The sequence below is a fragment of the Erinaceus europaeus genome, chromosome 7 (genome assembly GCF_950295315.1).
Source record: "Erinaceus europaeus chromosome 7, mEriEur2.1, whole genome shotgun sequence".
Taxonomy (NCBI): Eukaryota; Metazoa; Chordata; class Mammalia; order Eulipotyphla; family Erinaceidae; genus Erinaceus; species Erinaceus europaeus.
The window spans coordinates 73,508,805-73,580,893 of record NC_080168.1 but is presented as its reverse complement, the minus strand read 5'-3'; the positions used below and the strand labels follow the sequence as shown (position 1 = coordinate 73,580,893).

The window sequence follows — 72,089 nt, the reverse complement described above, 5'->3', positions numbered from 1 at the left end:
CAACTACCCTGAGTTCATATTCCCAGAGGGATAGAGAATGGGAAAGCTATCAGAGGGGGGGGATAGGATATGGAGATCGGGTGGTGGGAATTGAGTGGAGTTGTAAGCCTCCTATCCTAAAGTTTTGTTAATGTCTCCTTTCTTAAATAATAAAGAAAGAAATATATTCTGATCGAGGTTGCACAGATAGAAGTGTGCGAAATAGAAGTAAACATGGGCTATGGGTCAGGTGGAAAGGGTAAACAGGTAATTTTATTCATAGATTTTATTCAATATTATTAGAGCTACTCTCAGCCCTAATCAAAATTTATAATCCTTTTCTCAAATCTGACAATATCTTCTCAGATAATATTTCTGTACAACTCCATGTTAGTAAGCAAAAATCAAATTGTCATAGGCCCCTAGGAACATACCTAAAAATAGACTTCCTCACTTTTCTCCAACTAAAGATGCCTATTCTCTTCTCTAGTCCTACCTTTTGATTCCTGTTCATTAATCATTTTGTCCTGCTTTATATCTTATTTCCTTTCAGCCACCAAGTTGCATACACTACCATGATTCCATCCTGACTTCCCTGGGCAAATGACCTCACCAATGTGTCCTGGAACCTCACCTCTCCAGAGCCCTACCCCACTAGGGAAAGATAGAAACAGGCTAGGGGTATGGATCTAGCTGCAAGTGTCCATGTCCAGCAAAGAAGCAAATACAGAAGCCAGAGCTCCCACCTTCTGCACCCCAGGAAGAATTTTGGTCCAAACTCCCAGTGGGGGAGAAGTGATAGCGGGAGATCACCAGAGGACTCTTGATTTCCACCTCAATCAAGAACCAGAGAGAGAAGAGGGGGAAAGAAAAGATATTTGGATGTAGTATAGGTATATGTGTGATTTGGAAAGGAAGAAAAGATGGGACTATGGAAAAAATGGGCAAATATATACAAGCATAGGTAAATAGTTGTAGAGATAATAATGAACCCGTATCTACAACCTTAGGAGAACTGCTGTAGCCTACAGTGGAGAAAATGGGGATTCAGAACCCTGGTGGTGGGAATGGTGCAGAATTGTATCCCTGTTATGCTATAATTTTGTAAATCAATATATTGTCACAAAATTTAAAAAAGCAACGTGGCTTTCTGAAGACTCACAATGAGCAAAGGAGCAATCTTAAGTATAACAGACTATGAACTTGGAGGTATTGAATGACATAAGCCAGAAAGAGAAAGACCAATAATACTGAATAATCTCACTCCCGGGTGAAATCTAAGAAACAAGGGCAGAAAGGGAAAACACATGATGAAACTGGACTGGGTGTGGTGTACTGTACCAAAGCAAAGGACTTTGAGGAAGGACTGGAAGGAATTGGGATGGAGTCCTAGTTGGTGTATGATGACAGTAAAAACCTATGTTGGGGATCGAGTACCTTGCAGACACCGAGACAACTATCCTGGGGGTGAGAGAAGTTGTGTCAACACTGCTGTAAACCATTAACCCCCAAATATACATATGTATATGAAAATGCAGTAAAACCTAACTTTTTCCCCACCTGCAGGGGGGGAGTCACTTCACAGGTGGTGAAACAGGTCTGCAGGTGTCTTTCTCTCCCCCTATATTTCTTCCCCTCCTCTCTCCATTTCTCTCTGTCATACCTAACAATGACAACATCAATAACTACAATAAAAAAACAAGGACAAATAAATAAAATTGAAAAGAAAACATAGGTTTTTTAAAAGTATCACAAACTGTTGTATTAACCCATTGCATGAAAATAAAGTAAGTACCATACTTTTTGGTGTGCTGGAGGTATTCCAAAGTGTTCAGATGGGAGGAGTTGACCACCAAGCAGCTGACCACTGTGTCTAGTGTGTGAAACTGCAGGAACTTCAGCCTAGGGAAGGTACTCCCCTGAAACTGCTGGGGAAGAGGCCATCAGGACCTGGCTTGACCCACTCAGTGGGTTGACAAAGGCTCTTTTTGATGTGCTAATTCTTGAGAGCTCTTTGAGGGACTTCAGCACTTTGACTATCTTCACCATCTTCTCTTTTTGATGTGACGTGTATGGTTCTCCTATGTTCTCCGAACCTTCAATCAAGGATGACTCCAGTTGGGTCTGGCCCACCTTTCTGGGAGGCTCTGTCAGGCTGGCTGCATTGAATGCCTCTTCAGATAGGCCTTCTCTACGGAAGTCTGGATCCATACACACACCTCGTTAGCAGCATAGTGTGTCAGTGAGAGCTCATTTATTCTTAATCCAGAAGTGTTTGCACAAGTGTTCTATACAGCTGACATCTAGCATATTGAACAAGTCTGAATATAAATAAGAGACCCACCAATAAGCTAATGACAGAACATACCATTGAAGGCCTTGTGAGTGGGGGTTTTGGCAGCAGCTCCACCACCATCTCTGCTAGACCCAAAGAGCAGCCCAAAGCCAAGAGCCACTGAGGATGGCAGCCTCTCCATGGCACTGTACCAGAAGGCCCTGTTACCATGGAGCCACCAGCCACAACAAACCCCGTGGAACACCCCAACATTCCACCTGGAACTCAGCCACCAACTGGTCATTACATGGCTGGTGGGCAGGCATTTGTTTGTACATCATATTTGATGGTGTATCTGTATAAACTTAGAGAAATGTGTTGAGAGGTAAATCTTCAAAATTCCTCACCCAGAGACCAGGTGGTGGCTCGCCCAGCTGAGCACACTCTTTACCACATGTGTAGCTGGGATGGATACTGTGTTTATGTAGGATAAGGACTTCCTACCCATCTCATCAGAACTCTTCACCATTTGTCCTACTAAGCCCTTGGGCTTGTCATTCAGCATCCTGACTGCAGTTCTGGGCCAACTGCTCATTCTGCCACTAAATTGGGAGATCTGCTTCTGTAATCCTTGTCCAGATTTGGGCATCTTAAAAGACTTCCAGTATTTGCCACCCTATTTTTTCTTAAGTTGTCACAAGGATTTTTTCACTGGTGCTCATTGCATGCATGACACCACAGCTCCCGGTGACCTTTTTTTTTCGTCTTCTTTTTCTTGATAGGATAAAAGAAATTAAGATGGCAGGGGAGCATGGGGAGGGAGGGAGAGAGACCCCTGCAGCACTGCTTCACTGCTTGTATAGACACCTCCTCCCCGCACACACAGATACTCACCGGTGGTGACCAAAGTTTGAATATGGGTCCTTGGTCCTTGCACATGGTGACATGTGTGCTCACCCAGGTGCACCACCACCTGACCCCTGACACTCTTAAGATTGAGTCAGACTGACTTAAAAATTGAAGAAGCTCCTGTAACATTGCAGGCACTCAGAATTCTAACTCTTCAGCACCAAAATAATTCACATCACATTATAAACCACACAAAGAAAGTATTTATATATTTTCTTCTTCTACTTTGGGAGCTACTCTCTGCCCTAATCCAACTTTCTAGTCCTATTCTCATCTCTGATACCATATTCACTAACAATATTTTTTTGAATATTTCTAAAATTCATTTAAGATAGGAAAGAGAAAGAATAAACATCATTCTGGCACATGTGCTGCTGGGGATCAAACTCAGGGCCTCATGCTTGAGATCCAATGCTTTATTCACTGGCCAGGCCCAGACAATATTTTCAGTCTACGTGGATGTTAGATAGCAAACTCAAGCAAAACTATTAAAGTCATAGGCCCCTAGGAGCATACCTAAAATAGACTTCCTCACTTCTCTCCAGCTTAAGATGCGTATTCTCCTCTTCCCTAGTCCTACCTTTTGGTTCCAGTTCATTAATAATTTTGTCCTTCTTTATATCTTATTGCCTTTCAGCCACCAAGTTGCAGATGCTATCATGTCACCAACCTCACTTTCCTTGGCAGATATCCTTACCAATGTGTCCTGGCACCTCACATCTCCAGAGTCCTGTCCCACAAGGGTAAGACAGAAAAGGCCTGGGGGTATGGATTGACCTGCCAATACTCATGTCCATCAGGGAAGCAATTACAGAAACCAGAGCTCCCACCTTGTACACCGCAAAAAGAATTTTTGCCCATACACCCAGAGGTGGAGAAATGTTAGGTGAAGATGATCAGGTGGCTCTGTACTCCAACTCCCTCAAGACCCAGAGAGAGAAGAGTAAAAAAGAGAGGGCATTCAGAAGTAGTAACAGGTGTAGGTGTGGTTTAAAAAGAGAAGGCAGGACCATAGAATAAATAATATATATATGGAGTCTGGGCAGTAGTGCAGCAAGTTAAGCACACATGGCACAAAGTGCAAGGACTGGCCTAAGGATCCTGGTTGGAGACCCGGTTCCCCACCTGCAGTGGGGTTGCTTCACAAGCAGGTCTGCAGGTGTCTATCTTTATCTTCCCCTCTATGTTTTCCCTTCCTCTCTTGGTTTCTCTCTGTCCTATCCAACAACAATGATAGCAATAACAACAATAATAACAATGATAAACAAGGGTAACAAAAGGGAAAAAATAGCCTCCAGGAGCAGTGGATTCCTGTTGCAGGCACTGAGCCTCAGCAATAATCCTGAAGGGAAAAGAAAATATATATATATATAGTTATAGTAATAATAGTCAATCCATATCTGTGATCTCGGACCTTGGGAGTACTATAGTTTCCAATGGAGGGAATGGGGACACAAAACTCTGGTGGTGGGAACAGTATAGAATTAGACCCTTATTATCTCATAATTCTGTAAATCAGTATTAAATCACTAATAAGTTCTTAAGTTAAAAAAATGAGCTTGATTTAAGATGTGAGTAACTACAATAATGGCGTTAAAATATCTTCAACCTATGATATCAATAAATGTCAATGGCCTGAATTCACCTATTAAAAGGCACAGAGTAGAAAGATGAATCAGAAACACAACCCGACAATATGTGTCTACAGGAAACCCACCTTACTCAACAAGACAAACACAGACTCAAAGTGAAAGGATGGAAAACTATCATACCAGCCAGTGGCCCACAAAAAAAGGTTAGGAACAGCTATTCTTATATCTGACATGATAGAATTGAAAATAAAAAATTTTTAAAGATAGGAATGTACATTACTTAATGGTCAGAGGATCAGTCAATCAAGAGGACTGAGCAATTATTAACATCTATGCATCCAATGAAAAGCCATCTAAATACATCAAACATCTACTGAAAGAGCTACAGCAATATATTAACAGCAACACAGTCATAGTAGGGGACTTGAACACCCCACTCTCTCAACTTGGCAGATCATTAAGGCAGAAAAATCAGTAAAGAAATGAGGGAGATAAATGAGGAGATAGATAAACTAGAACTATTGGACATTTTCAGAATCATTAACCCCAAGAAACTGGAATACACATTCCACTCAAGTACACATGGGTCATTCTCAAGGATAGACCATATGTTAGGCCACAAAGACAGCATCAGCAAATTCAAGAGCATTGAAATCATCCCAAGCATCTTCTCAGACCACAGTGGAATTAAACTAACACTTAACAATCAATAAAAGATTAGTAATAGTCCCAAAATGTGGAAGCTCAACAGTATACTATTTAACAACTACTGGTCAAAGAGGAAATAAAGGAAAAAATCAAAATGTTTTGAGAGTTCAATGAAAATAAAGACACAAGCTATCAAAATATTTGGGACACAGCTAAGGCAGTACTGAGAGGGAAGTTCATAGCCATACAAGAACACATTAGGAAACAAGAAAAAACACAAATAAGCAACCTGATTATACACCTTAAAGACCTAGAAGAACAAATGAACCCTAAAGCAACCAGAAGGACAGAAATAACTAAAGTTAGGGCAGAAATAAATATTGGAGATAAGAAAACCATACAAAAGATCAATGAAAGTTAATGTTGGTTTTTCGAAAGAGTGAACAAACCTTTAGTCAGACTCACAAAACAAAAAGAGAAGATCCAATTAAATCGGATTGTAAATGAAAGAGGCAATATCACAACAGACACTACAGAAATTCAACATATCATGTGAGGCTTCTATGAACAACTCTGCCACCAAGCTAGAGAACCAGGAAGAAATGGACAATTTCCTAGATACCTATGAACTTACAAAATTAAATAAACAGTAACTAGATCATATGAACAGGCCCATCACAGCCAAGGACATCGAAACAATGTGCCCTAGAGCTCAGCTTCCCCAGAGCCCCACCCTTCTTGGCAAAGAGAGAGGCAGGCTGAGAGTATGGATTGACCAGTCGCCCATGTTTAGCGGGGAAGCAATTACAGAAGCCAGACCTTCCACCTTCTGCATCCCACAATGACCTTGGGTCCATACTCCCAGAGGGATAAAGAATAGGAAAGCTATCAGGGGAGGGGATGGGATACAGAGTTCTGATGGTCAGAATTTTGTGGAGCTGTACCCCTCTTACCTATGGTTTTGTTAATGTCTCCTTTTTAATTTAAAAAATAAAAAAATAAAAAAATTGAAACAGTTATCAAAAACCTTCCCAAGAATAAAATTCCTGGACCAAATGGTTTTACAAATGAATTCTATAAAACCTTCAAAGAAGAACTAATAACTCTACTTTTAAAAGTCTACCTGAAGACTGACAACATAGGAATACTCCCTGCCAGACTCTATGAAGCCAACATCATTCTGATACCAAAAACAGAAAGGGACACAACCAAAAAAGAAAACTACAGACCAATATCTCTGATGAACATTGATGCTAAAATATTGAACAAAATTTTAGCCAACTGGATACAGCAGCATATTAAAAAGATTGTTCATCATGACCAAGTGGGGTTTATCCCAGGGATGCAAGATTGGTTTAATATATGTAAATCAATCAACATGATCCACCACATCAATAAAAGCAACACCAAAAACCACATGGTCATATCAATAGATGCAGAGAAAGCCTTTGACAAAATACAACACCCCTTTATGATCAAACACTACAAAAATGGGAATATATGGAAAATTCCTCAAGATAGTAGAGTCTATATTTAGCAACCCTACATCCAACATCATACTCAATGGTGAAAAACTGGAAACATTTCCCCTCAGATCAGGTACCAGACAGGTTGCCCACTATTACCATTACTATTTAACATAGTGTTGGAAGTTCTTGCCATAACAATCAAGCAGGAGCAGGGAATTAAAGGGATACAAATTGGAAGAGAAGAAGTCAAACTCTTCCTATTTGCAGACAACATGATAGTATACATAAAAGAAAAAAAAAAAAAGAAAAACCTAAAGATTCCAGCAAGAAGCTTTTGGAAATCATCAGGCAATACAGTAAGGTGTCAGGATACAAAATTAACATTCAAAAGTCAGTGGCATGCCTCTATGCAAACATTAAGTTAGAAGATGAAATCCAGAAATCAATTCCTTTCATTGTAGCAACAAAAACAATCAAATATCTAGGAATAAACCTAACCAAATAAGTGAAAAACTTCTATACTGAAAATTATGAGTCACTACTCAAAAGAAATTGAAAAAGACACAAAGAAATGGAAATATATTCCATGTTCATGGGTTGGAAGAATTAACATCATCAAAATGAATATACTACCAAGAGCCATATAAAAGTTTCGGATGTCAGCATGATGACGACCAGACTTCCCTGGACTGAGGACCCCATCAATGTGTCCTGGAGCCCTGCTTCCCCAGAGACCAACCCTACTAGGGAAAGAGAGAGGCTGACTGGGAATATGGATCAACCAGTCAACGCCTATGTTGAAGCAATCAAAGAAGCCAGACCTTCCACCTTCTGCAACCCACAACGACCCTGGGTCCATGCTCCCAGAGGGACAGAGAATGGGAAAGCTATCAGGAGAGGGGATGGGATATAGAGATCAGGTGGTGGGAATTGTGTGGAGTTGTACCTCTCCTATTCTATGGTTTTGTTAATGTCTCCTTTCTTAAATAAATAAAAAAATTAATGCTATCCCCATCAAGATCCCAACCACATTTTTAAGAATAGAACAAATGTTTATCTGGAATCAGAAAAGACGTAGAATTGACAAAACAATCTTGAGAAGAAAGAACAGAACTGGAGGCATCACACTCCCAGATCTCAAATTGTATTACAGGGCCGTTGTGATCAAAACTGCTTGGTACTGGCACATAAATAGACACATTGAGCAGTGGAATAGAATTGAGAAGCAATGGACATCTAATCTTTGACAAAGGTGCCCAGACTATTAAATAGGGTAAGCAGAGTCTCTTCAACAAATGATGTTAGAAAAAATGGGTTGAAACATGCAAAAGAATGAAACTGAGCCACTATATTTCACCAAATACAAAAGTAAATTCCAAGTGGATCAAGGACTTGAATGTTAGATCTGAAACTATCAGATATTTAGAGGAAAATATTGGCAGAACTCTTTTCCACATAAATTTTAAAGACATCTTCAATGAAATGAATCCAATTACAAAGAAGACTAAGGGAAGCATAAACCTATGGGACTACTTCAAATTAAAAAGCTTCTGCACAGCAAAAGAAATCACTACCCAAACCAAGAGACCCCTCACAGAATGGGAGAAGATCTTTACATGCCATATATCAGACAAGAGGATAATAAGCAAAACGTATAAAGAGCTTGCCAGAGTCAACTACAAGAAAACAAATGACCCCATCCAAAAATGGGGAGAGGATATGGACAGAATACTCACCACAGAAGAGATCCAAAAGGCCGAGAAACACATGAAAAAATGCTCCAAGTCTTTCATTGTCAGAGAAATGCAAATCAAGACAACAATAAGATACCACTTCACTCCTGTGAGAATGTCATACATCAGAAAAGGTAACAGCAGCAAATGCTGGAGAGTGTGTGGGATCAAAGGAACCCTCCTGCACTGCTGGTGGGAATGTCAATTGGTCCAACCCCTCTGGAGAGAAGTCTGGAGAACTCTGAGACTAGAAATAGACCTACCCTATGATCCTGCAATTCCTTTCCTGGGGATATATCCTAAGGAAACAAACACACCCATCCAAAAAGATTTGTGTCTTCCTATGTCCATAGCAGCACAATTTGTAATAGTCAAAACCTGGAAGCAACCCAGGTGTCCAACAACAGATGAGTGGCTGAGCAAGAAGTTGTGGTATATATACACAATTGAATACTACTCAGCTACTAAAAACGGTGACTTCACCATTTTCAGCCCATCTTGAATGGAGCATGAAGAAATCATGTTATGTGAAATAAGTCAGAAACAGAAGGATGACTATGGGATGATCTCACTCTCAGGCAGAAGTTGAAAAACAAGATCAGAAGAGAAAATACAAGTAGAACCCGAACTGGAGTTGGTATATTTCACCAAAGTAAAAAACTCTGGGTTGGTTGGGGGGATAGTATAGGTCTAAAAAGGATGACAGAGGACCTAGTGGGGGTTGTATTATTATGTGGAAAACTGAGAAATGTTATGCATGTGCAAACTATTGTATTTACTATCAAATGTAAAATATTAATTCCCCAATAAAGAAATTTTTTAAAAAGATGTAATTAACTACTGGAAATGTCTCTTGTTCTGATCCTTCAGGCCACAGTTATACTCAGATTTTAGGGGATCTCTAATATTAGATTCTTGGTTGCAGAGACTTAATTAAAAGGACGAGGGTAAACATAGTTTATTAAGAAAGTCATAAAATATACTGAAGAAAATACTCAATATCATATTGTAAAAGGGCAGTGTGTAAAAATAAAACCATCCCACATTGGAGGAAAATGTCAAATCACAGTTTAGCCACATTGGACACAGGGAGAAAACACTCAAAGTTTACTGGGCATTTGTTTCACATTTGCTTGTATTATCCCATGGTAGTGTTGCAGTGGTGCTCTTTGACACCATCAACAGGTATATTCGAAAGCAGTCCTCACCCATGGCATATAAAACTGGCCCATGCTACATTATAGTGATTGTAGTGCCTTCCTTCCAAGTAGACTGATATATGATCTACTGGTTTATGGAACTATATTCTCAAAGTTCAGAAAGCCATAACTATTCATTCCTTTCTGCATATGTAAATACCTTAAAATAGATACTATGTCTCAGATATTCTAACATGCCAGCAGAATAATTCTATTGAAAAAGAAAGAATAAATGTGGTAAAATCAACTCTTGATAAATCAATGCTGACTCTCTTGCTTTTCATTCTCTCTACATACTTAAGCTGTGTTTTTAAGATTTGTTATTTGTCTGCTCAGGAGTAATAAACTCAGCAATGTGACTTCTAGACTCTCCCCTGGCACCTATGAGCCAAGATTTCTAGAACCTAGAGCAAACCTAGAGGGTAGGAGAGATGCTACACTATTATTTTTAATAGATAATTTTTTATTATTAGAGACAGCCATAAATTGAGGGGGGAAGAGGAGATAGATTAAATAGACCTGCAGCCCACAGATAGACAGACAGCCCTGCAGCCCTGCTTCACCACTCATGAAGCTTTTCACCTGCAGGTGGGGACTGGGGCTTGAACCTGCATCCTTGCGCACTGAAATCTATGTATTTAACTAGGTGTGCCAACACCTGACCCTCTATTGTTTAGATTTTTCTAAGCACATTATCCCATGTACTTTAGACCAGAGTTTGCCTCATAAACAGCCACAGGGTCCCAGTGGACAACAGAAATGGATGAAGTTGAGGAAATCCACAAGGAGTCTAATCAGTGTTCCCACAGCTTTTAATTTCTCAAGAGAGGAGGAAGTCCATGTGAGCTCAGACTGGCAGGGACTCAAAGGTTTTATAGGTTCCTGTGTGAAATATGAATGTACATGAGCTCCAGGTCAGATGGATGTGGTTAAGTTAGTTGTATCTATGTTTTTTTTTTTTTTTTTTCAAATTTGGGAACTACTCTCTGCCCTAATCTGGCGTTCAAATTCTATTCTCAATTCTGACACCACCTCCCAGACAGTATTTCTAGTCCACCTCCATGTTAGCTATCAAGCTCAAGCAAAGATTACTAAAGACACAGATATCTAGGAACATACCTAAAATAGGCCCCCTAGCTTTTCCCACCCCAGGGTCTCTATTCTCACCAACTCTATTTCTGCTCTTTAGCTCCTGTTTAGTAAGTATCTTGTCCTGCTTTATATTTTACTGCCTTTCAGCCACCAAGTTACAGATGATACAAAAATTCCATCCTGAACTCCCTGGCCAGACGACCTCAACATGATCCAGAACACTCTTCAGAGCCCCACCCTAAAAGTAGAAACAGGCTTGGGGTATGGATCAACCTACCAACATTCATATCCAGCAAAGAAGCAATTACAGAAGTCAGAACTCGTTCCTTTGTATCCCAAAAACAAATTTTGGCCCATAGCCCCTGAAGGAGGAAAAATAGGGGAAGATGACCAGGACTCTGAACCCTAATTTCACCATAACCTGAAACGTTTGTCACCAGGAATCTTTATTTTTATACCATCACTGAAAAGGAAGCAAATCTGGAAAACACCAGAAGTCAGGCACTGTTTTACTTATGAGAGAGAGGAAAAAGGAAGCACACATGGAAGTTTAGTAGTATGTACAAGTATGACTTAGAAAGAAGGTGAAAGCAGAACTGTAGAAAATAAAATGGGTAAAGGGCCGGATAGTGGCACACCTGTTTGAGTGCACGTTACAGTGTATAAGGACCCAGGTTCAAGTCCCAGGTCCCCACCTGCAAGGGGAAAGCTTCACAAATGGTGAAGTGTTGAAAATAAAATTAATAGACTTTTGCTGCTGCTATATGATACATAATGGATTTGGCTGAAGGACATCTGGGAATAGGATTAAAGGAATCAAGGTTTTATTAGAGCAGTACAAAGGTATGGGACATTATTTTAGGTACTGAAAAATAAGCAGTTATCATCAGAGGTTAAGGATACGCTAGGTCCATAAAGTCCATGAGTAGTTATCAAAAGTTCAGTCCCATAAGATAAACAATTATTAGCGGAGTTATAGGTTGCTCATGGCTGTAGAGGAGCCTTAAGAGTTTACCGGCTAGCTGAGTCACACATGTTCAATTCCCAGGAGAAGTAGCCATGGCAGGCACCTCAAACAGTCTCAGCAAAGATACGTCTGACCAAGAGAAGCTGCAGCAGCCAAAGAAAGCGGACTTCTGGCTGGCTGTGCTTTTAAATCTGTTCAATCCACCCATAATACTTTGTGCATTTACACAGACCGGATCTATCCACAGTTCATTGTGTGTTTACACAGATTACTGTATGCTCTGTCATCAAGGCTGACGTCAGCCAAGAGCTTTATCCAACTTCCTATGGTCAGCTGGTGTACTGCATCACAACAGTGAAGAAGCAGTGCTGCAGATGTTTGTTTCTCCCTGTCTCCCCACCTCTCCCTTCCCTCTCAATTTCTGATTATCTCTATCCAATAAATAAACATTAACAAACATTTTAAAAATGGGTAAAGAATACAGACAGATATACAATCAAACCGTACCTGTGATCTAGGGAGAACTATCATAGTTTCCACTGGAAAGGGGTGGGGGACACAGAATTCTGGTGGTGGGAACAATATGGAATTACACCATTAAATTTTGGAAGTCACTATTAAAATTTTTTTAAAGAGGAAGTCCATAACATATTTAAACATGAAAGTGATTTTTTTTTTTCAGTTTTCATTGCTGGGGCTTAATTCCACACTATGAATTTACTACTCCTAAGGGCCATTTTTCCACTTTTCCCCCTATTTTATTGGATAGGACAGAGAGAAATGGGGGTAAGAGAGACACCTGCAGATCTGCTTCACCACTGATTGAAGCTTGTTCCCCCCACACACACAGGTGGGGAGTGAGGGCTAAAACCTGGGTCCTTGCGCATGGGAACTTGTGCACATAACTAACTAGGTGCACCACTGTCTGGCCCCCGGTTCTTGAGATTTGTACTCTTATACTTTTTGTAGAATAGCACCAAGATTGTATTCATCCTTGAGTGTGTAATATTCTGTCTTTAACATTTAGGAAATAGAATATTGAGCAATTGTTCAATATTTTGAACAATTGTTCAAGTCCTTCTCCCTCACCCTCCTCTATCCCAGCTAAAATAATAACAAATGATCCCACTGTGCAAAAGTGCTCAAATGTCATTCACTGTAAGTTACCATTTCATTCGAGTCCTTTCACCTTTTATTTCTTACTTTTCTCCCCCAGCATTTTCAAAACTGTTTTCTTGGATGCAGTCATACTCACTCCATTGTCTGCTGTCACTGCTTCCTAGCAATTGTGAAAGATCCCTGAAAAGTTAATCATTCCCTAAACTGGGGGAGTGGTTAGAATACTTAAGATGATGTCAGATTCCACTGGAAATATGCAGCTAAAACCTCTCTTTTAAATACCCAAAGATACAAAGAACAACGGAGGTATCTCTAAATCCCATGGAAGAATTGCTCAACCAGACTGGACAAATCTCACATATTCAAGGCACCTATTATGTTCTGCTTTGTACTAAAGCCCAGAAAAGACTGGGATTCCAAGTCACTCACATCAGCAGAGGCACATATGTTAAGTATTTAGAACCCAGTCCCCAATTAAAATATTCCTAACTTGAGCTGAGGAGATAGCATACGTATACGCAGAAGCCTTTCATGTGTGGCTCTGAGGCTTCAGATGCAGTTCCCAGCACTACCATAAACCAGAGCTGAGCAGTGCTCTGGTCTCCCTGTCTTTCTCTCTGTATCTACCTCTCTTTCTCATTAAAATAAATTAAGTGTTAATATATGTGTGTGTGTATATGTATATATATATATATATATTCCCAACTTAAAAACAATTCCTGGCTTCTCATGTTCTCTAAAACATTGTACAAGCATTACAATCCTCTGATGTGTCTTCCATCATAGAAATTCCACTTACATGTTTTTTGTTAAGTACAGAGTAGTTGACAAGAAATTACAGAATGAAAAACCAAGACCAGGCATCTCTTTAAGTTTATTGGAGAATTCTTAGATGAAAGAGAAAAGACCACAGATCTATGTAAGTGGAAAAAGATTAAAGGACAGTTAAATGCAAATTATTACAAAAATCAGTTCTGAAATGTTTATTTTGAGCCACTGCTAAAACAAAATTTTAGTGCATCCTTAAATTCATATTTTAGTAAAAAAACATATTAAGTTACTAAAAAAGCAAAAAAAAGAAAGTTACCGTTCTACAAGATCTTAATGAAGTAATTCAGCACAGTCAAATAAACAGCTACAGTTATTAAAAGCTGCTCTTGTTATATATGTGGCATATTAAACAAGGATGTGAATTACTTTTAACACTGCACAAGTAACCAAAGGTAGCAAACCCAGCAATATTAAAACCTGATATTAAATAGCATTCAAACATTACAACAAAAACAAAACAATGAACTCCTAGAACCACAATTTTACTCAAGTGAAAGGAATGTACATGGATGATAAAAATAATAATAATAATAAATAAATAAAGTGACAAGCGTGACTAACACTGCATCTGCATCTTCAAAGCAAGAATACAGTTAAGTGAGTAAATGCTTGCAGGGTCTTTTGCTGAAGATAGGAGAAGCAGCATTACTGTATAGTAAGTACAATGTTATAATTCCCACTGAAGCTCTAATTCTTTTCTGCTGATGACAAGTAGACAGGGTTTTAAATAGAAACTATTTCCTCTGAAGCCCAAGTATGGATGCATTAATTAAAAAAAAAACTGAAAGATTTCCTTTGAAAACCATAAAATTGAAAGTGAAAGGGGAAGCTGATAAAGTTAATTGTGGAAGAATAATATTAGCTAAATAAATAATTAAGTAGACATTTAAATCTAGACTCTTGACAAGTCAAGGTTAAATTTTGTATTTAGGGAACATACACTAATGTCAAAGTAACATGGGCAAAACTTTACTTGAGATATGTTGCATTTACTGAGTAATTAAATTCTCTTACCAGCAACATCAGATCCTTGTTTAAGCAAAATGAAAGTACTATAAACTGAATTAATCAACATCAAATATCTGAAGAGGTAAGTGAAGTGTTTCCCAATGTGAAAATGCTACCACATAGTCACTGAGTGAATACTTTCCCTTAAATTGTATAAAAATAATAATCACATTCAATAGATGCTGTCCTCATCTTCTGTGACTTAACAGATGAATCATTTACTTTTTCAGAAATCAGAAAATATTCTTAAAATCAACATTAACAGTGTCCACAAAATAAAATGCCATTTAAACTTCAGTTGGGAAAAGAACAGGAAAGACTTGCCACATTTCAATCTGAAATAATGTTATAAGCACCCCTCATCAGAGGCTTCATTCACTTTCTTTCCACAGATCAATTGTTAGTTTTGAAATTTATGAACAGAATTCAGCTTAACATGAATCACAACTATAATGGTTCTAAATAAGGCATGATATTTCATCTGAGTGAAAATGTACAACAACAAAATTACAATGTTATAATAATGCAAGTAGGTTTCTAATTAAATTAGACGGTGAGAACTGTCCTTAACAGACAGCTGTTCCGAAAGTTGAGCAACAAAACAGATCGAGAACATCTTTGGAAATTCACAAAGTGCCTTTAAGGAAAGTAAGTTTAGACTGTACTTGTTTAAAAGATACTGCTCTAAAAGTAAATACTTTCTATATATTAAGAAGCTTGATTTCTGCTTCTTTTCTAATCTGTCAACACTTAGTATTTTCTCTAGATCATTGCACTGAACCAATACAAGTGTAGAAGTCCACTACGATTATTCTTGTACATGCTAATACCTAGTGGCTGGCCTGCCATTATGTAATCTCAAAAATAACTATGAACTCTGAGCCCAGTACAACTCCAGAAAAATGTAAAGGAAAGAAAAACATAAAGGAAGTCTTACCTCAAAATGATTACTACCATAAAAGAAATAAACATTTTTAAATACAGAAAGGTTTACAAGTCTAAAATATTGTCACATTAGTTTAAAAGAAATCCAGAACTCAGTTTTGTTGTTCTTAAACTGGTAACGTGTCCAAGTTATGAAATACAATGGGTAGTTATTAATTGTAAAAAATCAGTCTAAACTTAATGATCCATTAATCCACATTGAAATTAACAATGTAGCTACTAAAATTCAAATAGTCAAGTGCTGCTGCATCTCAAGTTCTGAAAAGCTCAAAGAGAGAAACAATTCTGATTATCACATCTTCAGTATTTCTCCACCTTAAAAAATACTTAAAGAATCTTTAGAAAACTTTATTTTTAAGGCTTGATCTCTTTATTTACCTTAAAATTGAAGGGGGAAACTCAGAGCTTAAATGGAACCTCAAAAGATTCAAATGGCATCCTATGTTTTTTTCTTAAAAGCGGAGTTCTCTACATAATTATGAATTCAAACTAACTTAAGTGTGCTTATCCCTAATAGTAGAAAGGGTTTTGTCTTCTACACTTTGTACAACTTCCAGAACGTTGAGTGCTCAGGAAAAAGGTGTGATGAAGAGAAAGCACTTTGCTTTGCCACATGAAAAGTGATTAACCTGCCCTAAATTGCAAAACCAACTAGTGGAAAAGCAGAAAAATTCACATATGCATGCCCTCACATACAGTCAGGACTCAATCTTGGCTCTCCCTTCAAGCTCACTTACAATTTCTAAAGACTACATAGTAGGAAATGTAGAGTCCAAAAAGATTGTATCAGAGGACTTTACAAAATAGTGAGAAACATTTCACTGGAGGAAGAGTGAGAGGGAGAAATAAGGTGGTTGCTTTCTTAGAAAAACCTTATTCTTGATAAATTTGAAAGTTTTTAACAATGAAAAGCACTGCTGATCTTCTCTAAATGCATTACCATACTCACTAATTTTTAAAAATTTCAGTATATTTTGCAACCTTTATCTTCATTTACAGGGTAAGTTAGAAGCCCCCCAAAAAAATAAATAAAAAAGGTTCTTACTGCACAATCTCTATAGACAATTTCTTTTAAAGCACCTTTTAGATCTTAACAATGGGTTTCTAATTAAAAAAAAAAAGTAAAAAGGAGCACAAACCACTAGCAAGGTTAAATAATTCTTTACACACACACACACACACACACACACACACACACACACACACACCTATGCCAGAATAACTGGCAGTATTGGCAAATAATGTCACTTGAAGAAAGAAAGGCTGGAAAAGCTAAGACTTATTGTAATTACAGAAGCCTAAAATACTGTTTCAAAAAAAAATTAAATGGTCTGAGGGAGTTGAAAAGCTACTAATAGGTGAGCTAAAATTAAAATTTTAAAAAGATGACTCTCAAAATTAATACCCAAAAAAACTCTGCCAGAAAAAAAAATTGACTCGACACTATTTTTTATTGTCAGATTAGTTATTAATTTGTTCACAAAGGAGCAAAATTATAACCCTTTATCCCTGGAGCCTATCCTTGGTCACCTTGGTACAGTTTCTAGCAGCACTATTTAGATGCAAAAAGAATGTCATCAGTTGAAATGTCCCTGAAAAACTCATGGTTAGACCTTCCATCAAATACACAGTCTCAGAGTCTTAACACGCTACACACATGTATAGAAGAATAAAATGAAGATATTTTGACAGAGATTACAAAAGTATGAACTATATACACTGTGTTGGTAACATAATATGCTTAAAAAGCTTTCTTTTCAAGTCACTTTAAATGTTGATAGTCACTATTCAAAATCTGCCCTATGCACCTTTATATTTCTTCCCCTCCCAAAACAAATCATAGCATATACTGGTCTCGGGCCTATTCTATGCATTCTCCAAGAGCCAATCAAACAGTGACTTGCATCTTTCCCCGCCAGAAGTCTTTTCTGTCACATCATAGTACTTCAGGACAGCCTGGAGGAGGTCTCCCACTTTCCATTCTTTTTCTTGTAATTGTTTTGAGAGCTAGTAAGAAATATATGTCAAATGTTAACTGAGAATAATTTTATAGTTATAGTGTTCATTTTTTAACATCAGATAAAATACAAAATCCTTCTGATACACATTGCTTCCCAGTCAGAACAAGGTTTCCTCCTCTAAACCTTTACACAAAAGTAACTGTTTTCTCTCCAGCTTTTAATAAATGTCTTCTCCACAGAATGTCACTTTGAAGACCGAATGCCACAAGATTCACCTAGTTAGTTGATCATCTAAGTGGAAGCATAAATAATAAATTTCTCCAGGAAATTCTTAATCTGACTAAATAAATCTGTGACAACTGAACATAAACTAATAAAGCTAATGTCAACCTTAATAAAAGATTACAGTTTTAAAGAAATTTTAAAAAAAGGTTGCAGGTTTTCCTTTCACAACATATAGTGTGATTTCTCTTCTGGAATATACATTCTGAACTCAACTGAAACAAGGTGTTCTAAGTTAAGAAATATTAATGTTGTAACAACAAAAATAGCAACAAAAAAGTAAATAAACAAACAAGGCTGAATCAAGTTATAATCTGAACATATCTTTACTCAGTTTATTTTTTTTTTTTCCTTCTAAGCTCTGTAACTACTCTAGGCCAGCAAGGCAGCTCACCTACTTTGCCATGCACACAATACAGGTTTGAGCCCAGTCCCCCACCATACTGGGGAAGCTTGGTGCTATGGTGTCTTTGCCTCTCTCCTGTCTATTTGAATAAGGTGGTTCAGAGTAGTGGAAACCCAGTAAATAGGGGGGAAAAAAGAATAAAATTTTTAGAATACTTAACAAACCTTTAAAACTTAGCTTTACTAATGTTGGCCCATACTCCCAGAGGGGGAGAAGTACTAGGGGAAGATAACCAGAGGGCTCTCAACTGCAATTCATTTAAGACCCAGAGAGAGAAGAGGGAAAAAGGAAGAGCATTCAGAAGTAGCAATAGGCATAGCTGTTAACTTAGAAAGGAAAGACAGGACCACAGAATAAATGGAAAAATATATATAAATATAGATAGTTACAGAAATAATAATCAAACCTTATCTGTAAACTTGTGAGAACCACTACAGTTTCCAATGGAGAGAATGGGGATATAAAACTCTGGTGGTGGGGACAGTGTGGAATTGTACCCCTGTTACTTTGTAGTTTTGTAAATCACTAATTTAAAAAAATAGGAAAAAAAAAACAACTTAGATTTACTGAACTTTATTTGACAGACTATACAATTTACCCTATTAAAGCCTACAAGTCAGTGGCTTTTCATATATTAATTGAATGGAAATATTGCCACAAACCTAGGAAGACAGCATAATGGTTATGCATAAAGACTTTAATGCCTAGGGCACTAAAGGTCCCAAATTCAATAGCTCCCAGCACCAATAGCCAGAGCTAAGCAGTGCTTTGATGAGGGAAAAGAAGAAATATAACACCTCAATCAGTATTAAAGCACTTTTATCACACCAAAAAAAAAGGTCATGCCTGCTAGCAATCACTTCCTACCTCTCAACTCTTCTCTGAATCATCATAAACCAACTGTCAGTCTCTGTTGAGTTGCCTATTTTGGCTATTTCATATAAGTGAAATCATAACATATATGGTCTTTTGTGACTGATTTAATTTACTGAGTACAGTGATTTCAAGCTCCTCCATGGTATAGCATGTATTCACTTCATCCATTTCTACTGACAGATAATATTCCATTACACAAGTAAATATCACATTATCCCTTTTATCAACTGATGGGCATCTGGGGTCATGTTTGGCCTACTATGAATACTGTTGCCATGAACGTATGTTTTCATTTCTCTTGGGCATGTAACTAAGAGTGGAAGTGCTTTTTGAGAAACCACCAGAGTATATTCCTATGTTACATGCAGGCCTTATTTCTGGCACATCCCTAACCCAAGTGCCATCACTCTGAGCTCTGGCTAAGATCTCCTCAGCCCTTAAGTAGCATAAAAATGTGGTGGGTTATGGGGATTGGGTGGTGGGAATTGTGTGGAGTTGTACCCCTCCTACCTTATGTTTTTGTTCATTAATCCTTTCTTAAATAAAAAATTTTAAAAAAAATGTGTGCCTTCCAGGACCAGCAAGATAGCTCACCTGGATAGTGCCCTGTTTTGTCAACTGTATGTTTAAAACCAGCCCCCACATCACTGGGGAAAGCTTTGGCACTGTAGTGTCTTTTCACTCTCTCCTCTCTTTTTTTCCTATCTGAAAAAAGTTGGCCCAGAACAGTGAAGCCCTAGCAGCAGCAGCAACAATAAAAGGGAAAAATAAAAGTGTGCCTCCCTAAATAAGATGAACTCTAGGGAGTTAGAAGGTAGCACAGTGGGTTAAGTGCAGGTGGCACAAAGCTCAAGGACCAGCATAAGGATCCCAGTTCAAGCCCCGGCTCCCCACCTGTAGGGGAGCACTTCATAGGTGGTGAAGCAGGTCTGCAGGTGTCTATCTTTCTCTCCCCCTACTGTCTTCCCTTCCTCTCTCCATTTCTCTCTGTCCTATCCAACCAACAAAGACGACATCAATAATAACTACAACAATAAAAAAAACAAGGGCAATAAAAGGGAAAATAAATAAATATTAAAAAATATTAAAGAGGCCGACTGGTGGCGCACCTGGTTGAGTATACAAGTTAAAATGCACAAGGACCCAGGTTTGAGCCCCTGGTCCTCATCTGAGGGGGGAAAGCTTCACAAGTGGTGAAGCAGGGCTGCAGGTGTCTGTCTCTCTCCCTCTCTATCACCCCTTTCCCTCTTGATTTCTGGCTGTCTCTACTCAATAAATAAATAAAGATAATTTTTAAAAATTATAAAAGATGAACTCTGGTACTTTTTGTTTTTAATTACCATCACAGTTATCTCTGGGGCTTGAATCCACACCCCTCTTATATTTTTCCTTTTTTTTTCTTCTATTTTATTTGAGAAGGACAGAAAAATTGAGAAGGGGGGTGAAGAGAGGGAAAGAGAGACAGAGAGAGAGAGAGAGCGAGAGAGAGAGAGACTTGCAGATCTGCTTCACCACTTGTGAAGCTTCACAGACTGGGAACAGGGGTTTGGACTTAGGTCTTTGCACACAGTGAATGAAGTGTGTGCTCAACCAGGTGCACCACCTGACAACACTTTCTTTATCTCTCTTTCCACTTGACAACTCATTTCCCAAACATTCCTTTCTGTCTGATTTTCCACCCTTCCACAAAACAGAAAACTAAACTGGAAAAATTTTTAGAAAGTCAGCAGAATAAAAATTATTTTTTGCATAGTCTTTTTCACATAAGTCTTTTAACAATATCTCCATAAATTCTGAAGTAGGAATAAATTTTTCTTTTTGTTGGTATGAATCAATTTACACTGGCTATTCACTGGAATATTTCATATCCTTAATAAGAGTAAGACAAAATCCTGCTAATAAAAATTCTGAAGGAAAAAAAAAAACCTCAAGATCGTAAACTAAAAAAATCTTACTTAACAAGATGCTTGACACCTAACAGGTATCAATGAAAGTGCATCCAACCAGTGCACTGAATCTGAATGTTTTATTATTAGAATCCTACTAAATGCTAAAAGTGCCCAGGGCTACTTGTCAGGTGACTAAACTTCTACTGGCTTTTGAGTAGGCTAACTTTTCATGCTAATAAAACCAGATTAACAGGGAAAAAAGATGACACAATTTTTAACCTCTTTTTAATTTAATAAGAACTGGGGGTGTGGTCTCTCTTTTTTTTTTTTTGCTCTTAAAAAAGAGCAAAAGAGACCATTGGTAAAGCTCACCCCCCACCCCACAAGTGAGGACTGGGGATTTGAACTGGGTCCTTGTCATGGTAGCATCTGTTCTGTCTGACCCTAAACCAAATAAATACAAAAAAATATCTTAATATTTTCACATAAACACACAAAATGTTTATTGACGGCATCTAGGCTTGACCATTCAGTATGTATCAAGCATGAGATTAAGCATCAATTTACCATATTAATTTAATCTCCATGAACTTGTGTAAAGTAGAATCTACATTCATTTCCATAGTGTGGATAAGGAAACTGAGGCTGTTGAATTTGCCCATGTCTACAATGCAAAAAAGCAAAAGAGCTGACATTGGAACCCAACTTGTTGGTCTCTTGCTCAGCATTTTAACTCTCTATCAAGAGGCATTCTTATCTTTCAGTCTCTTTTCATCACTGGGGTTTCACCACTCTGAGTTCACTTTTTCAGACAGAAAGAGACAGAGCTAGAGCACTGAAGCATCCTCCAATGCAGTGGGGGATGGGCTCAAACTTGGGTCATGTGCACGGCAAGGCATATTCAGACAAGCTACTTGGTATAAGTCCTATCGGTGAGCACCTTATAGGACTGAGCATGTGACATACAATATGATAAGTGATAAATGCTGATAAGTGTATCCTCACAACCACCGACCCCATAATACAGGTACTTACTGGTACAAACTCCTTCTTTGCAGAGTCATGAAAATAAAGTTCTGTGACTTCAGTTTCAGAGGCAATGAGCCACTGAAGAATGATCCTTAGCTGGGGGTCTACTGTGCAAGGTTCCATGTCAATATTTGTAACTAGCAGAGTCTTTCCATCTGGCTCCAAATCTAGCAAATAAATTTAAACAATATCAAGCAAAATTCAGTTAAACTCTCAATACTCTGGTTTTATAATACATACAGAGTTGTCCACTTACTAAGATTCTAAGGAATGCTGGAAAAATTCATCTTTTTAAAAATATATTGTAACATGAACTAAAAAATTCCTTTGAAAGGACAAAATAATATTGAAACAAAGGAATAATTTCAATCTACTGACAGAAAAAATGAAAAACAATATTCTGAAGCACCAGACTAAAGTAATATAAATGCCAGAATTTATATGAGAATAATATCCACCACAGGTAACAAGAGAGAAAAGACACTAGTTATGATTATAATCAAATATTAGTCATAGCAAACTCCTGTATACCATATTATTGCATCATAAGTATTGTCCTTAACTCTTTACACATATACAAACACCTTTAATTCCACAAACACCCTATAAGGTAGGAATAATTTTAACATCTCAATTATACAGTGACTTCTAAAGAGGTTTTTAGACATCAGTGAAAAAGGAAAGAACTAACATCCTGCAGGCAACAACAAAATGAGGTTTTAGTGCCACAGAATTCCCACCATTCTTCATCTTTACATCACTCTACATTCATTTCTGTCTCCTAATACATTTTCTAATTTATCCAATTTAAATTCTGGCTACAACTTTCTATATAATGAGAAATGACAATAAGCTCAAAAGCTTTCTCTACTCACAAGAGAAATTCTGAATGCCAAAAATACTATAAAAACAAGTTGTATGTTTTTATTAATTTGTCTTTCCTCTTAATAATTTCATAGTAGTAATTAGTTCTTTACAAGAAAAAAAATCCATCCCCTGCATTTATGCCATGTGTTAAAAGTCCATTTGAAAGTGGACTTGGGGGAAAAGTACACCGCTTTTCTAGGCAGAAATATGAGCTAGTCTATCCATAACTAAAACTATTACCTACCACTAACTGATGAGAAAAATTAACTTCTAGAAGTTCAATAAGAAGTATGTAAGAATTATAACTAAATATTAAAGGCAATCTTGGGTCTGAAATTTTTAGTTTGAACATTGGTAATGACATCCCTTACTAAGGAAATTAGAATTGGTGATAAAGCTGACAGAAAACTCAGTTGTTATAAATTTTACTTTAAGAAAATGCTTTAGTAATTTTTCCAGTTTGTTCACTTCTAAAGAAATGATAAAAAAAAATCACTAGTTCAAAAAATATCTCAAACAATATGGGGGTACTTTTATGCATCTCTTTATAGATATAACTAGTCTTTTAATAGTTTAAAATACAGATAACTTAGGGGGAGAATAGCCTCAACAATTATTAAAATACAATGGAAAATCAATTTGAAAATTTCTAGACTTACTCAAGTATTCTAACATACTTGAAATAAGAATTGTAAATTGAGGGATAGCCAAATAGCTCACCTAGATTGTAGGCTGCTTTACTATGCTTGCAACAAAGGTTTGGCCCCCACCACACAGGAGGAAGTTTCAGTACTGTGTTGTCTTTTACACAACTTCAGTCTCTCTCTCTCTCCCTCCCTCTCTCTCTCTCTATCTATCTATCTGAAAAAGTCAGCCTAGAGTGGTGAAAACCCAGGGACGACAGGTAAATATATCATGGTCAAGAGCTGTAGCCAGTAGTATCTAAGGTTTACATATTTGTTTTTGTTTTCTTTCTTTCTTTTCTTTCCTTCCTTCCTTCCTTCTTTCCTCCCTCTCTCCCTTCCTTTCTCCTCCCTCCCTTCCTTTTCTTTGCTTCCAAGCTTATTGCTGGGGTTCAGTGCCTACACTATGATTCTACTGCTCCTAGTGGCCATTTTTCCCCATTTTGTTGCCCTTTTTGTCATTGTTATTGTTGCCATTGATGTTGTTTGATAGGACAGAGAGAAATCGAAAGAATAGAGAAGACAGAGAGGGGAGAGAAAGACACTTGCAGACCTGCTTCACCACTTGTGAGGCGACCCCCTGCAGGTAGGGAGGCGGGGGCTCGAACCGGGATTCTTGGGATTCTTAGGCCAGTCCTTGTGCTTTGCACCACGTGCGCTTAACCCTCTGTGCTACCACCCGACCCCCTGTTGTGTTTTCTTTTTACCAGAGCACTCTTCAGCTCTGGCTTATGCTGGTGCCAGGGAATGAATGTAGGACTTTGGAGACTCAAGTATGAGAGTCTTTTTGCATAATCATTATGCTACCTATCCCTACCCTAAGGTTTACATATTTGCAACTATGTTCATAAAAAGAAGAACTAAGTATTTTCTGCAGAATTATGCATGTGACTATAGGAATAGAATTGAGAGAAGAACTGGCTTTAAAGTTATCTTTCTGGGGTGGGGGGTGATAGCATAATGGTTACGCAAATAGACTCTAGTGCCTGAAACTCCAAGGTCCCAGGTTTAATCCCACACACCACCATAAACCAGAGTTGAGCAGTGCTCTGAAAAGAAAATAATTTTTTAATTATAAAGTATCTTTGTTTTTACTATGGATTTATGTAAAACATATTTAACACTAATTCTAGAAATTATAGGCTTTAAAGGAAAAACTATGACATGTACCATAATTATAATAAATTGTACCTTATAATGTAAGTAGTGATTTTCAATTTTGAAAAGATAATTATATAGCAAGGCTATCATAAATTTCTCTCTCAAGTAGTCAAATGTTTTAAAAGTAGTTTAGTCTTTACACCATCAGCTCAGCAATCAAATAATATAAACTGCCTAACAAAGGAACTGACCCTGATTTGTATTGCAAATACCCCGACTTGTCTATGCCAAGCCTATGTAAAATGCAAATATTAAGAATTCTGCTTAGGAAAGATATACAAAAAAACAAATTGTCAAGTTACCTTCTACATCCTCCTCTTCCTCTTCATCATTATCATCTGATTCATCACTTTCGAATACAAAGGCAGTTAAAAGAAAATTTTAGTCAATAATGGTATACAAGTGAATTCTTAAAACGTAACAAAGAATGAATGTTACAATGTGGTGTGTGAAATTTTAAAAGATAGAATGACAATTAAAAGGAAGCTTTGCTTCTCACACCATTTCATGTTAAAATCTGAATTGTAAATGATGCCTGGAGATTAGTTACCAATAGCTACAAAGCTCTATATCTAACCATGATATATAAGTGCACCAAATAATTTCATAATAACGTTTAATTTAAAACAGTTTAAAAGTCTAAATGTCAGATACTATTTTGGTTTTATTTAAAAGCATTTGCATCACAGAATGTCATAACTATTAATGCTTCTGTTAAAGCCACTTTTGTATGTTTTAGCACAGTAGAAACATTTTTCCTACACTTATATGTAAAATGAAACTATATAGAAAAGCAAAAATAAATGAATAAATAAACAAATAGAAAAAAAACAGAAATCCTGTAGGAAGCAAGCTCTTTTAATGAAATAATAATAGGCAGAATGAGAAAAAAGCAAGCAGAGCAACACATGCAAAAGAGTAACATGTTTTGCAACTAGATGTCAGTTATACTTTAGCATAATTAAATTTCATTAGATATATACTGATCAAGCAAAATCATGTCAAATTACAGGGGAAAAGTGGATGCACACTGGCATTGGAACCCACATTCTCTTATAAATATGACATCATGCATTAGTGGTGAAAAGCTCATCAGGTTTTAAGTTTCTGGACTGGACCAACCTGTCTGATGTTGGAAAGGATAAATTGTCCTCATACAAATCTCCTTCTAAAGCAAGACTGCTCCAGCTACTGCTGTTACCATTACTGCCAGAGGAAGAAAAGAACACAGCTGAACTAGAAAACGAATAGTAAAGATGACCGTGGTTTTCCTAGGAACAGCTTCCTTCAGCTACTACTCACAGACTGCACAGTGAAGGGGAGCGTCCACTGGACCAGTGAGAGCACTGGTGCTACTGCAGAAGGCTCTGGACAGCTCCGGAGATCTGGAATATTATTCACTTGTCCTCAACAGATCATGAAAAGTATTCTTGGCCAGCCAGTGACCCACCTGGTTGAGCACACACATTATCATGCTCAAGGACCTGGGTTCAAGCTCTTGGTCCCCACTTGCACAAAGGAAGGTACGCAAGTGCTGAAGCAGGTCTGCAGTGTGTCTCTGTCTCTTCTCTCTCCTTCTCTACCTCTCCCTCCATCTCAACTTCTCTCTATGCTATCAAATGAAATAAAGTAACAAAATTTTTAATAAAAATATTCTCAATTTATATTCATTTTACAGAGTGAAATAGTGGAATGACTTTGAGGATAGCAAGTGAGTACATGCAGTAAGTTTCACAAAATAATTAATGTCTGTGGCAAATCTTTGGACATAATTTGTAAAAAGCCAATACTCTTCAGCTTAAATAGGATTCTTAAAAACAGAAGGCTAAATTATCTGAGGTCTTTAAAAAATATACACAGTGATAGGCTTTGTGAGTAGTACTAGGTAATGAGTGGAAAGCACGGAAAAATAATTCCAAATCGACGTCCTTCTGTCAATTTGGAGAAACTTATCTCACTTAAAATACTCTAACTGTTGAATATGTCAATGACCTGAATTTCATACATTATGTCTAATCTAGTTGGAGGCAAGTAACATCTTTTCTTCAGAAAGCTGAATAACCAGGATTTAGTCAAGGATTATACTTGTCTGAGTGATCAGTCAGCAACACCACATATATCTTATTCTACTTAGCCAATAGAAGAAAGCAGCTATACTCTAAAACTGTAGCAAAGCAATAACAAAAAGCCACTGTGTGAAGAAACAAAACTAAACCCCATTTTACATATTAAAAGCTAAACATGCAATTTAAAAAAAAATTCTAGTCATTAAATTAGTGTGCACATTAGTTTGCAGTTATAAGCAGCTAGATTTTCTAATATTTGACTAGGTCATTGTAAAAATTAAAATTCACAAAAACCAAATTTCTGACTCTAAAAAGTTAACATAAAATTGTTTTACATATATCAATAATTGCTGACAAGGTTATAGGAAAAGGTGATTATTTAAAAGCCCTAATTGTAAGCAATTCAATTTCCAACCATATTTATTTGAATGCAAAGTTATCACAAATCCTAACACTACAAGGAATAAAAGATGAAATTCAGAAGTGCTTTTTCAACATATATTTTTTAAAAAGAATAAAAAGATAGTACTATTTTAAAACTTTTAAACCAACAGACATTGTACCCATGTAAGTTTATTATCAGACAAAAAGGGAAAATACAAAAATACAGTATGGATAGATGCTATGGGTCAAAGAAATAATCTATGAATTCAACCATTGTACTTATTTGTACTAATATAACAATTAAACAAAGGAAAAAGTATACAATTTAAATTTGTACCCATATCCAATTCCTCTTTTTTAAAAATTTATTTATTTATTTATTATTGGATAGAAACAGAGAGAAAATGAGAAGGGAGGAGAGACAGAAAGGGAAAGAGACAAAGCAGACACCTGCAGCCCTGTTTCACCACTTGTGAAACTTTCCCCTTGCAAGTGGGGACCAGGGTCTTAAACCTGGGTCCTTGTGCACTGTAATGTGTGAGCTTACCAAGGTGCTCCAGCACCTGGCCCCAATTCCTTCATTTAATTAATAAGAAGAATCTGGGTTGGAGACAGAGTTCACCAGGTAGGGCATGTGTCTTGCCATGCACATGACTTGGGTTCAAATCCCATTATTCTGTATCTCAAATAAAATAATGTTAAAGAGGACAGAACTAAGGATAACCTGATAGAAGCCTCCCTTACTTCATCAAACTAGATAACATTCTTTCTTTTTTTCTTTTTTAAACCAGAGCGCTACTCAGCTCTGGCTTATGGTCATGCCAGGATTTGAACCTGGAACTTCTGGAATATCAAGCATGAAATTTGTTTGCATAACCATTATGCAATCTCCCCAGCCCCAGCCAGTCATTCAACTGACTATAGTCCTGCTAATGCCAGGAGACTAATTCCAATTCTCCCTTTCTAACATCAAGATTTACTAATCAAAAATGTCAACCTTCAAAATTCTAGGAGCCTATGTTTCTCAAATATAAGAATACAAGTCTAGTCTATATTTTTAAAAAGCTATGGGAAAGGGTGAAACAGAACTCTCATTACCTGCTACTAGTTTAAAGTCTTTTTTTTTATCTAGATTTTAAGAAATAATGGTGATCAGTGGTCTGCATTGTATTTTAAGAAACTATGACAAAGTCAGGTGTTTTATAAATATATCAACACAGGAGTCGGATGGTAGCCAGTGGGTTAAGCGCACGTGGCACCAAGTGCAAGGATTGGCTTAAGGATCCTGGTTCAAGCCCTGGGTTCCCCACCTGCAGGGGAGATGCTTCATAAGCAGTGAAGCAGGTTTGCAGGTGTCTATCTTTCTCTCTCCCTCTCTGTCTTCCCTTCGTCTCTCCATTTCTCTCTGTCCTACCCAACAAGGACATCAATAACAATAACAATAATAACTACAACAATAAAACAAGGGCAACAAAGGGGAATACATAAATAAATATTAAAAGACAATAAATAAATAAATATATCAACATGGCCTAGCAAACCCAGAATTCAAATACAATAGTCTGAGATGTTATAGCACCTCCTCAAATAACCTCCTTACCTCCACACTTCCTCATAAATCAATAACAAAGACTCTGTTCTACTGAAGGATCTCATGGTATCCAGTCAGGATACCTCGGACGTTAAACTATGTATCTGGACAGGCAGTGCCTCTAATACTGGTAATGCTAGAGGTGATGTTTTTGGTAAACAGGCGCGGTTTGTGTTTGCTGAGTTCCTTTTGATTTAGTTAATCTTTCCTTGAGTGCATTCCTGTGTAGGGTTAACAATTTTATTAATGTTAATTAATGTAGGGGTTTGGTCCATTAGGTTGTTAACTATCAGTGATTATTCGATCTGATATAAGCTCATGCTAGGAAAAAGTTCTTGTTACTCATATTAGCAGTATTTCTTCTATATAAATAGATTAGCCCAATTTTTTGTCCAGGAGTTGTTAGATAATTCTGGTATTAGGTTATGGCTATTTGTCGGGCTTTAACACTATCTTGGGGGCCAGACGGTAGCACAGTGGGCTAAGCGCATATGGCACAAAGCGCAAGGACCAGCATAAGGATCCTGGTTCAAGCCCCCAGCTCCCCACCTGCAGAGGAGTTGCTTCATAAGCGGTGAAGCAGGTCTGTCTGTAGGTGTTTGTCTTTCTCTCCCCTTCTCTATCTTCCCCTCCTCTCTCCATTTCTCTCTGTCCTATCCAACAACAACATCAATAACAACAATAATAACTACAACAATAAAACAAGGGCAACAAAAGGGAAAATAAATAAATTTAAAAAAAAACACTATTTTAATAGATGACTGCTTTTAAGCCTACTATGGTTATTAAAATTATTACTCTCTGATTAAGGTTGAATCCTTTAAGAGCTGTCCCTCTTAAAACTAACTTTTAAATTTACATTTAATTTTATGTTATACAGGTAAATTTAAAGTTGGACTTACATTCTCATTTGGGCAATCAGCTATCACCAGGCTTAGCAGGCTTTTCACCTCTACCTACTAATCTCACTATTTAGCCACATAGATGAGTTGACCCTATAGGGAGGTAATAGGTAGCTTATCTGGTTTCAGGGTTCTAAGCTTTAGTTGTCTTTGCTAAGTGTATTCTAGTTAATTCATCATGCAAAAGGTACAAGATTTCATCTTTGCTATTCTATACTTTAATAGATTATTTCAATCATTTCTTTATGGTACTTTCTCTATAGCACATATTAAATTTTCTATCTCCTATATTGATTTAGGTATGTAAATGTTTTAATTAAAATTTAAAGTCTAGTAAAGTATAGTACATTAATAGGCTAGTTTTGCTAGGTTTAAGCTACACTCCGATTATCTAAATATACACTTTCCGGTATATTTACCTTGTTACAACATATCTCTTCTCATACGTTAATAAAGTTATATTAATTATATTGAGGTTATTTTTGTACTTGAAGAGGGTGATGGGCAGTGTGTGCATGCTTCATGGCCTAGTTCAATTAAGCACTCTACTCTTAATTTACTGCTAAATCCTCCTTCACTCCTCAGTTTCATGAGGACTTTTGTTATGCTTTAGCTGTAAAGAATGTAGCCTATTTCATCCCAACCTGTAAGCTACACCTTGACTTAACTTTTTTATGAATTAAATTATTATGCGTACTTTTTTCCTTTATAGGGTTTGCTGGAGATGGCAATATATAGGCTGAATTAGCAAAGGTTGGTGAGGTTGATCAGGGTGTATCAATTATAGAACAGGCTGCTCTGGGGAGTATAAAGCACTGCCAAGTCCTTTGAGTTTTAAGTTGTAGCTCGTGTACCTCTGGCGAATAATTTTGTTAAGTAATTAAGTTTAGTGCTAATCATAGTAGGGTATCTAATCCTAGTTTAGGCCTAAACTAAAAACATCTAAGCTGATGACTTTTCCCTTTGTCTAGACTCAGCTATGGATGATAATAATTTTTGTTTGTGTTTTTTGACACCTGCAGACCTGCTTCACCGCCTGTGAAGCAACTCCCCTGCAGATGGGGAGCTGGGGGCTCGAACCGGGACCCTTATGCTGGTCCTTGCGCTTTGCGCCACATGCGCTTAAGGATGATGATAATTTTTTCCAGTTATCAGTTAATATGGGTAAAAATTCCATGGAACTTTACAGGTTAGCAGGAATACCTATATAGAGTTAAGAATACAAACAACTATACATTAATAAAATGTTCCAAAGATACTTCTTAAGAACAAAGTTAATATGAATTAGATGCCTACTGATACACAAAAGCAAGTTTTTACAATGACTTTATGCATATTCGGTTATTAGAATATTAATGTTTCAGGTCATTAGTTCCTGAATAATAGAATAAGTAAGGAATTCCTCCTTCCAAAGAGAGAAAAACTAACATCAGAACTTTTAACTAATGTCAAGAAAACTATAGGGCTATTTGATGTCTCTTACAAGTAACTAACTGCCCCTTTTTCAATCCTTTAAAGAAAAACTTAAAGGAGCCCTTTTAAAGTGAGTAAGTGTTGTGGGGGAGATAGCATAAAGATTATGCAAACAGACTTTCATGCCTGTGGCACCAAAAGTCCCAGGTTCAATCCTCATACCACCATAAACTAACGCTTAGTAGTGCTCTGGTAAAGTAACAAAAAAAATTAAATTAATTAATTAATTAAATGAGTAAGTTCTTTACTTCCAAAATTTATGAAAAGTCAAAGCAACATGTACAATGTAAAAAAAAGTATGCAATAAATTTTCAAATCAACTCATTGTACATCTAAAAATAAAATCTACTCATCTAATTACTGTATTAAATCAATGTCTAAAACCATTGGAAACATTATGTATCATAAAATTTTTTTTTAAATAAGGGCAGATTTCAAACACAGAATTTTCAAATATTCATCAATGTAAATTTCTTAGTCACTTCTGATTATGACAGCCTAAAGTATGTCATTATATGCAAAAGTCTAGATACCTTTCACTAAGGTGGTGAAAACTGCTGCTCTCATCCTGATGCTCATCTTCGAAACTTAAATTGGACCAGCTACCGGTACTATCATCACCAAAGCTGAGATTCATCTGCTGGCTACCAAAAGGCTCAGTGAGTTGAAAGTCTTCCATTTCTTTTGGACTAAAAAAAAAAAAGGCAAGAAAGATAGAAAGAAAATTCATTTCAAAATGACATTCTGAATTATGATGACTAGATGACATAGAGGATTAAAAAAACTACAGATGATATTTAGTCTGAGACCAGCAGTTCAAATAAGTAACCAGTTCTTGGTGTCTACTAATAAAGACTCTTTGCAGGGGAGCCTATGCTTTTCAGAGTTAACTGAGGACCCATCACTACCTCTATCTTACCTTATTTATCTGCTATGGATCCATCCTCAATATGAGATTTACTACTTTCTATTTTCAACTGGGGCTACTATACAAGTTTCTAAGTTTACTCTTGTAAACTTTGCTTTGTAAGACAGTACTTGTATATGTACTACAAGGAACCACTTTTTGGGCTTAAGAAGAAAGAAGTAATTGAACCAATAGTCAAATCTCTTCAAGATTTCAAGCATGAATCATGACTCTTCTCATTTTTTTTTCAGTGAGGAGATACCTATATTTTTATTCTACCATTGCAAGGAAATTCATCCACTGTTCAATTATTATAGTAGCCCTGAGTTTTATTTTCAACATAGCAGTTAAAATAGTTATTTTTAACATGACAAAGAAAAATTTTAGTCTCTCAGTGGCCTCTAGCCAATCACATAAGAGTGCAAGTGTTCATAACATACTGCCCTTTGTCCTCCTGGAACCTCTCCCTGGAACACTCCCCAGCTTGCTGATTCAGTCACAGGAGGCTGTGCTGATCCCCCTATAAGCACAGGCTCACTTCCCCTTCTGGCCTGAACCTCTCCCCAGATTCCCTCATGGCCTGATCCCGCCTCACCTTTGCCTCTTCTCCAATGTTGCTTTCTCAGAGTTGCTTCTCCTGCTAGTTATTCAACTCTGCAAACCGTCCATCCCCAGCAAGACTGCCAGTACTGCCCAACTCACTTTCTTTAGTTTTCCTCCAAAGCACAGACTACCTACTTTACTTACTTATTCCACTCTCTCATAAACTACAAGGGAATAAAAGCACTTGTATGTTTCCTTGCTTCTGTATCCTAGAATAGGCTTTGCTCCCTGCTCATCTACTATTTCTAGGCTAGTCTCATTCTGTATTAAGACAACACCAAGAATTAAAAGTGGGCATACTATAATTTTGAACATTATTTATTATGTATTGTTGTTTTTCTGAACCTGTTATGTGCCACAATCTAGTGGTTTTGTTTTTGAGGAAATGGCCACTAGATGGAGTACAGGAAAGAGTTTTTAACAGCTACTAAGCTGTTCTGGCTCAGAAAAAGCCTGTTTTGCTCTTCCAAAAGTATACTATCATATAATTTTTTATCTACTACTTCTAACTTCATTTGTTACTTGCCCCTTGGTATAGTATAGCTCTGTGAAATGTTTATAATTATTTCCATAAATTAAAAAAAAAAAAAAACAGCCAGTAGTAAATAATCCCAAAAGGCTTTTTGTTTGTTTGCCAGAGCACTGCTGGAGACTGAATTGGAACTTTTGTGTAACCACTAAGCTATCTCTCTAGCCCTCCAAGTTAAGACTTTAAAAAATAATTCCTTTTATACTTCCCTCAGTCACTCCAAAGCTAACATTATCAAAGTAAGGACTATAAAAGCTGAATAAGGACAAGAGACTGGCATACTTTAATGAAGACTCTTTAGTCACTATCAGGCCACCCCATCAACTAGGGCACTAGTCGGGGAGTCCTGAGATTCCCACATAGATATGATATGCCTAGACCTCAAATAGATCCCTCTCTCCATTGTTACCTGTCAACTCCATCAGGAACAACAGACCCCTTTGTGGGCCCCCATAGCACCTTGCCCTTAATGTAGATCAACAACAGCAGAGAATGTTAAATCCTCTGAATGGAAGCTGGAGAACATACTCTATCTACTACCTGAGAAAAATGGCTCCTGAAATTGGGGCAGCTTGGAACGTTCCTACTCATGACCACAGAATGTGAGCTCAGATCTACAGGGATGCAGAGGTTACATAGGCTCCTAAGCAGAATATGGGCTCCAGATTAGATCAAATTGATGGAGTCAACAATATTTATATACCTTTCCCATATTTGGAGCTACTCTCTGCCCTGATCCAGCTTTCTTTTTCCAACCATGACATCATCCCCAGACAATAACCTGGGTCTACCTGCATATCAGAGACCAGGCTCAGGAAAAAGCTAGTATCGTCATGGGCCCTTTGGAATTTAACTAAAATAGTTAAATAGTAGCTATCTACAGAACGGAGACCCCAAATCTTCCTCTGCAATATTCTTGGCTTTAGGTTCATGATTAGTCAACAATTTGTTTGGCTTTATATGTGGTGGGGATTATGTGGAGTTGGGGATTATATGGTTCTGTCAGTGTTTCCTTTTTATAAATAAAAAAAAAATTTTTTAATTCCTTTAGATATACCCTTTTTTTTAAATTTTATTTATTTTCCCTTTTGTTGCCCTTGTTGTTTCATTGTTATTGTAGTTATTATTGTTGTTGTCGTTGCTAGATAGGACAAACAGAAATAGAGAGAGGAGGGAAAGACAAAGAGGGAGAGAGAGAAAGATAGACACCTGCAGACTTGCTTCACTACCTGTGAAGCGACTCCCCTGCAGGTGGGGAACTGGCTTGAACCGGGATCCTTGCGCCAGTCCTTATGCTTTGTGTCACATACGCTTAACCCGCTGCGCTACCGCCCAACTCCCTGGGTGAACCCTTCTTAAAACTTGAAAAACAAGTTTAACTTTGGATAAAGGAAATGCAATACAGTGAAAAATATAGATTCGTCTATAGTTACAGAAACTATGCAGGAGAAAAAGGAAACAAAAGCACAAATTAATATTCCACCAGCTTTAATCAGCCAGCACCAGTTTACAAGAAGAATTCTAAAGAGCTATCTACTCATCCAACTCTAAGAAGGAAAAGTGAAAATACTAAGGAAATCCACACTAAAGGCATAGGCAAGGCCATATATGGCAGGCAAGTCTCAGACTCTAGAGAACTAACTATCTAGCCAAGTCTCTTTGCATTCCATTTTGGCTGGGGTTGGGGATAAAGAATTAAAAGAGCCACAAGATCAGAAGAGAAAATACTAAGCAGAACTTCGACTGGTGTTGGTGTATTGCACCAAAGTAAAAGACTCTAGGGTGGGGGGGGGGGTGGAGTTAAGGTCCTGAAATAGGATGGCAGCGGACCGAGTGGGGGTTGTATTATTGTGTGTAAAAATGAGAAATGTTATGCATGTACAAACTATTGTATTTACTGTCTACTGTAAAACATTAATCCCCCAATAAAGAAATAAATAAAAATTAAAGAGCCCACTGCTCCAAATATAGGAAGACCTATCTTGTTGCCACTTACTCATTTGCATATTTATTGATCACTTCATTCATATCTTCATTTTAGCAATGAATATGTAGTCAGAGACCTCCTCAGAATTCCCCAAACTACACCTTCCTACTTTGAAACAGCTAAGAACAGAGGCAGTCCTTGTCAGTTTTGACAAAAGTTACCAGAAAAGCATTGTATGGCTCAATTTTCACCTCAACTGAAAGTAATGTCTCTTCATAGTATGGCTGACAAATGTAAACATAAAAATAAGTAAAAGTAACACAAATTGGTCCTGATGTTTGTTTGTCCAGAGACAAAGATTAAAGATAAAAATTGTAATGGGGGGAGGGGTTTAGGGGGTAGCGCAGTGGGTTAAGTGCACATGGTGCGAAGTGCAGGGACCACAGGACTCCCAGTTGGAGCCCCTGGCTCCCCACCTGCAGGGGGGGTCACAGTGAAGCAGGTCTACAGGTGTCTAGCTTTCTCTCCCCTCTCTGTCTTCCCCTCCTCTCTCTATTTCTCTCTGTCCTATCCAACAACAATGACATCAATAACAACAATAATAATAACCACAACAATGATAAAACAACAAGGGCAACAAAATGGGGAAAAGAAAATGGCCTCCTGGAGCAGTGGATTTGTGGTGCAGACACCGAGCCCCAGCAATTACCCTGGAGGCAAAAAAAATTGTAACTGGGGTGTTAGAATCACTGTATGCAGGGCACACTATTACCGACACCAAAACTATCAGGAAGAAATGTCTCCCTCAGAATGACAGGAGTCAAACTCTTTGGAGAATGTGTTTTCTTCTGCAGAACATCAGTTGAAATTGTGTTATTTTAAAAATTACAGAAGCCCGACCTTCCACCTTCTGCATTCTATAGTGACCTTGGGTCCATACTCCCAGAGCGATAAAGAATAGGAAAGCTATCAGGGGAGGGGAGGGGATACAGAGTTCTGGTGGTGGGAACTGTGTGGAGTTGTACCCCTCTTGTCCTATGGTTTTGTTAATGTCTCCCTTTTAAAATAAATAAATAAATAAATAAATAAAGTTATCTGTGACCAAAAAAAAAAAAAAAAAACCTGCACAAAATTTAATCTCTTGCAGCCCAGGAGTAGATAGAGCCCTGAACTCTCAAACATGAGGTTCTGATTTCAGCATACCATGTACCAGAATGTTCCTTCTTTCTGTCTCCTCTCTCATTAATATAACCTCAGGGAAGTAAATTCATGTGGAAATACTCTATATTTGCTGTATAGACTCTGCAACTGTTTCTTCAACTTTAGCTCAGTTTTGTGAATCTGAACAAGGTCATTATCTTCTTTAAGACTCACCTCAAAGGGTTGTTGTGGGAAAATGAATCAATGTATATAAAACAATACATAAGGTACCAAACAACACACAAATGTTAGTAGGGAAATTTTTTATTAACTAATGATTAGAAATAATTGTACCTGTTTGAGTAGGACCTGGAACATGTATAACTGAGTTTTAAATTTTCATTTTACCACCAGACTAAAAAGAAATATGAAACTTACCTGCTAGCATGTCCAACATCTGTCATTGCTGACATCACTATTTCTGTGCTAAGGCTTTTAGCAAAGCTAACGCCATCTTGGCCAAGTCCACTATCGGCCGCCAAACTAGTGTTGCTCAGCTCTCTCTCGGCTTTTTCAATAGCTTCAGCAACTATCTTCTCAGCAAGCACAGTTCTCTTATCAAGATCAACATGAATTTGAGGAACATCAAGATGAAAAATTCTAGATCTCTGATAAACATAGCTGTATTTAGAATTAGAAAGTTGCTTTTTGCTAGCACACGAATCCTGTCTGGGCAAGTGGTGAGATGACTTGCCTGTGCAATCATGGAGTTCTTTCTGGTCACAGTGTCTGCAAGTTTGACCTATTAGAGGTGACAACTTTTCTGCATAAGTGATCCTATCTGCTGAATTCTTGGGCTCAGACATCTGGAAAACGGTGGATCCTAAACTTACTTCTAAAGTGTCACCCACTACTTTTTTAGCATACTGTTCTATTGCCTGAACAACATTCTCTCCAGAACCATGCCCATTTAAGCTGCATGTACTATGATGCAGTTTCTGATTCTGTGAAGAAGACTGAAGAGGCTGAGGAAACTCTTGCTCACCATGAGCTTCAGTATCTCCATCATATTCAGATTCTTCATAAAGGCAAGAGTCTGTTAAGGACTTTGGCAAACCAGCTGTAGAAAGTGCCAACTCTTTTTTAGCATCTCTTGTGATGCTGTGAACAAGAGAGGAGGAAAAACTATACAGTTCAGGGCACTCATTTCTGCCTATATCCCATGTCCATTCACAACTCTGGTTTTCTACACTATGTTGTTTCTTATCTTCTTGGTGGTGATCTTTACTTAAGAACATCAACAGTTCACTGTTGGCTTTCACCTGTGGGTCTTGCATAGGGAACATTTTTGAGTTACACTTCATTTTGGCTGTCTTGGCTGCTTCTTGCAATCCTGATTTAACAGATCGATAAGCAAGTCTATTGGCATATTGATCCATTATTAACTCACTATCACCGCCTTCCTGTTTCAGTATTTGGATAATGTGACCTGCATATTCATCTGTTACACTTTCACAACTGGGATACTTATACATCAGTCCTGAAATACAAGAGCTTGGTGATAAAGAAAGAACAAAAGAGTCCACTTCTCTTGGGTGTGCTACAACCTCCATTTCCTCTGATCTATAATCTTGGTCACCATCAACATCACAACCACTCTTCTTTTGCCTGGAGAGCATAAAGCTTCTAATTTTTGCTATTTTCTCAGCTTCTGTGATGACTTCTGCCACCATATCTCCTGCAAAGTTGCATAACATTTGTAGATTTTCATCTGGAGGGTTCAGAAAAGTAGGAGACATAATTCTTTGACTTTGCACATTTAGGCAAGGGCTTTTGGCCTGTGGTTCTCGAGTGATTTTATTATCTAACTGGGAAGCTGCTGTTTCAGTTGCAAGTGAAATGATATGTGTAGCTAAGGCTTCTGCAAACTGAACTTTCTTCCCTAACGGCTCTGACTTCACATCTGCTTCGGGATGCTCTTCACCTTCACTGCTTTCAACTTCTTCTGAAAGAGAACGCATAAGTTTCAACATGAATTCTTCTTTTTCTATTGTATTTTGTTCATGTTCAGACAAACTACCAACAGATGAGTTATGAGGTGTTGAAGGTGGTGTCGCAGGTGCAAATTCCTTAGCTAATTCCCCCTTTAGCTTTTTGGTTAACTTCTTGATATCCCATTCTGAACTTGCCTGGAACGGTACTAGAGGAGTTGATGGAGGAGTATCAGGTATTACATTCCCATCTCTGGTCTTCTGTTTTTCTTCTATGTGCAAACTATCAACACCTGTAAGCACGGTGGATGACAAAGTATGCGGCTGGGGGAGAGGGGTTTCCTGCCCAAAGCACAAGGGCTCAAATGTCGTATTACTCAAATTAGACTTTTTTATTGATTTGTCCTTAACAAGTTCCTTTGAATCAGGTTTCTGATCTGCCACGGTTGGACAAAGTGGTAGTGTTTGCAAAGAAAACCCATGAGCCACAGAGCTTTTACATTCTGGAACACTATCCTTTCTTACTGAAAAAGAACACTGAGATAAGTGACCCTGAGCATCACACAATTGGGGGAGTTTTTCCAAAGTCAACTGTGACTCTCCTCTAGGAACAGGTATGCCTTCCCTATGTGCTGAATTGTTACCTTTATTCTGAATCAATGATTTGCTTTTGTCTATGGAATGTTTAATAATAGATTTAGATAACTGATCAGCAAACATGTTCTTATTGCCAGTTTCACTCCACTGTGGTGTTGCTGGATCACAGTGAAGAGGAGTTTTCCCTTGGGCTATTTTAATTGGATAATCTGTACAGTCATCAACTGATGGTGTAATTTTGAATGATGTCATTGACTCTAAAGTCTCATTTACTATTGTATGCACCAATGTTGCAGAAAAGTTGCTAATAATTACTGGATCGCTTGATTTTGAAGAGCTTTGCATTTCAGTACTGCCATTAGTTGGTTTAATATCACTCTGGTTACCTGGACTCTGTTCTGAAGGTAAGAAGTTATTTCTGAGACAAGCTACTTCCTCTTCTTTGTTTTGGGGGCTAACATGGTCTTGGTTGGAGTCACCATTCACATTTCTACCATCAGATGGCGGAGAAGATTTTGCCTGATAAACATTAGATAAAACGTGATAAGGGAGGAGGGCACTTCCTGCCAAGGGCACAGGTATTGAAGTAATAATTCCAGAAGTGCAAAACAAGGCTTGTTGTACTGTGTATTCCTTTGAATGGCCCTGCATTGGCTTTGTCAAGATCGCTGTCTGATTGTTATAAGTAGGGGGGAATGGGAGAGTCTGTGTCGATGGCACTACATTTTCTGCACTCATAGAGTTTATGTAATCTGTAGAGACACTAACTGCTGCCTTGGTTGGGAAGGCCACATCAGCTTGTGATAGCTCAATGAACGCTTCCTGTATGACAGATTCAGACAGATCTTTTGCATACGACCTCACCACTTTGTCTTCATAGTCATATGACTGATGCTGTGGAGATGCAGGTGTTGGAGGGCATGAAAACTGGCACACTTCCATAATGCCTTCAAAAACAAGCTCTTCAGCCAGATCAGCAGCAAACCTGGCAACTGTATTTATAAATATCTGCTTCTTTACATACTGTAAATCTTGTAAAGCATTCGATAAAGCTTCATTCACCAAAAAATTAGCCAGACTACTAATGGCACGTTCTCTCAATGAAAATGCACACTGCCTCTTCAATTCATTAAATGCCATCTGAAAAACAGATGATGTCAATTTGATGGCTAAGTGGCACAGCGCACTGCTGCATGAAGAAACTCCTTTCTGCAAGTCTTTGAATGCACTGCCAAAACTTTTCTCCACAAGATCTGCTGCAAATTTCTGAATGTTATCTTTAAACATTAAGGATTTAGCATTAGATTTACTTTTGGGATCAAGGCTTTCATCCTTAAAAGCTACAGTTTCATTTTCTCCCTTTTTAATACTACTGATGTTTGGTAATACATTAGTATGTTGGGTGTGAAGAACTGAATCCAGTACTTCAGATGAAAGGATATTTGCATAATCTTCATATGTATAATAAAAGGAATCATGATTATCATGAACCTCATCTTCACCACTGTCAGTCTGGCAAAAACATTCAGCAGGGGCACAGCCTCCCAGAGGGCTAAAAGCAGAGGATAGAATGGGACTAAACAAACCACTGTCATCCCCTGATGCCTTCACTGGTCGAGGAGAATCGGGAGTTTCACACAGGTTACTATACGGGGACTCTGGCTTTCGAGGAGTTGGCTTCCTAACATGAGCCGGGAGAGCTGGGCAATTGAACTTGAATTTCTGAGGATTCATGGTAGTGGTTACAGAACAGGATTTGTCATATTTGTGTCCTTTCTTTTGTGATGGCTTCCCCTTAGCAGGGTCTTTTAGAAGCGAACAAGAAGTCTCTAAAGTTTGTTCTAGTTCATCAAACTGGTCAAAACTATCAAAAAATTCACTGACTTCTGAGTCTGAATCTTCTATATCGTCTTCCATCACAGGAATCTTAGGGAGCTCAAGCTTTGCTTTTAAACTTTTCTGATAACCCTCTTCATCCAAGAAAATAACAGGACTTGGACTTGAACATTCTGATTCAGATGAATAGACAGGAGAAGAAGAAAAAAATGTCTTCTGTGCATCACCACCTTTATCTGAAGCATTAGATGACCTATAGACACTCCTTTGGACCCAAGGCTCAGAAGATGATGTCGTGACTGAAGATTTCACAGAAGGTAATTCTTTATGTCCCAAAATATTTATTAAAGAAGCTGCAGGTTTAGCCAGTGACTTCTGCTTCCCAGAGCCAATTAGAATTCTTAAATCATGGGCTTTGGAATGGTGACCAGAAGTAGTCTGAGAAGCAACATCACACTGGCCCCTTAATGTAGCAACATTTATTCCTACAGAAAGAAAGAAATTATTATTTCTCTAGTAAAAATTACTTGGGGAAAAATAAGCATTGTTAAAGGAAAGAAAAATAAAAGCTTAAGTCATGCTCAAAGAGAACTTTTAAAAATTAATTTAAACCAATGGGAATAAATCAACATTAAATAAGAAATGTTTGTTTCTAACACTGGATCTTCTAAGCCATACTGATAGCTTCATCTCAAGCCACTTTTGAAATCAGTAAGCCAGGCAATGATGCACCTGGTTAAGTGCACACAACACCATGTGTAAGAACCTATGTTTGCACCAGCAGGGAGGAAGCTTCATGAGTGCTGAAGCAGTACTGTACATCTTGCTCTGTCCTGCTCCCTATTTCCCCCACCCCTCTCAATTTCTCTCTGTTCTGCTGAAAAAAAGTGGGGTGAAAAAAAAAAAAGAAAAAGTGGTCACCAGGAGCAGCAGATTCATTGTGTAGGCACTAAGCCTCTGTGATAACCTGGTCACAATAAAAATTAAGTAAATAAATTTATTTAAAAAAATAAATAAATACTAAGATAGAGGCCAGGTGGTAGTACACCCTGTTGAGTGCACATATTACCAAGCACAAGGGTCAGATTTAAGCCCCCAGTTCCCACTTCCAGGGGAGATACTTCTTGAGTGATGAAACAGTGCTGCAGGTGTCTCTCTTTCTCTCTCCCTCCCTATCTCCCACATCTCAATTTTTCTTGTCCTACTAAATAAACAAATAAATCAAATACTTATATGGTGACTTTGGAAATCTGAATTTAGATATGTCTTAGACACTTAAGATAATGAGATAAACAGTGTTTAAACAGTTCCGACCAAAATGAAAAATATTAAAAATCAGGTAACTATGAAATTAAAAATCACAAGAAAAAAATTAATTCCTCTGGCATCAGGATGCAAAGGGCAAAATGTTTATAGTGCATCAAATTCCAAAATAAGTTTTAATTGTACAAATATACCTCCAAACTTTCAAAACTGAACTTTAAACTTGAATCCCCAATCCCAGGAAAGTGTAGTTAACACACAAACCTTCATTACGTGGCTTTGAAGTTTCATCTTCTTCTAAGTGCTCAAAAGCAGTGACGAAGTCATCCTCAATGGAAGACACAGACTGGTTAGTGTCATCATCATCCTCATTAGTGGTCTCAAGTTGGTGCTTCTGATGAAAATACGTGTCCAATGTGTATCTTATACCAGTGGCATATTTACTTAATAAATGGAAGATAAAATCAACTCTGAGTCTTGGTAATGTAGGTGATACTCTCATGACACAAAGCATTCCAGAATGATGAGTCTTGGAAAGATGAAAGATGAAAATAATTTTAATTTCAAAACATCTTATATAATCTGAAAGGAATGGCTAGAAGGAAGGGAGAGAGGGAAGGGAGGGAGGGAGGAAAAGTGGGAGAAGGCAGGCATCCTGAGAGATTCTCTGGGTTTTGTAAAGTTTAGTTCTTTTGTTATTCTTTCTTTACAACATTTCTAACACTTCAGATCTCTTTATCTCCCATTCTTTTACTCAGGTATTCAAAGTCTACCTATTCTATCTTCTTAAGGGTTACAGAAATTACTTTCCATTCCTTTGTAAACTACCACATACATACATTTAAAAAAAATGGAAGAAGCTAATTAAGAGAATATCACACAATTTAACAAAAACAGAAAGCAACTAAATGTTTAAAATAGGACAATAGCTCTGAAGAGACACTTCTGCAAAGAAGACACACAGATGATACACAGACACATGAAAAAATGATCATCATCACTAATCATTAGTAAAATGCAAATCAAAATCACAAGTAGAGATCACTGTACATCCATGAAAGTGGAGTATATAAAAGTAGCTGCTGGAGCTGGGGATGTTGCCCAGAGGTTGAGCATATGCCTTGCATATGCTTGCACTTGACTCAATACCTAGCATAAAATGGCAGAGCAGTGCTCTAGTCTCTGTCTCAAGTGTCAGCACTATAAATCCACTGTTCCTGGAGGCTATCCTTTTCCATTTTATTTGATAGGACAGAGAGAAATTGAGAGGGGAGGGGAATATAGAGAAGGGAAAGAAAAAGATAGACACCTGCATACCTGCTTTACTGCTTGTGAAGTGACTCCCCCTGCAGGTGGGGATCTGGGGGGCTCGAACTGGGATCCTTGTACAGGTCCCTGCACTTTGTACTGTGTGCTTAACTCAGTGTGCCACTGCCTGATCCCCTCAGCTATGGTAGTTTTACTCACTGGGATACTCTTCTGACATTAGAAAAGAAAAGAAAAAAAGTCTTTAAAGACAAAATGAATAAACCCTGAAATGACTGTGCTGAGTAAAATACATGAAATGATTACAAAATCAATTGTATTTAGTTTCCTTCATAAGTGTAATATAAATAACCAATTCAAACAAATAGGCAAAAGAACACAACTAACTCCAAGACACAGTGAAAACTATAGTGGTTATTGGGACAATGTGAGCAGGGGTCTTTTTTTTTTTTCTTTTTTTTTTTTCCTCCTCCAGGGTTATTGCTGGGCTCGGTGCCTGCACCATGAATCCACCGCTCCTGGAGGCCATTTTTCCCCCCTTTTGTTGCCCTTGTTGTAGCTTCGTTGTGGTTATCATTATTGCCCTTGTTGACGCAATTCGTTGTTGGATAGGACAGAGAGAAATGGAGAGAGGAGGGGAAGACAGAGAAGGGGAGAGAAAGATAGACACCTGCAGACCTGCTTCACCGCCCATGAAGCGACTCACAGGGGTCTTTTTGATAATGAGACACTAGAACTTTAGTGGTAGATTCAGTGAGTCTTACATACATATCAAGTTCTATCTCTGAAATTCTATAGTTATATAATAATAAAAACATTTAAAGAAAGAATTGTTCATTCCTTTAGTGCCTAAATTTCCTGATTATGACAACTTATAATAATGGTTACAGCTTTGATTAAAAATAAAAGCTATAGGGGTGGGGGAGTAACATAATAGTTATGCAAAGAGACTCTCATGCCTAAAACTCCAAACTCCCAGGTTCAATCCCTCATACCACCAGAAGCCAGAGCTAAGCAGTGTCTGGTTAAAAAAAAGGGGGGGGGAGTGACCTGACTGAGCGCACATGTTACAATGCGCAAGGACCTGGGTTCAAGCCCCAGGTCCCCACCTGCAGGGGAAGAACTTTGTGAGTGGTGAAGCAGGGCTACAACTTATGTCTCTGTCTCTCTCCTTGTCTATCACCCCCTTCCTTCTTGATTTCTGGCTGTATCTATCCAATAAATAAATATAATAAAAAAATAAACATAAGTAAATAAATAACATGGTGTTTATGGAGAGGGCACAGAATTTTGGTGGTGGGTAACTATGAAACTATACCTCTGAAATCTTATAATTCTCTAAACCAGAGTAATAAAAAAACAAATAAAAAATTAAAGTTGTAAATGTTTTCATATACATCTTAAAAATGTAAATACTGTGTGGCCCAGGAGGTGGTGCAGTGGATAAAAGTGCAAATACTGACAAGTGATTTAAAGACCTCGGAACTAAACATAGTATTTCATATATCCTAGCAAATAAATATAAATGAAAACATAATTAAGATGAGGCAGTTCTACTTTTATCTACAGGTCTCATAATGACCTGTGAAAATTAATACACATTTTAAACCTGCTAGTTCAATTTTTAGGGACTAAAACATTCAAAGTATTTCTGGTGCATTATCAACAAAATAATGCTGACTGCAGATGTAAGAGACTAATGTTATAAAACTAACCACCTGTCTGAAATGACAATATTTCTGTTTATAAAGAACAAAACCTTAGGATGTCTACTTTGCAAAGATATTTTTTTAAACAGAAGAAGAGTTGAAATGCAAATTCTGAAGCATACATCATGATAGTTATATAACTTTGGAAGTGGTTGTAGAAGGCAAGAAAGCAGAAGTTTATAACACCCAGAAATAATTCTCAAAAAATGTACTTACATTACTACTTATAAAATGACACACATGAAAAATCTAGTTTAAAGTTACAGCCAAAATTAGTCTATCCTTCAGTGACTCCAAGGCTTCATAAGTTCTTATGAATCATAGTTCTTTACATAGTATCAAAAAAATTTCATCCACATATTTAAAAGTTTAATACTCTTAATGTCATTGTAGTCTGCCCTGAAAACCACATTAGAAATGATACATAAAAGTTACCTGATTTAGAGGACCATGGTTTATATCTGATGATTTATTTATATCCTTCATACAAATTATTTCATTTTCATTTAGACTGCAGAAATGCAGTGAATTCAGAAGAGCCGGAAGTTGCAAAGAAACTGCAGCTAAATCCTAATTTAAAACAATAACACAATAAATAACACTTCGGTTAAAGTTTTTAAAGGTAGACCTTTTCCATATCTTCTAAGATCTACTGGCTAATAACTTTTCTAGTTTACAATATCAACATACAGAGTTTATCAGCCAAAACATTTCTTTTGTCACTGCCAGAGCTTTACCACTGTGAGACAATTTTTTCAAACAGAAAGAAAGAGAGAAGAAAAGACACCATAGTACAGAAGCTTCCCCAATATAGTGAGGACTAATGTCAAAGCTGAGTCATGCATGTGATCATGCACAATTTTTTAACTTAAGAATAAGCTGGGGGCAGGGTGGTGGTGTACCTGGTTGAGTGCACATGTTACAATGCACAAAGACCCAGGTTCGAGTCCCTAGTCCCCACCTGCAGGGGAAAACTTCACAAGTAGTGAAAGCAGTGTTGCAGGTGTCTGTCTGTCTCTCTTCCTCTCTATTCCCCCTTCCCTGTTGATTTCTGGCTGTCTCTATCCAATAAATAAAGATAATAAAAATCAAAGAAAATAAACTATTTATAAAAAAAAATGAATAAGATGTACATCAGGTGGTAGTGCAGCGGGTTAAGCGCACATGGCACAAAGCACAAGGACCGGAGTAAGGATCCCAGTTCGAGTCCCTGGCTCCCCACCTGCAGAGGAGTCGCTTCACAGGCAGTGAAGCAGAATTGCAGATATCTATCTTTCTCTCCCCGTCTCTTTCTTCCCCTCCTCTCTCCATTTCTCTCTGTCCTATCCAACAAAAACGCCATCAACAAAAACAATAATAATAATTACAACAATAAAATAAAGGCAACAAAAGGGAATAAATACTTTTAAAAAGAATAAGATGTACTAAAATACTATAGTAGTTGTTATTTCTGTAACTTCTAAAAACATATTCATATCAAGCTATAAAAAATGTCACATAGGAACTGAGTGGTGGCACACCTGGTTGAGCGCACATTACAGTGCACAAGGACCCAGGTTCAAGGCCCCAGGTTCAAGGCCCCAGTCCCCACCTGCAGGGGGGGGAAGCTTCACCAGGGGTGAAGTAGTGCTGCAGGTCTCTCTCTTTCTCTCTCTGTCACTCCCTTCCCTCTCAATTTCGGTAGCGCAGCAAGTTAAGCGCATGTGGCGCAAAGCGCAAGGACCAGCATAAGGATCCTGGTTTGAGCCCCTGGCTCCCCACCTGCAGGGGAGTCGCTTCACAGGCAGTGAAGCAGGTCTGCAAGTGTCTATCTTTCTCTCCCCCTCTCTGCCTTCTCCTCCTCTCTCCATTTCTCTCTGTCCTATCAAACACTGACATCAACAATAATAACTACAACAATAAAAACAACAAGGGCAACAAAAAGGAAATAAATATTTTTTTAAAAATGAAACAAGCCTTACATCCTATGCTAAGCTAAGTACAAAATGGAGAAAAAAGTCAGCTTGCGGTTGGCAAGTCTTCTCAGACTGACTATTGTGGCCTCCTAACCTGAAATTGCTTTCCATACCAAAATCACTTTTATTGAAAATTCTGAAAATGAAAATATCCAAAGCACATTTAAAAGTTGATCTCAAACATCATCCTTCAACTTTAAACAAAAATAAAAGAAGAACACTATAAATTTGGGGCCTATAACAGAAAGATTCCATTGCTTCAAAATGTGTTAAATGATTTATCACAATCCTTACCAATTTGAAAACTCAACCATACCTGTATATGAGAAGCATCTGTTTCCTCATTAAAACCTAGAAATGTGACCTGAAAAGAAAGAAAACTCTGTTAACGTTCTTGTATTTTGTCCCAATTAGGAAAAAATAAAAGAAAAAAAGAAAAGTTTTGAACAGGATGATTAATTTTATTAAAAATGATGACTAAGGTTTTACCAGATTTGGCTTCATTTCATTTAAAGTTCTTTAAACTTCTCTATATTAGCAAGTTCAAATAACTCTACTCAGAACAAATAACCACTTTTCTCCATTATCCCTACCCCCACTTCCCATCTGCATATACTAAAATCCTCTCCCACCTGGTTGAAGTAAATAATGTATCACTTGCTTGTCAAAACCTTTCCATGGACACAAAGTTCTAAGGTCCCAAAGTCCTTGGCTATATGGTGCCTTCAACCTCCCCTTACTCACACATATGGGTTAGTGATCATTCTGGATCTAGAACAAACCAGGCATGTTTTTGCCAGAGGTTTTCATAGTAGCACAAATCCTCAGCCTGGGCCTCTACTCCTCAGAATGTTTACATCCTAATGCCTCTATATTCTACAAGTTCTAACTTAAAGGTACTGCCTCAGCAAGGCCATCCCTGGGTACACTCCCCACAAACTACCTCCTTACTAATGCTACCACATATTTACTTACTTCAACACTCTTTAACTTTTGAAGTACTTTCATATTCTGCAACACTCTTACAGTCTATAATTTGGCAGAGATTACCCTGCAGAAATTCATACACATTAAATTTCTAAGTACTATAAAATGGCATGGAGAAATGCTACACTACTAAGAAAAACATAGAACTTACTGAAAAATGATATTTAATATGCACAGAATCTCAACCTTATTTTAAAAATATGCATAAGAGTCATATGGTGGTATACCTGGTAGAGCACACTTCTTACAGTACTCAAAGACCAAGGTTCAAACCCCTGGTCCCCACCTGCAAGAGGGAAACTTTAAAAGTGGTGAAGCAGTGCTGCAGGTGTCTTTTTCTCATTCTCTCACTCTTCCTCTTTATTTCCCCATTCATTCTTGGGTCCTCTCTGTTTTTATTCAATAAATAAATAACATATATAAAATAAATAAATAATATACAATGAAAAACAATACTGGACAATAATAAGGCAACAAACCAAACTATCACCAGTGATTAAATCTGCCTAATGGAATGTTAAGTGATTTATTAATTTTGCTCCTCCATGTTTTTGTTTTTTTTCATAATTCATAGGAATAATAATATTTTGTCTTATGCTATCAGTACTTCTTACATTCTATAAGGACTATGTACTATACTTTTATAACCTGAGAAAAAGTTCTATGTTTATAATTTATATTCCTTTTATATCTTTGGCAAAATAATAATTTTCCCACCTTAAGGTAGAAAAGTAAACTGTGGGGGCCGGGTGGTGGTGCACCAGGTTGAGTGCACACATTACAGTGCAAAAGGATCTGGGTTTGAGCCCCCCAGTCCTCACCTGCAGGGGGAAATCTTCCTGAGTGGTGAAACAGTGCAGCAGGTGTCTCTCTGTCTCTCTCCCTCTCTATCTCCCCCTTCCCCACTGATTTCTGGCCGTCTTTATCCAATAAAAGATTTTTTTTTAATTTCAAAATAAGTTTAAAAACTTAAAAAAAGAAAACTGTGTACATTGTAAACTGTATACATAGCAAATGCTATGACTAAAAAAATATGAAATAAATTATAGTAAATCATTTCTGAGGAACCAAAGATAAAATACCTATAAAGCAACACTCGGAACACTTTTGATCTTTCTGATAATTCACAAGCAAGTCAGAACTTTAACTTGCATGAGGACTTTTATTCTGGTTAATTATGGCAATTACCTCACAGAAGTGTTACAATTAGTTTCCAGGTGTCTAAGATGTTAACTTCTAGGAGCCTGACTGATTCATGATAAAGCCCGAGGCAATATAACTCTTCCTCCACAGCTATGAGGATTAGTGAAAAAATGCAAAGGAAAGTGCCTTGTACATAATAGGCACTCAATAACAAAGGGACAATTTTCTTCCCTTTCTTTGAAAAAGACACATGAAGTCTAAAGTGAAACAGAAATTTCTTCTACTCTTTCAAGTTCCATTTAGTGAACACAGGCAAGAAAATAAGCTGACATGAGGTTTTTTTGTTTTTTTTTCTCGACATGAGGTTTTGAAGATGCCAGTAGAGTATATTATCTCCTACTAATCAAGAAGGTTTCACCAAGCAATGTGCAGTTGAGAAAGCACTGCACAAGTAGCTGGAGAGAGAGAGAGGCTGGAATGCTATTTGAGGACAGGAGGATACAAGAGACTTGATACATTTGGCAACAACTGAATAATTTAGCTTAGTAATATTCCATTGTGTATATATACCACAACTTTCTTAGCCACTCATCGTTGTTGGACATCTAGGTTTCTTCCAACTTTGGGCTTGTTACAAATTGTGCTTCTATGAACACAGGTATACCCAGATCTCCACTAAGAATGATGAAGTCCTCACTTGCGGGGGGGGGCTTGCTTCACAAGTGGTGAAGCAGATCTACAGGTGTCTTTCTCTCCCCCTCTGTTTTCCCCTCCTCTCTCAATTTCTCTCTGTCCTGTCCAACAACAGCAATAACAATAGCAGCAATAACAACAACAATGGCAACAAAATGGAAAAAAAATAGCCCCCAGGAGCAGTGGATTCGTAGTGTAGGCACCGAGCCCCCGTGATAACTCTAGAGGGAAAAAAAAAAAAAAGAATGAAGTCACCTTCTTCACCTCATCTTGGATGGAGCTTGAAGGAATCATATTAAATGAGTTAAGCTAGAAACAGAAGTATGACTATGGGATGATCTCACTCATAGACAGAACTTGAGAAACAAAAACAGAAAGGGGAAACACAAAGTAGAAACTGCATTGGGTTTGGTGTATTGCACCAAAGCAAAGGATTCTGAGGAGGAAGGAGAAGGGAATGGGGGAAGGGGTTCTTGGGGGTTCTAGTGTTGGATTGTGCAAAAGGACCTAGGCTGGGAGTAAAAGTGTTTTGCAGACATTTATCATGATGAAATGAGAAATAGTATTCATGTGTCAACGACTGTATTATAAGCCAATAATCCCACCAATAAAACAAAAGAGGAAAAAGAATAATTCAGCTTTAAGGAGATGAATGGTGGCTCATCCAGTAAGTACAACACACATGTAAGTGTGCAAGGATCCAGGTTCAAGCCCCTGCATTCACCCGCAGGGAGAAAGCTTTATGAACAGTGAAGAAATGCTACAGGTCTCTCTCTCCCCTCCCCGCTTCCCTATTAATTTCTCTCTTTCTGTTTTCTTTTAACCAGGGTTATCACTGGAGCTCAATGTCAGTACTACAAATCCATCGCTCCCAGTGGCCTTTTTTTTTTTTCTTTCTATTTTAATGGATAGGACAGAGAGAAATTGAAAGGGGAGGGGAGCTAGAGAGAGAAAGAGAAAGATATACACCTGTAGACCTCCTTTACCACTCATAAAGCAGCCCCCTAGAGGTGGGGAGCAGGGGCTCAAGCCTGAGTCCTTGTGTATGGTAATGCTGCACTAAACTATGTGTGTCACTGCACAGCTCCTCTCTTTCTCTATCCTAAATAATTTTTAAAAGAATGGTTCAACTTTAATAAAGAGAAAAAAAAAGTGGATAAAAAGGAAGGTAAGAGCCACAGAAATTTAGTGAACACAAAAAAAGAAGTCGCCCTAGTCAAAATATACCACAAGGGGCCAGGTGGTACAAGGGCCTGGGTTTGAGCCCCCCAGTCCCCATCAGCAGGGGGGAAGCTTTGCCAGTGGTGAAGCAGGGCTACAGGAGTCTCTCTGTCTCTCTCCCCTCCCCTCCCCTCTCAATTTCTGGCTGCCTCTATCCAATAAAGATAATAAAAAGGTTTAAAAAAAAGTAAACATTACAGTACTATAACATATTTGCTCACCATCGTATAGAGCTACATCTGATATAGGATCTCAAGGAATATGAAAGAGAATTATTCCACAAAAAATAACAATACTCAAGACTTTTATTAGAAGTCTCATTTCAAATACAAACTTTTAAGATAATTACCAATTTTAAGTTTCAAAAATGAATACTCTCTTATTTGGTAACATAAATGTGTTGAACTACAGTTTTATTGTGGGAATATTTTATTCTTGTTTCATTATTAAATTCAAACAAAGATGGCAAGATAAGAACAGCAAGTAATAAGCAAATAATATATATTACCCTTAAGTAATAAATATCTCAATTTCAAATAACTTTGTCACTACTTTTTTTATTTTGCTTTTTTTTTTTTTTTTTTTTTTTTCCTCCTCCAGGGTTATTGCTGGGCTCGGTGCCTGCACCATGAATCCACCGCTCCTAGAGGCCATTTTTTTCCCCCTTTTGTTGCCCTTGTTGTAGCTTCGTTGTGGCTATTATTATTGCCCTTGTTGACACAATTCGTTGTTGGATAGGACAGAGAGAAATGGAGAGAGGAGGGGAAGACAGAGAAGGGGAGAGAAAGATAGACACCTGCAGACCTGCTTCACCGCCTGTGAAGCGACTCCCCTGCAGGTGGGGAGCCAGGGGCTCGAACCGGGATCCTTACGCCGGTCCCTGCGCTTTGCGCCATGTGCGCTTAACCCACTGCGCCACCGCCCGACCCCCTTACTTTGCTTTTTTTAATGATTTTTTTAAAGATCATTTTCAGGGAACATTAACATTTTATTTATTTATTTATTTATTTATTTTAAGTAGAAACAGAGAAATCAAGAGGGAAGGGTTGAGAGACCTACAGCACTGCTTCACCACTCATGAAGCTTCCCTTTTGCAGGCGGGGGCCGTACTGTACCATCTATGTGTACTATAATGTGTGTGCTCAACTAGGTATGCCACCACCCACCCCCACTTTTTCATTTTTAACCAAACCAATAAATTTAAATAATCAAGACAACAAATAGTAATCAAAAAATAAATAAGACACAAGTGTAGATTTCATCATTTAGAGAAGAAAATTTCACTGTTTAAATACCAATTGCTGAATACAGTTGGAATCATTTAGTACAATGCTCTTATGTCAGGTTGAATGATCAATAATGACTACATGATGAATGCATTAACACAATCATGTTTGCTGGCTGGTATTTAAAATGGCTATTTCCCATACATATATTAATCTGTAGAACATATGATCAATTTTAAAAGCAATCATACAGTTCTACAAAGATGCAAGGAAACATGTCATGTTTAATTAGGAAAAGGGTCCCAAAAGTAAAGTGTCAAACCTCAGACAAATTGGCATGTTCATTCTGCTTTAAGCAGTCCTCTGCTGATATACTGCATAGCTTCTTCTCACTCTGTAATAGAGATTTCACAGACTGGAACACTTCTTCACTGAAGCTCTGAAAATAAAAGACAGCCTTTACTTAATTTTAAGACAAAGTTGAAGATCCTAGTGCTGTTCTCATTTTATATAGAGTCAAGAATTACAATTCCTTTAGCACTCTGATATATAAATAAATAAATTCAGCTGAGAGGAAGTAAAGAAAAAGTTTAAGTGGAGTTCCACATCCATCCTCAAATCACACATCTCAACCTACAGGAAGAAAAGTCTTCACATAATTTTTCTCTCTGACCTTATACTAAAACCTAACACTCAACCGATTTCATTTCCTAGCATCTGCATATCAAATAAGGATTGAAATAATAAGGAAGCTATAGTGAAGTATACTAGCAAAGTGATGACAGAACAAAAGTGGGTACAGAAATGAGGAAAAGAGGAATGGCCTGAAATAAAACTCTTCACATTACCGCAGTAGTTTGATGAAACCCAGTAACGGCATTCCAGATTTGGCAGAGGAGGATATCCCAAACATAAACCAACAGAAGGATGGGGAAAGTACACAAAGGAAACAGTATTCTAATCAGACTTAGATTATTAGTTCTTTATTCCTTTCCTACTGATGTCAATGTGCTCTTCTATCAAAAATGTCCTTCATCCCCTAAAGGGGATTACAACCATCCCAAGCAGAAACACCACCCAATTCAAAACCTATTAAGAGTGCAAAGTTCAAGGACCAGCAGAAGGATCCCAGTTCCAGCCCCGGCTCCCCACCGGCAGGGGAGTCGCTTCACAGGCGGTGAAGCAGGTCTGCAGGTGTCTATCTTTCTTTCCCTCTCTCTGTCTTCCCGTTCTCTCCCCATTTCTCTCTGTCCTATCCAACAACAACGACATCAATAAAAACTACAACAATAAAACAACAAGGGCAACAAAAGGGAATAAATAAATATTTTTAAAAAACTATTAAGATTTTCACATCCCAGAGGCCAGGCAGCGGTGCATGGGGTAGATAGAATACATAATTACCATGTGCAAAGACCCAGATTCAAGCTCCTAATTCCCACTTGCAGAGTGAATGCTTCACGAGTGGTAAAGTAGTGCTGCAAATCTCCCTCTCTTTCTCCTTCTCTTATCTCCCCATTCCCTCTCAATTCCTCTTTATTTCTATCAGAGAAAGAGGGCAAACGGGGGAGAGGGAGGCCACTGGAGTGGGGGATTCATTGTACAGACACCACTTAAACTGCACTGAAAGAAACCTCATATGGAACTTACTTTTCTGACAGATGCTCTAGCCTTTGAGCGCCTGTTTCGGAAAGTCTGGTAAGTCGCCATAACTATGTTGTTGTTTGTAGTCAATGAAGAGTCAATCCGTAAGATACCTAAAAATAACATATCAAAAAAAATTCATATATTGAACTCAGTGATTCAGTGAAGCATCCTGTACTAAAATAATCACAAACATTGTTTAGAAAAATAAACAAAAAGCCTAAGCCATAAAATTCACTTAGTAACCCAACATGAATATTTTTAAAACACATGGTGCTACCTTAATGAGCTAGAAAATTTTATAGAAATCTTATTTTATGTTCAAAAACTAAATGGTTTTCATTCCCAAAATGAGGAGAGGATAGGAGCAGAATATTCACCAAAGAAGAGCTACAAAAGGCCAAGAGACATATGAAAATATGCTCTGGGAGTTGGGCGGTAGTGCAGTGGCTTAAGCGCATGTGGCACAAAGAGCAAAGACCAGCGGAAGGATCCTGTTCGAGGCCCCGGCTCCCCACCTGCAGGGGAGTCACTTCACAAGTGAAGTAGTTCACTTCACGGTGAAGTAGTTCTGCAGGGGTCTATCTTTCTCTCCCCCTCTCTGTCTTCCCCTCCTCTCTCCATTTCTCTCTGTCCTATCCAACAACCATAAAACTAAAATACTTGCTACATGCACACACACACAAAATCCATCTTTCAGGGGGTTCCTACACCTAATTTTTAGACAAAGAATTGTGATGTCATTCCATTCCAAAATAAATTAATTCCCAGGGATATCTTTAATAAGAAAATCTGATCAGTAACTGGTGTTGAAGTGGACTGTGAGAAAAGCAATGCAGGCCCCAAGAGCAAAAGCTAAAGATTCAAGAGTACCCGTCACATCCTTGCTCTACATTACATTCTGCTTCCTTTAGTTAAACTGCAATGTCACTGGATCTGCTGCTTCTATGTATATTATTACTTCATTTATTATAAAATTCAAAGGAAAGGGGGCTGGATGGTGGCATATCCAGTTAAACAAACACATTACCATGAAGAAGAACAAAGGTTCAAGTCCCTGGTCCTCACCTGGGGGGTGAGGGGGAGCTTCACCAGCTGTGAAGCAGTGCTCTTTCTCCCTGTCTCCCCAATCCCTCTCAATTTCTCTGTCCTATCAAATTAAATAGGCTAAAGCAAGGAATGCTTATTTCATTTGCCCCAGGCTCACTCTTTGTTCCCCCACAGTTCTTACTCTTCAACTGCCAGGGAACCTCCAAAATCAAACAGACTTGCTTCAAACTGCGTACGAAATATAAGACTCTAGGAAATATAAGACTCTAGGAAAGCCGAACTCTCAAGCTCGCATCTGAGTAAATCAGTTTCATCTTTCTCAATAATCTTTTTTGGTTTAGAATAAAAAGAATAAGAGAGAGAGGAAAAGGAGGGGGGAGGAAAAGAACCGCAGTATCACTTTGGCAGATGTGATGCTAGGGATCAAACTTGGGACTTCATAATTTGCCATCTCCTGGACCATTGAGCATGTTCAAAACTCTAGAAATAGCCCTACCCTATGAGATAGCAGTTCTCTTTCTGGGAATTCATTAAAGGAAACAATGACCTTGGAGCATCTTAGGTCTCTAAGAAGACTTTTTTTTTTTAATGCAACAAGTGTTCTGATGTGAGATTTCATTATTAGGACTAGCAAGGCAGTACTCCAGTTCTACACTGACAAAACCAAAATAAGGAAAATAAAACAATTCACTCAGACCCAGCTGAAAGTCAAATTCAAATTTGTAAATTCCAGTAACCAGTCTTATGCCACTCCCCTATAGTCACACTTTATAACAGAAATAAGCAGCACTCAAGAGGTCTGAAACAGAATGGTGGAATCATCTACAGAGCTTTCCTATATAAAGGCATTGGTAGTCATTAAAAGCAGAGAGGAAATGTAGAGGTATGGAACACAATGCATTCTCACTTTCTCTGACTCCTCAGCCTCGCCTGAAAGAGTGGGACTGGAAAACAAAGGGAAACAAGTACCTCTGCAGCTGCTCACAAGAGTCCATAAAAGCAAGAATAAAACACTCATGGACAGTTTCACTAAGGAGGAAACTGATCAGTGAGCTAGGTGAATTGTCCACTAAATCTGTAACATACCTGGTCCCTGAAGTAGAAGACATGGTTGTGAGATACTGTAGGGGGAGACCAGTGTACTCCAAGGTACCATCTTGGATCTGAAGACTTGTCTCAGTTGACTTTACCTAAGATATTGATGTTGCTCAACACTGAGAATACAGAGCACTTGAAATTGCGCATAAAAGCAAAAGAACCCAGGAAGGGCCTATGAAAAAACATTCAAAACACACACACACTGAAGAAATACACTAAAGAAATAAATTCTGAAGTATATAATCATGTCACTTGATACTTAATCCATTTTCAGAGTGGAGCCTCAGAAAGCACAGAAATAAAGAAGAAACTAAATTCAACTCCCCATTTATACTCTACTTAAAAAAAAAAAAGCATGTTTACTGAGCCCTACTTCCAACATTTGGTGCTTCACTTAAAATATAAGCAAAAGGGGAATCAGGCGGTAGCAGTGGGTTAAGCGCACATGGCACAAAGTGCAAGGACCTGCATGAGAATCCAAGTTCAAGCCCCCGGCTCCCCACCTGCAGGAGAGTCATTTCACAGGCAGTGAAGCAGGTCTGCAGGTGTCTGTCTTTCTCTCCCCCTCTCTGTCTTCCCCTCCTCTCTCCATTTCTCTCTGTCCTAACAACAACGACATCAATAGCAACAACAATAATAACTACAACAACAATTTTAAAAAGGCAACAAAAGGGAAAATAAATATTTTTTTAAAAAATTTTAAAGGGGAGGGTCAGGTGGTAGAGCAGTGGGTTAAGTGCAGGTGGCGCAAAGAGCAAGAACCAGAGCAAGGATCCCAGTTCGAGCCCCCGGCTCCCCACCTGTAAGGAGGTCGCTTCACAGGCAGTGATGCAGGTCTGCAGGTGTCTTTCTCTCCCCCTTTCTGTCTTCCCCTCTGCTCTCTATTTCTCTCTGTCTTATCCAACAATGATGACATCAACAATAACAGTAATAATAACTATAACAACAGTAAAAAACAAGGGCAACAAAAGGGAAAATAATAAAAAAATTTTTTAAATATATAAACAAAAGATTGTCTCACACAGAATAAAATGTTACCAAGAGTATTAAACAACAGTCTATAAAAATGAACCCAAGAAAAGATAAACTCAGTTGTACTCCCAGTAAATAATAAGAAAACAATCGGGAGTCGGGCGGTGGCGCAGCTGGTTAAGCGCTCACATGGCACAAAGCACAAGGACCAGTAAGAATCCCAGTTCAAGACCCTGGCTCCCCACTTACAGGGGAATCGCTTCACAGGTAGTGAAGCAGGTCTGCAGGTGTCTTTCTCTTCCCCTATCTTCCCCTCCTCTCTCCATTTCTCTCTGTCCTAACAATGACATCAATAACAACAACAATAATAACTACAACAACAATAAAAAAGGGCAACAAAAGGGAAAATAAAAAATTTAAAAAAAAACAATCATGCAATCATCTCTGAAAATAGCTTAAATGGGAAGGTGCCTGTTTTTGCTCTGCACACAACCCAGGTTCAAGTCCAGACCCCCACTGCACTGGGGGAAGTTTCAGTGCTATGATCTTTCCTTCTCTCCCTCTGTCTCTCCCTATCTGGAAAAAGTCATCCCAGAGTGGTCAAGTCCCAGTGACAACAACACAAGCAAAGAAGAAAAAGAAAGAAAGAAAAAAGAAAGAAAACTATGTTTCTCTATAGCAAAGTGAACATAGGTCATTTTTTTTAAAGCAGATAAGAGACAAGTACAGATGTGCATGGCAGAGTGCTGAAAAATGAGCTGCTGGGAGCTCATGAACAGCAGAGATTATTTTTTTTAATATTTATTTTATTTATTTATTCCCTTTTGTTGCCCTTGTTTTATTGTTGTAGTTATTGTTGTTGTTGTCGTTGTTGGATAGGACAGAGAGAAATGGAGAGAGGAGGGGAAGACAGAGAGGAGGAGAGAAAGATAGACACCTGCAGACCTGCTTCACCGCTTGTGAAGCGACTCCGCTGCAGGTGGGGAGCCGGGGTTCGAACCAGGATCCTTATGCCGGTCCTTGTGCTTTGCACTACCTGCGCTTAACCCGCTGCGCTACAGCCCGACTCCCAGAGATTTTTTTTTTTAATCTTTCAATGAATTAATTCCCCTCAGATTTCTCAAAAGAAAAAAAAAGGCAATACTGTCAAAAACACTGGAACAGGAGTTTTAAAATTGTCTTTGTTTTTTGGGTGCTTCTCTGATTCATCATCAAGTGGGCAGATTAGGAAATGTCACAGAATGCAAAAAAAAAAGAAAGAAAAAAGAAAACTAATGAAAGCAGTTCAACAATTACAGAATACAGAAAACTGTACTCTGAATAAATTACCCCTACCCTGTGATCCAGTGATTTCACTCGTTAAAATTTATTCTACATGTGCAATCACACAAAATCAGGAAGATATATGTGAAAGAATATTCACTAAAATAAAAGGGGAGACAGGCAGCAGTGCACTGGGTTGAACATATACATAGTGCACTGGGTTGAACATATACATTACTATGTGCAAAGATCTGGGTTCAAGCCTCAGGTTCCCACCTGAAGGGGGAAAACCTCACAAGTTGTAAAGCAATGCTGCAGGTGTCTCTCTGTCTCTCTCCTCGATTTCTCTGTCTCTATTCAAAAAATAAACAAATACAAAAGTTTTTTTAACAAATGAAACTAAAAATAGAGCCATGGAGATAGCACAGCGGACTTGTACCTCCTTAGGCCAGACCTGAGCCGTGTTTCGGTCCCTCTCTTGCTGATAAAAATACTTAAGTCAACCCTAAGGGGAAAAAAAAATACTAAGTGTAATCTTGAAGACCATCAATTTAAATAACACTTACACGGACCCACAATGGTGCAGTAGCCAGTATTTTGTAATTTTCTAACTTCCCTCCTCAAGTTTATAGACCTCAGTGTAACCAGATCCCTGGTGGAGAGCCAGAGCTCTGAGTGTGGCAGATGCCTGTGTAGGAGTTGCAGAAAATGATCAACTCAACAGGGCTCAGCAGCATTCCAGGACACAGCTCTGGACTTCACCCCAGAGGAGTAGAAACTACTTGTCTGTGACCAGGCAACCTGGTATTGGGACTTGATGCTCGAGAACTCTGGAACCTGAAACTCCTCTCTGGGGGTGGTGGGGTAAGGGGTGTGCAATACCAAAACAAAAATGAACTTCAAGGCACAGCAAGCATAAGAGCTATGACTCATGGGGGTAGAGAACCTAAGCTGGAGCAGCCTGCCCACTTGTTGATGAATCAGAGAATCACCAGAGGGAGACAAAAACAAGTTCTCCAATTCAGTTTTATCCACATTTGATCAAATTCTGACTGTTGCGTGACTCCATGCTTATATTATGAGCACAACTCTGAATCTTATAAGAAAAAAATAACAAAAACAAGTAAGTCTAAGTCATATAAGAAGAGTCTGCAATCTGCTTTAGGCTTACCTACAATGGATGTTATACTGGACAAAATTCTTATGACTGCAGCAAAGTTTTTCAATTGAAGTTTCATTTCATTCATATAATTATTACTCAGCTGTTACAAAGAATTAGATCAATGCATACTGACGACATCATGCCCACAAAATATTAATGGGAAAAAGCAAGTTACAGAATAGTGTAACCAGTATGTTCTCTTTATGATTAAAAAAAAATAGCAAGAACAAAACAAACAAACACTGGGGGATCCCGAGCAGTGGCACACTGGGTTAAGTGCCCTTAGTAGGAAGCGTAAAAACACATACAAGGATCGGAGTTTGAGCTCCTGCTCCCCACCTGCAGAGATGACACTTGACCAGTGGTGAAGCAGGCTTGCAGCTGTCTCTCTGCCTCTCTCCATCCCAATCTCCCAGTCACCTCTCAATTTCTCTCTATCCTATCTAATAAAATGGAAAGAGTAGCAGCCAGGAACAGTGGATTTGTGCCAGTGATAACCCTGGAGGAAAAAAAAAAAAAAAAAAACCACTAGGGCCGGGCCATCAGATGACTCACCCCACAGAAAACACAGAGACTCAAAGATTAAACTTTCAGTGATCATTTCTATAGTTCATTACCAGTACATCACACACGTCACCATGCACAAGGACCTGGGTTTGAGCCCTGGGCCATCACATGAGAGCAACTGCAGGGGGGGCAAGTTTTACAAGTGGTGTCATTCTACCTCTCTCTTTCTCTCTCTCTCTCTCTCACTAGTTCTGTCTCTCACCCTAGATCTAGAGGAAAGGAAAAAAAATTGTCTTTTGGGAGTGGTGGAGTTGTATAGACTCTGAGCCCCAGTGATAAAAAAAAAAAAAAACTGCATACACTCCTTAACAGGAGGCCATATTACCCTCCTAAACTTCCTCAAATCTACCCTCTGCAACATAAACTTAACTGCTTAGTCTTCAAGTATCAGCTCAAGGACATTCCTCCTTGAAGGTTCGCCTTATCGCCTTCGTCCCTCCCAGCCCAAACAGTACCCACCTCCTTTATGCTCTCAAAGTGGCTTGTCCTTTACTACTCTGGGGCCACTGTTTACATGCTTCCCGTCTATTGAACTCCTGGAGGACAATGTGTCTTACTGTATTTGTATGCAAGCATAACAGGCATTCTAACCTATGCTGAAGAAAAAGTAGTTGTTTTTACAGAGCAAACTATGCCTTTAAGTAAGTGTCTAGAGGGAGACTTCTACCTTTCATGAGTTATTTGTGAAAATATATTCAAGGTTTCCTAAGAATTTATAATTTCACAGTATTTGGGAACTTATGTGTAATATTTACATATTTATAATGTTCCAAAATATACATTTTTTGGCAAAGCTGAAATGACTGTTTCATATTCTGCTGAATATAACTACAAGATCAAAATATATGAAACACTGGTTTTCAAAGACCAAAGAGTCAATACAGAACAATGACACCTTAAACAGGGGAAATGCTGGCTATCACCTACTTTCAAGTCAAAACACAGGGACAGACTATTCTAGTAGTGAGGCAGAATCAGCAATGTGCAGATAGAAAAACCAGAGTCTGGAAGGCCAAGGTGGCTAGAATTCTCAGAGCACGAACATTGGAGAGAGCCCAGAAAAGTGAGTCTTGGGGGCCAGGTAGTAGCTCACCGGGTTAAGAACACATGGTACAAAGCACAAGGACCAGCGTAAAGACCCTGGTTCGAGCCCCGGCTCCCCACCTGTGTGTCACTTCACGGAGGGGTGAAGCAGGTCTGCAGGTGTCTATCTTTCTCTCTCCCTCTGTCTTCCCTTCCTCTCTCGACTTCTCTCTGTCCTATCCAACAACGACAATTACAACAACAAGGGCAACGAAATGGGAAAAATGGCCTCCAGGAGCAGTGAATTCGTAGTGTAGGCACCAAGCCCCAGTGATAACCCTGGAGAAAGAAAGAAAAAGAAAAAGAAAAAGGAAAAGAAAAAGAAAGAAGGAAGGAAGGAAAGAAAGAAAGAAAGAAAGAAAGAAAAGAAAGAAAAGAAAGAAGATAATAACATACTCATAAAACAACTCAGGTTAAAAAAAAAAGTGAAAGCCTTTACAGATTTGCAGATGGATTCTTCTAGACTCTTAGGCTGAATACTGATCTATGCCAAGTATCTGAGGTTGGGAAAATAACAGAGTAGTAGCTCAGACAATACATGGATCCAGGCAAGGTCAGAATGGAAAAAGCTTGGATTATTTTAGGCAGTGATACTCAGGAAGAAATGGACTTATCTGAAAGACTAAGTCAGCACTACACTAAGTAATGCTTTGGACTCATCCAAACAGAACTTGGAAGGCAAGACTTGAAACAAGTCAACCAATTACAAATAAGCTTACTGCATCACAACTAAATTCAACACTTTTAAGGACTACAACAGAATCAAACAGATAAAAGCATGAAATTAAGTGTAAAAAAAAAAAAAACGACAGATATGCAATGGAGGAGAAAAATGAGCTATGAACAGGAAGGAGAAAATCAGTAGGTGCCCAGAAATCATTAAGACCCAGAAATGGCTGACTTGATGGAAAGAAAAAGAAAATATGTTAGAAATATGTCATGAAAAATACTAAATTCAAGGAGTGTGACTGTTGATGAAAGAAATAACAGACCTAAAATGAACTTCTAGATATAAAAAAATGAAGAACCTAAAATATATATATACATATTCTGTGTGCAATTAAAATCAGAGATGATGCAGTAGAAAAGTTCAGTGAACTTAAAAACACAGCAGTAGAAACTACTCAAAATGAGGACTAGGAAGATAGCATAATGGTTATAAAAGATGTTCATGCCCAAGGCTCAGAAGTCTCAGATTCAGTCCACAGCACCAGCATAAGCCAGAGCTGAGCAATGCTTTGGTGAAGAAAAACCAACCAAGCAACCAACCAACAACCCTACTCAAAATGAAACTCAGAAGGAGCCAGGTAGTGGCACAATCAGTAAAGCACACAAGTTGCCAAGTGCAGATTTCTCTCTCCCCACCACCCCTATTTCTCTTTGTCTTTATCATAATAAAACAAACAAATAAATAAGAAAAAATGGCTACCAGGAGTAAAGGATTTGTCATGCAGGATCCAAGCACCAGTGATAGCACTGAGCCCCAGAAATAACCCTGGTGGCAAAAAACAAAAAAACAGGAAACTTGTATAATAAAACAGCACAAGTGACTCAACATAAAGAATCAACAAAAAGTCCCTAGGTGACTTTTTGCAAAAATAATCCAGCGATATTTGTTCAACCACCTTTGTTTTCTCAAATTCTCACAAGATGTCTCTGGCCTTCCTACTGCCTTCCTGAAGTATGTTTGAATCTTGCCACTGACACTTAAATAAAAACATGGGCCTCACTGAAAAGTGCCAAGTGTGAACTGTTACTGACTCCAGAGCTCCCTGTATACCAACAATAAGCACAGCTTTAAACAATATGAAATCTCCTGGTGCAGAACAGCTCAGGGAGTGTAGAATTGGACTTAAGGTCCCAGGTTCATCCGAGCACCACACACACACACACACACACACACACACACGTATGTGCGCGCACGAATCTCCTGTACCTCTCACCCCCCCTTGTCTCTGTCTCTCTCTCCCCTGAAATAAGCAAATAAAATTCTAAACTCTTTCAGCTGTGTTTTCACTGTGAATAGTCTGCTTAGAAACTGAAGTTTGAATTTTACTCATAACCCCTCTGTGCCAAACTGTTTCAAACAAAAATATGTTGAGGATTCTAACTCATGAATATCTCTCTTCATTGACGACTTCATAATTTTAAGATTATATTGCTGATTTTAAGCATCTTTTGCAAATGTACATACATGCTTGGCAGATGAGCTAGCATTTGACAAAGAGGAGGCCCCCTGTAACTGGTGTAGATCTCACAAACTGACAGGATACATAAGGTAAGAAGAAAAGGAGGTTGAGGTGGGAGACAGCTCACCCTGTAGAGTGCACATCTTATCACACATGAAGGCCTGGGTTCCAGCCTTAGCCCTACACAGGGCCACTATGAAAGAAGATATCTAACAGGGAGCTCCGTGGATGGTGGAGCAGTACCATGTGTCTCTTCTCTCTTTTGCTCACTCACACTCTGTAAATAAAAATTGAAAAACCAGGAATCCAAGGGAATGCTCAGCATCATGCTCGAGGGCGTGAGTTCACTCCTGGTACATTAAAAAAAAAAAAAAAGTAGGGTAGAGAAAATAGCCTAGTGGTTATACAAAAAGACTTTCATGTCTGAGATTCCAAAGTCCCAGGTTCAATCATCTCCACCACCATAAGCCAGAGCTAAGCAGTGCTCAGGTGGTGGTGGTGGTGGTGATTTGAAGATTACAAGCTTGGGGAGCTGGAAGAAAACTGGAACTTCTATTATAGGGTAACTGAAAGGCAGTGTTCTATGTCAACATAACAATATTGTATATGTACCAAAAATACAGAGTAGTTGGCACAGGGGTGTGTGGGGGGGGAGGGTGTCAGAACAAGGCATGTCACTAGGAACCAGCTCCATCTATAGAATTTGAAAGCTGATCCTAAAGACTGAGAAAGGAGAGAGAATCTAAAGAAATATCCAAGCTCAGAGGCTCTGGGCAGCTAAGCTAAGAACCACAATTCAGAAGCAGTCTGAGAAGGCGGCAATGGGTTGTCAGAAGAATGTAGGGTCACCACTTCAGGTCGAGAACAGTTTTGAGTGTGGCGTGGTCAGCACCAGACTTGTAAGCTAGGACATAAATGTTAACTCTTACCTCTGAGAGCCACAGGAGCCCAGAACACAAGTATACATGCTGTGGCAGTGCCACATCCTTACATGGTGTCAAACAAACACTGTCTAATGTATGCTAAACAAAATTCATAGTTCTCACAACAGAAGGTGCTGTCATTATATCCATCTCACATACATGGGAACTGAAGTACAGATCACTGATGTAATTTGCCTTGACTCACATACTGAGAAGAATCTGTGCTGAAAAGAGGCCACTGCTGAGAGCAAATCCAATGCAGTTCTATGAAGGGGGGAGACAAACCAGAGGTGCCTGTTATTTCTTCCCTCTTCCATACCCTCTTCCATAAGGAATCTGAAGTGCTCAGTCTAAAAAAAGGACAAATTGTGAGGCACACCTCAGTGTCCTCCCCATCCACTATCCCGGTCTCATCTCCTCCCACTCCTTAGCTAAACAGGAATGAAAGTCTACTTTGCAAGGAGCCCAACAAATTCCCTCTCCAGAAATTCATAATTAAGACAGAAGAGGAGTGTGGAGAACCATGCTGCAAAACCGAAGTGGGTCTGATTTATAGCAGTTTCCATACAAATAGAGGTTATGGGGAAACAAAAACCAATTTAGCAAGAGGGGCAATCTGAGGAAAAAGGAGAGACATAACACAGAACAGGGTAGCAGCAACAAGAAAAACTGGGAGACAACTGCTGAAAGATTTTCTGGTTCCCAGGGCATTAGACACCAGGCAATGGACTTCAGAGGGTCTTCCAACTACATGATTACAAGCCTGCATTCAAATGGCTTTTTGTTCCTGGCAGCCAAACAATTCCCAAGGCATTAGAAGAGCTCAAAGAAAAATACTCAGCAAGTAGCTACTATGTGCTTCACCGTAATTTTTGAGGTATTTTCATGCTAACTTCAGGTATGAGGAAAAGAAAACTCAAGGGTATTGACAGAGCTGTCTTGACTCCAGAAACCAGAATCTTGCCCCCAAGTCTCATATTATTCAAGTAAATTCTTCTCTATTCAGGACCAAGTTGTGGCGCCCCTGATTGAGCGCATATGTTACAATGATCAAGGACCTAGGTCTGAAGCCCTGGCCCCCACCTGCAAGGGGAAAGTTTTGTGAGTGATGAAGCAGTGTTGCAGGTCTCTGTCTCTCTCTCTTCTCTCTCAATTTCTAGCTGTCTTTATCCAGTAAATAAAGATAATTTTTAAAAATTCTTCTCTATTCACTTATCTCAGGTTTTTGTCCCCATTAAATATTCTTAATCCAAAAATGTTTACTTCTTTCATCGCATTTCAAATGTATTTAGTACTTTGAAATAAAATGAACCTTTATACAAAAAGATGAGTGAGGGGGCAGGTAGTAGCACACCTGATTAAACTTATGTCACTATGCACAAGAACCTGAGTTTAAGCCCCTGTTCCCCACCCACAGGGGGAAGTGTCATGAGCGGTAAAGCAAGTACTGCAGGCATATCTCTGTCTCTCTCCCTCTCTATCTTCCCTTCCCCTCTCAATTTCTCTGTCCTATCAAATAAATAAAAAGGAAGGAAGAGCTGCCCAGAGTGGTGGATTCCTTTTACAGGAACCAAACCCCAGCAGTAACCGGGCGGGGACGGGGGGATGCTAGATTATTCATCTATTTTTTTAAAACCCTTTCAATTTTGACAAGAGACAGAGAAATTGAAAAGGGGGAGACAGAAAAACCAGGAGACACCTGCAGCACTGCTTCACTGTCCCTGAAGCTTCTCCTGCAGGTGGAGACCAAGGCTTGAACCAGGGTCCTTGTACATGGTAATGTGTATGCCACTGCCTAGTCCCTCTATATTTTTTTTAAATTGTACAAGTCTTCTCCATATAGATACTTAACTCAAGCTCAGGCTAAAAACATAGATCTTTCCCTGACCTTACCCAGCCCTTGTTCCCTCCAAGTGGTTGATTTTGTTACTGTTACTAAAATGCAGGTCACTGATAGAAAAAAAAAAAAAAAAAGAGCAGATTGAGGTAACTATCCTACCTGTGTTACTTCAAATACTTTTCAAAAGCAAGACAAAAGAGCAAAAGGTGCTCACCAAAAACTTCCTATTTTTCCATTCCTGAAAATCAGTTTTCCAAGACAGAATTAAAAGGAACTTTTTCCTGATCTAGGCTGGTCTCCTGTATCCAATTCTCAAAAAAAAAAAAAAAAAATTCCTAAGATTTTACAGACTGGACTCTACTGCCTACTTACAACAGGAAATATCCCTTAAGATGGTATGCAGTGGGAGTCTGGCTATAGTGCAGCGGGTTAAGCACAGGTGGCGCAAAGCACGAGGACCCACATAAGGCTCCCGGTTCTAGCTCCCGGCTCCCCACCTGCAGGGGAGTCACTTCACAAGCAGTGAAGCAGGTCTGCAGGTGTCTTTCTCTCCCCCTCCTCTCTCCATTTCTCTCTTGTCCTATCCAACAACGACTACAACAATAATAACTAAAACAATAAAGCAACAAGGGCAACAAAAGGGAATAAATATTTTTTAAATGGTCTGCAGTGTGTCACCTGGTTTTAGAATGATTTCTTTTTCTGCAGCAAACCCCTAGTATTAAAAATAAGTGAATAAATTACAGCTTTTCAAGGCAAAGGACTTGAGCTTCTACTCAAGGAATTCAAAATCTAGAGAATTTTTCAGTAGGGCTCGGGTCATAGGCAACATCCATATTCTCAATCGTGCCTAAGAGCATGTCACTAGGCCCTTATCAGTAGTGCAGCTATGTGCCTACACATGCTACTCACTAATTACTAGGCTCATCTTGAGAACCGTTTCTTTGCAGTCTCTTACCTACTTTGACGTCTCATAAATAGCTATGTTGATCAAATCTATGATGAAATAAATGTTAGTCCTCGGGTCAGCTGGGGGTGGTGTGAATAAACAGGGCACAACTGGAAAAGCATAACTGTGTTTGACAGGATGCATTAGGGCCAGCAAGACAGCTCTTCTGAACAATGCACCTGCTTAAAGGCAACCCAGGTTTTCACTAGGGGAAGCTTCAGCAATGCCGTATCTTCCTGGTATCCCTGTCTCTTTCTATTTGAACTGACACTAATGTTTGCAACTGTACTGCCATCCACTCTAAAATTATATGATACATTTAAAAACCATCTTTGTATTACTGGGTATTTTTGTGCACTCTTTGAGTATCTTCGGGCATACCCAAAATGACCAATCACATTCCTGACAGGGTGAAGAAGGAAAAAAAAAAAAAGGGAGAAAAACATGCTTCTTCCATCCCCCCACCCACCCTCAACCAAGCCCCTCTTCCAGGTACTGAATACTCAGAGCTGAAAAAGAGAACTGGAATTTTCAACTCTAGTTTGCCCTGAAGCCATAAGAAAGGATGTATCCCAGCAGGTTTTCTGATTCTGAAATCCTTAACATCTGAAGCTAAACCACCTCCAGCGCAATAAGGTTTTAAAACGGAGGAAAGGAACTGTCACTCTGTCATGCCAGCATGGCGAATTGGATTCTACTACTTTTTTTTTTTTTCTTTTTCAATGCATTGGTTGCACCTACATGTTTTTATAAAGCGGTCTCTATTTTTTAATAAATTGGTCATTGTTAATTATTGTTTAAAAAGCATCTTAGATGCCTGGACGAATTAGAGGGAATAAGCTCGATTCATTTGGAATACCGGATGGCCAGCACTGAAGCCAGGTACAGCCAGGCGAAAATCTGACAGCAAACCAGAAATACCGACAACTGCGAGCCGCTGCTCGACCGCTTCCATTCCTGTCACAAGATCGGGTCGGGCCCAGGTGTCCAGGGCTCCGTGGGTCTGGCAGAGGAGAATATGATTTGGGGACAAAGTGCAGTGTCCCCGGCAAAGGCTGTGGGGCGCGCACCCGCGACACAGGCTGCGCACACGCAGCGCTGCGCTCCGAAGGGAGCCGGCTGCAGCTCGGGGGAGGAAATGGAGCCTGTCATTCAAAGGGCTGCAGATGCGGAGCCCGGAGGTCCCCGCAGTCCCGGGTGCCCCCTTCCCGATCCGTGCACCAGGCTTCTTCCCGCAAACGGGTCCTCCTCCCGGCGCCCAGGGACCAAAACGCTCTCGGTGGAGCGTCCCCGAATCAGAGCCGGAGCGTCAGGCTTGCACCGGCCGAGCTGAGCTGTGCACCCCTCGAGCCCCGCACCCCGCGGCGACCCCGCTCAAGGCCCAGCTGACGCCGCGGGCGGCTCCCGGCTCACCTGGGGGCTGTAGCCGCCACAGCTCACAGCCATGGTACCGGTCCGCAACGACCAGTCGCGCGAGCGGCCCAGCTGAGGACCGCCCCCTCCGCCAGCGGCCTCCCGCCCTCCACGCCCCGCGGCCCGCCCCCGCTTAGCCCAGCCCAACCCAGGCCACCCCTGGCTTCCACCACCGCCACTGCAGCTCCAGCCAGCGACACCACCTCTCCCCCCACACCTCCCACTCACTCTCGCGAGAGGGCGGCGGGCATCTCGCGAGGACTCCGCGATCAAGCCCGCGCGCTAAAGGGGACGGGCTTTGAAAAAAAAAAAACAAAACTGGAGAACAGGAACACCCATCCCACGTGCTCAAGTCATTGGCCCCACGGTCACGTGACACCAAACAGTTCTCCCTATTGGCTGGAATCTTCCCATGGGTGCTTTAAAGCCAGGCTGACCTGTGAACCTGCGGCTGACGTCTCCTGCGCTTCCTGGGCCGTTGCCGTGGAAACCGGTTAACCCTTTCCTCGGGCACTGACACCCAGGCCTCGGGCTGGCGCCTTCAGGATGGGTTAGGGGCCCTGCTTCCTCGCCTCCAACCACTGGGTCTTACCGCCTGGGATCAGCAGGGCGTCATCATCGCCACAGCCCGCTTCGCCTTCCTTTGATTCCCGGGGTCCTTCAAGCCAAAGCGGCAGCCCTAGCAGACCGGGTGGCCCAGGCGAGACGCATCCTTTGGGGTGACTCCGCCCCTTCACCCCAACATCTCCTGGAAGGGCCACTCACAGAGCTGGAGGCCCGAGGCCCCGTCGGAACCGCAGCGACTAGCTTCCAGGGCCCCCGGGCCCTAGTGCTCAACCCCGCGTGGTTCCGGGTCTGCGAGATGGGGAAGGAAGCCGTATCCCGAGACCGAGAGCCCGGGAGGAAAAGCCGGTGCCCTGACTTCCCCTGGAATCGGAAGGGGCCGTGCACACGGCCGCCGCAGCATCCGCAGCATCTGCAGCGGGGACATCGCTGCTGGGTGGGAAGACACGTCCAAGTGTGGCCACTTTGGGGCTTTTGCCCTGCCTGGGAGAGGAGAAGGGACCCGGAAGAAAGAGTCTGTGCGCACATTCATTCCTTTCACTTATCGAGCCCCTCCAGAGGTTATGCTGCATTGACACATTGCGTTCTTGGGGAGCTCATCTGGGGAGAGGGCGTCTGGAAGTGGGGAAAGGAAAGGCATTGTGGTTGGGTGACAACTTGAGATTCTTCTGAGATTAAGCCTTGGTGTGCAGAACTGTCATGCAAGAGCATCCAACAGAAGAAGAACCTTCTAGCCAAAAGAAACATAATCAGAGGGCCTAAAAGTGAGTTCAAGGCCAGAAACCAGGGGAAAACTAGAGAAATACGCAAGCATAGCTTAGGCCCTGCAAAGCTTTGTAAATCAAGAAATTCCTCTGAGTGCAAAGGAAAGCGATGACACAGTTTCCTCAAAGGAAACGAGGCAGTTTAATGAGACTCCTTGCATAGCGGCTGAGCTTGTACTACACACAGGTCGGCATGCACACAACACTAAAAGGAGCTGAAGTGGAAAACGGAATGGAATTTTTTAAAGCCTAACAGTGGATAAAGCTAAATAAGATTAGATGTGCACGACAGAGGAGAGACACCTATGAATTACTTTTTTTTAAAAAATGGGAGGGGCCGGGTAGTGACGCAGCTGGTTGAGTTACAATGCGCCAAGGACCCAGGTTCAAGCCCCTAGTCCCCACCTGCAGGGGGGAAGCTTCACAAGTGGTGAAGCAGGGCTGCAGGTGTCTCTCAGGGCTGCAGGTGTCTCTCTGTCTCTCTCCTCTATCTCCCCCTTCTCTCTCAATTTCTGGCTGTCTCTATCCAATAAATAAAAATAATAAGAAAAAAGTGGGGACTTAGATATTACAGTGTAGGTTTAAGTCCCTAGTCCCTACCTGCAGGGGTGGTGGGAGGGGGAGAAGCAAGCTTCACAAGTAGTGAAGCAGTGCCAGTCTTTCCCTCCACCAACCCCTACTCCCCAGTCTTCCCCTTGTCTCTAGCCTTTTCTCTAGGATTTCTGTCTCTAGCCAATAGATAAATAACATTCTTGAGTGTTTTTATTTTCTTCCGCAGATAGTGGATGTTATGAAGGCCACAGAAGAAAGAGATTAAGAAACGTGTAGTTCATATAAGAGGAAGATTTTATATCCAAAATATCTTTAGCATTCCTCTTCTAGAATCTATTAAGTCAGAGGCCTGGTACTATTCGCTATGTTTTGTTATTTTAAAAAAGTAATAAAGACAAAAATAATTTTTTAAAAATAAAATCTGGATACATATTCAGTTACTGCTGATAATTACAATAGGAGAAGTATATTGGGAATTTTTCTGATAATTATGAAAGCAAATTACCCCAAAGGAAATCCCCCCCCCATTTACTTTTCCTTTCATTTGTGCCAGGCAGGTAACAATCTCCCTCCTCTCTCTTGTCAATTCTAGCAGGAAACAACATAATGTGATTTCATCTCAGATATTTACTCCTCTAAATGTGAGGCTAGAAAAGAAAGACATTGAAAATTAGAAAATGAAAAGAATGTCTTTACTAAAAGAAACAGAAATCAAGAGACCTGAGTTCCAACTAGAAGCCAGCTCTAACTGGCAAGTCAACCAAATCTAGGTTCCTTATCACCCTGTGTCTCAACTTCCTCATGCATAAAACAAGGCAATTGAATCAGCTTACAAGCATAGTGGTTTATCCTAAACAGTATCTTGGCATACACATGCCAGTAAGATGAAAGCTGGACGAGGTAAGGAAATGATCTGTGGGGGAGAGGGGGGACTAAAAGCAGGACAAGCCAAGTGAAATTAGATACATACACACCCTAAATGAGGATTCGTGAAAACATTAAGACAGATACCAGGAATACTTTCCTCACTAACGTTGGCCTCCTCAGAATGTGAAAGCAGAAGCATTGCCACCTGCTCAACCTCAGATTCCCTTTCTCTGTAGCTATTTTGAATCTAAGCAGTATTTAATAATGATTCACATGCGCCTCATCAAAATTTAAAAGAACACTAAATCAACCTTTCAAAGCCTTGGAGCCATTTCTTAAAAGTTAGGCAAACCCCTTAGTTTTAGTGAAAAGGTTTCTCAAAACAGGCTTTTTTTTTTCCCCATTTGTTGCCCTTATTGTCTTTGTATTGTTGTTGTAATTATTGATGTTATTGTTATTGATGTCGTCATTGTTGGATAGGACAGAGAGAAATGGAGAGAGGAGGGGAAGAGAGAGAGGGGGAGAGAAAGAGAGACACCTGCAGACCTGCTTCACCAACAAAACAGGCTCTTTTAAGAAAAACTTCTGAAAAGGGGAAAGGTATTATTAAACAAAATAAAACTATTCTTCTAAAGTTCTGTAAACTGGAGTACTCATAATGATTCACCAGAACAGCTGCTTGGTGTCCTGCTAATTTAGTGGAGCAAAGGGAGCAACTCTACCATCTAAAATGCATTAATTAGAGCCACAAATCCTCCCAACTTCCACTGCAAAACAATCATGGTGGCCTCTTGTTACCTATCATTGTTTAGAGTACAGCAAACAGGAAGTGAGAAGAAATGTTGGGTTTCCATACATTT

General features: G+C 39.1%; 1 protein-coding gene across 5 annotated transcripts; it reads right to left on the bottom strand.

Moving 5' to 3' along the window:
• Positions 1-13,838: 13,838 nt before the first annotated feature.
• AKAP11 (A-kinase anchoring protein 11) lies at positions 13,839-69,038 on the bottom strand. Of its 5 annotated transcripts, none has more exons than XM_060194764.1 (13): positions 68,920-69,038; positions 53,980-54,086; positions 52,652-52,768; positions 47,376-47,423; positions 45,540-45,674; positions 43,447-43,608; positions 42,394-42,658; positions 36,881-41,351; positions 31,870-32,025; positions 26,043-26,126; positions 25,223-25,269; positions 22,216-22,376; positions 13,839-17,773 (listed from the first exon to the last, which is right to left on the bottom strand). In XM_060194764.1, the coding sequence occupies exons 2-13, from the start codon at positions 54,037-54,039 to the stop codon at positions 17,633-17,635; spliced, it is 5,847 nt and encodes a 1,948-aa protein (XP_060050747.1). In that variant the 5' UTR covers positions 54,040-54,086; positions 68,920-69,038; the 3' UTR covers positions 13,839-17,632. The 5 variants fall into 5 exon arrangements, with proteins under 5 accessions (XP_060050747.1, XP_060050746.1, XP_060050748.1 ...); XM_060194763.1 differs by lacking the exon at positions 68,920-69,038 and adding an exon at positions 68,483-68,870; XM_060194765.1 differs by lacking the exon at positions 68,920-69,038 and adding an exon at positions 64,440-64,518.
• Positions 69,039-72,089: the final 3,051 nt, after the last annotated feature.

What these genes read in the sequence shown, in the direction of transcription:
- AKAP11 (XM_060194764.1), bottom strand. Translation starts at nt 54,039, where the DNA reads ATGGCGACTTACCAGACTTTCCGAAACAGGCGCTCAAAGGCTAGAGCA. An exon ending in TTCAAAGCCACGTAATGAAG is followed by an intron (nt 41,352 to 42,393) that starts GTTTGTGTGTTA and finishes TTCTTTCTGTAG; the next exon opens with GAATAAATGTTGCTACATTA. An exon ending in CAAAGAAGGAGTTTGTACCA is followed by an intron (nt 17,774 to 22,215) that starts GTAAGTACCTGT and finishes ATTTCTTACTAG; the next exon opens with CTCTCAAAACAATTACAAGA.